The sequence below is a fragment of the Hoplias malabaricus genome, chromosome 6 (assembly GCF_029633855.1).
Source record: "Hoplias malabaricus isolate fHopMal1 chromosome 6, fHopMal1.hap1, whole genome shotgun sequence".
In the NCBI taxonomy this organism is placed as follows: Eukaryota; Metazoa; Chordata; class Actinopteri; order Characiformes; family Erythrinidae; genus Hoplias; species Hoplias malabaricus.
Window position 1 is genome coordinate 22,937,402 of NC_089805.1, and position 55,040 is coordinate 22,992,441.

Sequence of the window (55,040 nt, forward strand, 5' to 3'; positions counted from 1 at the left end):
ATCACATTTTGAATGAATGAAAGCAGACTGTCTAGATTAGAAAACGGTTCTTTCATGGCGTTACTATCATTTTGGAACAAAAAGAGGTTATGTAATAACCTATCTGACTACACTATCTGACCTCCTTGTAGGTCTATAGTAGATATGGGCGTCCTTTCTAAAAAAAATATTGTAATTATTATATCTGAGTTAAAGTAGATATCTGTTTTAAAAAATGTTACCAATGGTTAAAACAGTTACAAATTTTGTTATAAATCACTGTTTTCCATTGTGAGGTACCTAAACGTAGTAATAAATACTAAACATACTAATAGAAAAAGTATATGTAGTAAGATAAGGCACAAAATGCAACTATCATTATCCTGATTTACACTCTTGGGTATATGTACCTGTTTTCAAATTATATAATTATAACTGGTACAGCTGCAACTGCAAAGACATTTGTCTTTTGTGCAAGTCATGAAGTTTGGAAAACAAATGAATTGAAAGCATACATTTGATATATGGTTTCAAGTGGCAGTCTATGGGAATCATTTAATGCTGTCTTAAATATACTTGTTCATCATAGTTTTTTTTAAAGCTGTTCTCAAGAGTAGATATAAAACAATCCGTTTACATTAGTTGTGAAACAAATAAATAATTAGATTGTAATATCTTCTTATTTCATCCCAACTCTAGATGTATTTTCAGTTTGCAAGGGAGTAATATACCTCAGAAAGGCATTACAATTATTTGGTTTAGGATCAGCCCAAAACACCTAAAACCTTTGATTATCTAAAGTAAGATTTTTATGTAAGAATCAGGACCTAAAGTTAAACGATATTTTTACAGGATAACAAATATTCTAAAAGTAAATCAGTAGTAAAGTAATAATTAGGCTATTGTCCTGTGAAGTACATTTATGGGAAAATACTGTAGAATAGTCGCTTGTTTATGTTTATCAAATGTTTTAAAAAGTGATTTTAAATCATTTTCTTAAGAAAAAATATGGTGTTAAGGTCTAACAAATTAAATAGTAAGAAATCTCACCAAGATTACTTGGTTCACATACATACCCATAATGGCACCAACTTAATAAAATACATTAGCAGTATTTTAATGTAGATGTAGCAGATCTTGAAATAATACAGAAAAAACTGTACCCTTTTTGTGGGTTGAAGAATACATCTAATTGCTACATTTTCAGTTCTGAATGTTAAGAGTTAACAACTGATATCTAATTTTATTAGAAATATCAAGGCCCACATATATTCTCATTATAATTTTAAAGTCTGGGCAGGGTGATTTGTCTTTAGTTTGCATGAAAATCTACTTAAGAGCTCTGACAAAACACCAGCAGAAACACGTTATTGAGCTTTAAGCTGCACCTGAGTTGAAAGCTAAAATACATTTCCTGTGAAATAGTAAACAGTCTTGTGTTTGTTTCATGTCACTTCCTGTTCACATTAGAGGGAGGGGCCACAGGTTTCTCACTGAATTCTAAACAGAACAGTGGCTCATTTTCACAGATCTTTTAAGACAGTGCTGATAATATGGAAGACTGCTAACACACAAGTCTCTCAACTTGCTATTTAAACTGTAATTTATTGAATGTTGATATGGCACAATATTTTGTTGTGGTTTCAGAAATGTGTAGCCCCGCTTGTGTACTCAGTTTCATGTCTTATCAAAACAAACATGGCCAACAATAAATAACTAAGAAACCAGTGAAGAAACAAATTAAAAAAAGGGAAAGAACTTTTTCAGTGTGTATTTGATTCAATACATTTCCTATTTTCTCCTGAAGTTCAATAAAAAGCAAAGACAAGTGTAAACAATATGATTCTCAAAAATTACATACACCAATGATTGTTTATATTTTAAATTGGGATATGTGCGCTATACCCATTTCATAAACCTAATCAAAATGTTTAAATGGGACTAGACATTTCAGGAGATTTATACAAACCTCTACATGTGGTTAACATGATTGACAATGATTATATTTCAAATAACCCACAGATGAAGCAACTTTGTCATCTCTTTTTCTAAACATGTTCTCATACACCTCATTCATTACAAACTGGGGTATTTTATAAAAACAAGAAAAAAGAAAACTAGGCAAGCCTAGATTTGCCGGACCACCATTAGCCATATAGCCATAGTCACAGAGGTGTTTCTGGTATTTCAAAACAGGAAAGCCCAAAATACATACCCTTGTCATTGGAAGGTCTGGAGAAGCTTTGGTGCTTCATATCAGTGTCTTTGTTTACATGTGGTTTTTTATTATGTGATTGTGTTGTACAGAAAATATGGAGGGCAGGACTAATAAATGCAGAAATGAAAAAAGGAGCACAAAGTTGTGTTCATAATATATCACTAGCATCAGTGTTTTTCTTGGTCATTTTATTTAAAAAAATAAATACTAGATGATCTACCACCAAAGATCAAGGACATTATGTTGATTTTAACAATTACAATGACTTATTTTTCAATGTAACAGGTTAAAGTAAAGCACGTGTAGTTTAAGGTGGCTGTGCGCATTTATTTGGAGTTGTATAAACACACTAACGCCACAAAATGTCTCCTCACAACTTCCCTTTACAATATTTCGAGCCAAGACACACTCACGCGAAATAAGGCAAATTCAACAGTCCTCCTCTTTCTGTGGGATATATTTCGTGTGTAAATGTTGCTGAGTTCCGAGTCGTCCTGCTGAGCTTGTGAACAGCAGAGAAATGTAGATAACCAACGCAGAGCCAAATTCAGCCCCAGGAACACACACATAAATGGAACGTGTTCCTGTCTTATTTACTATTGTTTATTTATATTAAACTTCGTAAATTACCCCGTCCGACTCCACTGGACAATGTGCTCTGAGCTCTTTCTTACTGAACTTCGACACGCACACAGACGAAGCTACGGTTCACACTGAAGAGCCTACACTTCTGTGGTCCTAGCTGAGAACGAATTTTTCTGGTTCATGAATCAGTTTATGTCGGTGGAAACACGCCGAACTGTTCCAAATTTAGTTCATCAACTGGAACAGTTCCGGTTCCTCATTGATGGAAAAATATGTGAAATATAGCTGAACTCACAACAGATGGTGTAGTAGCGTCATATTAAATTCTCTCTGTGAAATATGGCTGAACTAACAGCAGAAGTTGAAATAACGTTCCTACGTTCCAACGTTAGGAGTCAGTCCGTCAGTCAGTAAGAGAAAATGCCTCTTCTACACTGGCCCGGTAGGCGGTCCGGCAAAAATGAATTAGGTAAAAATAATTTAATTAATCCAAAGTTCAAATTTAGTAATTTAGTTCAGTAGACTCCTACAACTAAAACATAGATTAAGAGTTTGATCCAAGATTTTAATTTCTGTCCTTTAATAAAAAAAGTAATAAAAGTTTTCTATAAGCTATGCCAAGGAAGAAACATTTTCATTCCCTAAAGTAGGTTCTTTAAACAAATTTGTTAGTTTGAAGAACTTTTTTGCAGGTTAATAAAACTTGAATATAAGGAAAAATTCATTGCCAATTTAATGTTTCTTACAAAACCCTTTTACCATATATGGGGTTCCTATAGAATTAAAAAATATTCTACACACACATATCAAATTAAACTCCTGTTTCATGGGTTCTTCAAAGAACCAAAGGTGGTTTTTAATGGCATAATACAGAGAACATTTTAAAACGTTTGGGAGTGAGAGTTAGGGTTTATTGTGCATAGAACTGCATGCTTTAGTTATCTAGCCGGTTATTTATTGTTACAATAATGTTTAACAAATGTTTGTGACAAATTGAAAGTGAAAATGTCTGCAGTATTTGTCATTAAAGTGCTTTAATACAATATAATGACTCACATCTGATGTCTTCTATTTTTTTTATTATTATTATTATTCTGTTACTGTTCTGTATTGCATACTTTTTTCCTGTATTTAGTAGATGGTGTCCGTACATTTTTACTATTTAGATATTAATTCCCAGAACGTCTGTCTTTTACTTATTTTTTCCTTTTTTTGTTAGGGCTACTTTTAAAATGTATTAATATTAAGGATGTCTGTTGTTATAGGTACGCTGTGGTGGTGGTGGGTTTTGGGGGGGGGGGGGGGGGGGGTGTTATAATTTGGGGCCTCACTGTCTGCATGGGCCTCTGGGCAATGACCATCAACCTGAGAATGATGTTCTAAGATAGTTTGCACAGGGGTATATTAATGCATAAAGCATTACTGATCTTGCAAGGCCCATAAGTCTATCAAGATAAGCTTAAAATCAATGATATTCTTTATAGCAACAGTAAGGACTGAACCAGTGAGCCACAACTAAGTCCAAAATTTGCATTTCCAGCTATGTCACATGAATACTCTGAGATCACCTGTGGAACAAATGAGGGAGAGAAAAAGAGAATCAATAGCTGAAAAAGTTAAAAAGTGATGAAAAATGTTTAGTATATTTACCAAAGGAAGAGCAAGTCATGAAGAAAAACCCAGACCCCTAATCTGACATGACCACTCTAACATATAGCTTGTAAGCCATCCCCCTCTACGATGAAGCAAGAATGAATTCACCACTGTTGATAGGAGGGTGTTTAGTGGAGGCTCAAAGCCCCCTTGACTGTGCGTGTGAAATGTGACATATACCACACCTCAGACAGTAACATATACTCTGCATTAGCACTGGACGATCACTGCTGGTGAATCTGTAGATTAACCTTTAATGTTAATGTTTAGCTGGACATTGTGTACAAGTAGTGGGTTGAGTCCAATAAAGTCTAAATTATTGCAGAATGCACCAGAAATTATTGTTTACAGGTTCACCTTTTCAAAAGCCATGCTTCTGTGTAGGAAAATGCTTACAAATCTTCATTAGTTATTAACTCCTTAACTAACTCTACATTGTAATCTGACTGTCTGAGAAAGTAAGATCAGCTCTAAAATATACTGAACATTTAGGCTGGGACCAATGTATTTTTGAATTCTGTAATAAAATCAACCACTTGTTTCTAATATTTGGATATTTTACAGAGCTATGTTAAGAAACTTTCTTTCACAGACAGCTGATAAAACCATGCTTTAAAACTGCTCTCCACAACATCCAGCTCCTAACTGGTCATGCTACAAGCTATCTATATCCATCACCAATATTGTCATTTTAGAGTGAGGTGTAGTAAGTCATTATTGAAAAGTTTATGCTGCCATAATCATGAGGGACTGTGACCAGCATACTGTGAAAAAGCTTCATTTCCTTAAGTGGACTGTGTAGGTTTATATTTACGCAATAACACATGAGAGGATGTATTATATTGAATTTGACTGTGGATATAATTCAGAATTCAGTATCATAGTCAAATCATTCATACTAACGGCCCAACATCGAGTGTGCTATTGCTTTTAAGGAACAGTTCTGCAAGAACCATTAAATGGAATGTCAGCAAATCGGAGGAACTACTTTTCACTCATTTGTTTACATTCAGCCTTGGCCTAATGGTTAGAGGACTGGGCTTAGTACCGGAAGTTCGCCGGTTTGATCCACAGGAACCTCCCTGGCTGAAGTGCCCTTGGGCAAGGTGCTGAACCCCCAAATGCTCCCCAGGTGCCACTTTGTGTGTGTACACAGCCCCTAGTGCACTAGTGTGTGTTTGTGTGTACACTGCCACAGATGGGTTAAATGTGGAAGACATATTATGTTGTACAATGACAAGTAATTGCAGATTTCATTTCAGAGTTTCATCTGTTTAAGGTGAAATAGGTAAAAAAAAAAAAAAAACGTGGCTGAATTTTAACTTGTCTGTAGGTTTATATATAGTTTGAATTACCACCGAAAGTCAATTATGATTCCAGTTGGTTAGTCTTGTAGTACTTTCGGTCTGTGTTTACCTTTATGCTGTTAATTGCCTCCCTAATTTAGCATCAAACCCACCTTGAATAATCAAAATCATATCCTCATTTTTTAAAATGATTTTCAACGTTTGGAGGTCTCTTTCAGCCGTTTCTCAGCTGTGAGCTGAGAGAGAGAGTAAGCCTAGTATTTCTGACAAATCCTTTTTGTTTTTTTAATCATTTACTGACAATGAGGCTTTATAAACATATTAGACCAATTTCCAGATGAACAAACTGTAGAGCAGCAAAACTGGAGGAAACATCCTCTAAATTTGATAAAGTGTTTGTTGTAGTTTTTGTTTTATTTTTATTTTTATTAAAATCATGAACATCACTATTAACAGCGATAAACCACTGGTTGATTTTTTTGGTTCATTTGATAATTAATTTGGCTCTGTCCAAACAGATTTACAGAGCAACACATGAAAATATCCTGCACACTAGCATGTTACTTTGTGTAGGTATTTTTCCAAAAGCAGCTACTTTGTATCACATATATTTATCTGTATATGATTTGAATTTACCATAAACCCAAGGTTTTGTAGAATTCCTATTTAATATCGTGTTATTTCGTACATGTTCAAAACTTCAAGTTTGAAGGTCTGTAGAGTTTGACTCTGCAGAAAGTTGCTAACCCCTTTGCACTATGCACCTCAGCATTCACTGACCCTGTATTGTCAATTTACTGTGGAATATTTATTAACAAGTAAATTTCACGACTAGACTTATTGCACAGGTGGCATCAAATCACTGTACAACACTGGAATTGACTGAGCTCCTGAGAGAGGCTCATTCATATATCTAGAAGCAGTCTGCATGCCTAGGCGCTTGGTTTTATTACACCTGTGGCCATGGAAGTGCTTGGAACACCTGAATTCAAAGATTAGGATGGATGAATGAATACTTTTGGCAATATAGTGTATAACACTCATGGAATGTCTCTTGTCCAAACACATCATCTGTGTGGAACGAACTGTTATACAACTCTATGTAATCCCTGAAATTTACACTAACTCAAAACAGGAAAGATAAGTCAGCTTGCTATAATCTGAGGCACTTAAAAGCATTCTGTCATGATCAAATAATTCCCAGAAAAAGAGGGAAATAGTTCCAAACCCATGGTTTTCTCTAGTTGTCACGTAGTGTATTACAATTGATAATAGTTTTACAGAATCTGTAGGCTCCCATTATCATTAGTGAATTCAACTACTTTGGGTTGCCCCCACAGTGGAAGCAGATGTTCAGTTGTGCACACCCTGTTAGAAAAATTGAATGGGGTGGTTTGAACAGCTGCATATGAACATAAGGTCACCATGCTCAGTATAAAGCATTGGCTAGAGTTTTACTGGAACTTCTGTTTTCTCGAGTGGCGCAGTACAATTAAATATATATACATTTTTAAATAGAGTAAATTTAAAAAAATATATATTCTGTATATATTAACATTTCCTGACAGTATAAAGCATATTATTTTAACACAAAACTCACACACAGTAACTTGAACAGTTTGGAAAGGTGTGATGCTCTCAGTATAATGTCATAAGTTATCTAAGATCCATCTGATATCACATAATTGACTTTCATAGATAGAATATAGAGATTAGAGATAAACGCACAAAAATTTTTGAAGAAAGCTGTGAACGTTCACAGGTTTGTTCGGGGTGGAAAATGTACAATGAGAAATACTTAAATGTAAAACCATGGGTGAGAAAATCATACTTAAAAGTGGATGTATGGAGCAAAAACTTGAGTGAAAGTCACAGGAATCTACATCTGTACTATTTCAGAAATATGATATGACATAAATTTTTAGCAGATACATCATGTCACCTGTTAATTAAGGTGTAAGATAAATGAGTACTGAGTAAGTAAACGGCATGATACTAGGAATATATGGTAATTACTGAGTATCTTACAAACATTTTACAAATAAGGCATGTTCTGAATCCATTGTACGTCTAAGCATAATTATAGATTAAAAATTTGAATTAAAAGTATGACAGTTTATGCAGGTGCCTATTACTGTCATATATATAAGGAATGCAGCTAGTATTTTTAATTCAGTTGTTCTGAATGTAGTTATACATCCTTTTAAAATGATTTACAGTGCAGCTACTGGGAAGGACATTGTCAGCTACTTTCATTACTGGCACTAGCAGAGTTTCATGATGCTTTTTACTCATTAGGTTCATAACATGTGATTTACCACAATAATCATCATTACATACTTCTGAGATATTTTACACTGCTTTGCCTTTATGTATTGAGACATAGTAGGAACACAACTGACTAATGATGAAATGGGTGTTTCTCTTCTTCCTTATTTGTATTTTTTTTTGTAAGATACCCAGTAATAACCACATATTTCTAGTATCACACCCTTTATATACTCAGTACTTATTTTATCTTACAGCTTACTTAACTGGTACTTACTCTGTACTTACTCAGTAATTAGCGGGCTGCAATTTAAAGTGGTACAGATGTTATATTAAAAAAACAAAAACAAAAAAAAAACCCTAAGCTTTTTACTTAACACTAATGATACTTGAATAAAGAAAAACATCTTAAAAATATTACTCAGGTATACTGTATGAGATTGGTGGAATAACAACATTTAAGTATTTCCCCCCCATATGGTCCCTGTTCCAAATGGCTGACTCAGGTTTGGAGATCCTGAGAGTTGGTTATATCTGGAGTTTAACACTTTTGTAGCTGCAACAAAATAGATAATTCAGTGAACTTATTTCTCTCTCGATTTTTTTTTTGGGATTGTTATTGGTGATGAACCCCATGATCTAACAGATATCAGCATTCTGAAGTCACACAGTCGAACTAACAAAGGGCTTAAGCATCCTGATATTATCAGCACTTGCCAAAGGTGAAATGTCCCTAACTAGATGAAAACATGTCAAAGGTACTGTAATACCTTCCCAGCTCTTATCAGCTACAAATCTACACAAGATACAAGGGATCATATACAAGCAGCTTGTTTATGTACGGAAAAGTTCTGAACCTTCATGGATACTGTTATTGAGAAATACATCTGCTGTCTACACAAGTCAGTGTTTAACACACTCACGTGAACTCAGTAAGGTGTTGTTAAACAGCAAATTAGTTTTAGCTGGGGGGGGGGGGGGGTTCCACAAATCACGACTTTTCAGCTTAGCCAAGATAACTTATGCTTCAAGTCAGAGGTGCCCAATAGGAAAAGAGACAAGGGACATTTCTACTGGACGGTTTTAAACTCTTGGCTACATTTATATACCTTGCTCAACAATTCCGCTTTGGAGAACAGCCCCCACGTGTGTTGGGAGCCGGAAAAGCACCAAAATGGGCAGGACAATAGACCTCCAGGACCAGAGTTGGGAAATGCTGACCTAATTAATAGACAATAATGACTTCTTCTTGCGGGAATTTGTTTTATGTCCTGACCAAGGAAAAGCAAGACCAAAAAGATAACTTATTTATCCCTCTCCCGACAGTTTATCCAGCTCCTCAGATAATCAAGCCCTTCCTGAACCTGATTAAGTGCTGGGACAGAAACATTTGTTTTATTTTTTGAAAACATAAAATGATCCCTTAAATCAGCATATTACTTGTGCAATTTTTTTCATCAACAATTTTATCTATTTTTTGTACTTACAGCATTTGAAACTTTAAAGAATGTATGCTGCACATGAGCTGAGGATTACAAATTCTTGATTATGAACGCACAGCATGAAATGCTGCTTTGGCAGATGTAATCTACGTTCCTTAGGAGAGAAGGGAAAAAATTAAACGTTACTGATGTCCACACAGTATTCTTGAGGCTTTTCTTTTTGTTTGTGTCTGTTTCAAGTCTTGAGTTTTTACATCCTTGCTTTCCTTATCAATGTATTTCATGGAATATTAACAGGAGTTCCTGTAGTAAACATACCCATCAACAATATTTGGTGTAATTTCTAAAGTTAGTTTACAATATTCAGATGTATTTTCTGATATACCTTCTTTCTTACCTGTAAAATTTTTCCGGAGATGGCAGAATAAATAAAAATAAAAAAGGAACCAAAATATTACAAGTTTGTTTAGAATCACAACCACATTTCATACAGACACCAGGACTTGAGTTATTTTTATTCTTTGGGGAAAAAAAAAAAAAAAAAATGTTCGGAATGAAAAGTACAATGGTAGGTGTTGTCATACAACAGAAGGTTTAAGGATACTGTTATAATGTTGCATACAATCGTATTAACACGCACACACAGGTAAATACATTATACAAAGCACATAAGCACATTCACACCTCTTCATAACTCAAATCTTTTAGAGACATACAAAGACATGTACTATACAAAAGAAAATACCTAGACCATGCCCAGGACCTCTGAAGTCCTATCATCTCAGGGAAGTACAAAATAAGACATCTATTAACCAGAAACAAGTAATTTTCCCTAATTAGAACTGCTCTGTTTGAATCAATGTTTTTCCCACCTCCTAAATTTAGATATGTGATAGCTTCTTAAATGTTCACAGATCCAGATCAATGAAGGACAACAGGGGTTCTTGATTTTAGTAACGCCCTGCAGAGAGAAGAAAAACTTGAAATTAGTGCATTTCTGAAAGCTTTCTTGATGTTGTAATACCAAGTGACACCTCTTATAATTAGTTACTTTAAGATACAGTTGTTGTAGAAACAGGCATCAATATTGCACATTTTTGCACAGTCTCTATATAAACATAAAATTAAATACGCTAAGCTAAGACGTTGCACCTGAGCAAACTCGCCGGTAACTGTTGACTAGAGGGATATAAATACTAATTATGAAGTTGGCCTTCACGCACACTCATAGCAAGTACAAAGGTAGATTTCATTTACTGCAATAACTACAGTCTAAGTCTTAAAAATGTCAGTGCAGGTCAAGGGTGTTCAACTGTGGTCCTGGAAAAGAATCTTTAGTCAAACACTCCACAAAACTTTCCAACTAACAGATTTGTGATGCAAATTTCCCAATGCCTCTGGTTTAGGCTCAGCATGTCAAAATTAACTTAATAGATAAAGCATCACAGCTCATACTCACGTGGGCTGTAGGAACGAGATCGTGAACGAGACCTGTATCGACTGTAGTAAGGTGATGGAGAACGTCTCCTGCTGTGTAAATAAAAGAGGAAAATCATTCAATTGGCCAGATATCCAGGTCACAAGTAATATTTCATAGGAATTAATACGACTTGTGCATTTTTATTAGTCTATTAACAATATGCATGACAGTCAAGATTAAAAAAACTTGATTAATAGCAGAAGATAACAGAACAATCTTGTCAAACCCACTAGTAGCACTTATCCACGAACTAGGAGTCTGAACCATAAATTGGATTGCGAACCAGAAAAGTTTGTTTCCAATGTGGAATCAAAGAATTTATGGTTGTTCGTGTCGAACTGTGACGTCACCTGTGTGCGTGTTGAACTTAAGAAACTTAAGAACAGAGAGCCTCAAAGTGTGATCGTGTGTACACACATGTATCATATCCCACTTTGATCTGAACACACCGTAAACAAAGAATAAACAATGGCCCTCTTATAACTGTCTGTTTATCTTCAATTCAGCCACATTGACACTGGACCCGTGCGACGCCCCAGCTGATGACACATTATAGGTTCCTATATAAAAATGGTGAAAATACAGGGGTCCTGTTCACCGGTTTATAAGTTTTACATTAAACTTTTTACTGCACTAGAAAAGGTTTTCAGTTTTATACTGAATGTGATTTTTTTGGGTTTGTTGTGATGGAATTTTTTTAATGAATCCCCCCCTAAATAAAAAAAATAAAAACTACAAACATGTTAAACTTAAGCCATGTACAGTGTTATTTCTCCTCAAACAGAGTTCCACCTTAAAAGATGCAGAGCTTATGAGCATAAACAAGCCAGCGAGAACTGCAGTTTCATTTAAATGCACCCGTAAAGTGAATGGCTGCGCCCATTTGTCAAATTTTCAATGAAACAAAAAAAAAAATTCTTAATGTGTCTTAATAATTTAGTTCCTTTAAAAAACGGAAAAAAGACTGTAGAAAATGTTCTTTGTGAAATGTATCTTTCTAAAAGGAACATAGCAGAACAACAATCTCTAGTATACTGTATTACTTCAGCAACAGTTTTTCTATTAATTCTATATCCTGAGATAAGGTTTGACAAATATCCTTGTTCATAACCATGATTCACCTAGATGTGTTTAGTGTGCCCTGTTATTTATTAAAGGAAGGTGGAAAGCTGAAGCCTATTACTGTTTGAGTGTTACCTTTAGTTTCCCAGTATAGCAAAAACTTGTATTTTGACTGTTTCTATGTATAAACGAACTAGCATGCTGATTGTGGTAAATTATCTGAATTATTTGTGTGCCTGCACAGGAACACTACTCTGCTTGTATCAAAGGCTACACTGATTCACATCAATGTGGGAATAAGAACAAGAGAGTGCCACACTAATGTACACAAGCACATCATGAACAACAGTCAGTGTCTTGCTTTTGGGGTTGCAGCTGGGCTTTTTGTTTCCTGAGGAAAAGAGGAACTGTTGGTGGAATTACTGGACAGTAATTATTTTTTTTTAATAAGTAACTTTTGCCATGTACATTACTTTGACTTGTATTTAGACCATTTTAATCTTTTCATTTTCGGTTATGCATCATATCATTTGTTCATGTTCTTATAGAGGATGCATCAAATTGTAATCTGACCAGTATTCAAATGTTTGCAATTAAAAAAAAAATTATATTTGTTTTAAAAATAAATAAATTATTACAATTCCAACTGTGATTGCAAGTTAAGACTGTGCCAAACAGTCTTTCAGTAAGTCTAATTGCATGTAAAAAAAGTGGTGATCTGCCATGGCAGTATTCAAAAGGTAGCTAACTCAAACACTGACAGGACCATTTCAGTTCTGTCAAGCTCTTAAATTCTCAGCATCATAGTGCAGTAAACGTAACAACCCTAAGAACCACCGTTTAGTTTTAAATTTGGAATTCTACAGTAAATGCTCAAGTCTCTGTTTTATTTTTTCTTACCTGTATCTATAATCATACTCATCGTATCTATCATATCGGTCATAGCCTCTGTCATAATACGAGTCTCTTCGGCGGCCACCACTGCTGCTCCCGCCCCCTCCTCCATTACTGCAATAGAAAAGCAATAGTATGTAAAACATATTCACAACCAACCATTTTAAAAGTAAAACAAAAATCAATCAGAAATCCACATTTGTGGCAATCTTCCCACTCACTGTGTGGGACGACCCATGTAGATTCCAGGAGTTGGGGTGTGTGGCCTTTTGGTGATTGAGTAGTCCACTCTTATGCGTCGACCATCTAGCTCCATTCCATTGGCACGCTCCATAGCCTATATCACAAAGAAAAATTTACATTTTTAAATGTTACCTTGAATAAATGCCATTTATTTTAGAACAGCAAAATCACCCAGCTAATCTCAAACCATCCATCCATCCATACATACATATAAATAAATGAAAACCAAAGAAGAAAATAAAACCTTTAGTCAATACTCAAAGCTGTGACTGTACCTCTTTGGCATCATCAATGCGTTCAAAATATACAAAAGCAAATCCCCGGGAACGGCCTGTGCGCTGGTCGTAGACAACGTTGACTCCTGCGAGTGGCCCGTATCTGGAGAACACTTCTCTCAAATCCCTCTCTGTCGTGTACAGACTCAGGCCAAACACACCGAGACATGTGTTGGGATCTGGATTTGCCTGTGGAAAGAAAGATGTTCAAAATCTTTACTATTCTTGAAAAGAATGTCCTTTTCAATTAGTTTTTAAGCCACCCATTTTTTTAAAAATTCAGGCTAACAAAATTCTAACAGAATTCGCTTGAACCATTTATTTATTGATACAAGTACAAACATTATTGCATTTATAATTGCAGCAAATTAAATGTGACAGTTTTGACTGTATTTTGTAAAAATAAAATTTGTCAAATATTCAATTTACATTGTTATGAAAGCAGTGTTTGCAAGCAAATACGGTTGACAGCTCACCACTTTGTGCCAAATTGCATGAGAAACATTGTCATATGGTTCGAAAATAACATTTCCCATAAAAAGACTAATTTAGAGAAAAGACTAATATAAAAAAGAATTTAGTTTTTTCACCACATATTACAAAATACCATGAAATGATTTAGGAAATATGAAGAAATCATACTTGGTGTAGGAAAGTCCCTAAACCACTGTTGAGTGTGCATGACCTTCAAGCCCTAAGACAGCAACGTAACGCTACTGTTATAAATATAGCCAAATAGTAGGTTTGGGTGGTAAAACAATAAGATTGCATAAAGCTGTTTTTTTTTTTTTTTTTAATATGTGGGCGTTACCTGAAATTGAGGGTGGCATTTCAAAAATTACGTGTGGGGTCTGGCAAATTGCTGTTTTGTGTCTGACCTTGTACATAAATGAGTCAGTGTTAATTCATATGCATTTAAGGGCTACATGGAGGGGATGCTGTGGGTGCTCATTGACCAGTGATGTCACACTCTGGAAAACAAAATACATGCATAGTAACCCACAGCACTACTGAGTTTAGTGCTGAGTTCAGACAAAAACAGACAAACGCTCCCTTCACTTGACATTGTGCTCACAGGTATGAGGCTTTTCCTCAGTTCTTGTCAGTTCACTGGAAAATCATCTGATGTGGTGTACTAAACTACAAGTGCCTATGCTTCTAAACAGTGAAGAGCCTGCCTTATTTTGCTTATTTTCAAGTCACTGACATGCGCTCGTGGAAACAAGTTTTTTGTCAACAAAAGCGTCAGTGTCGGGCTGTGCTGAGCTGAAGCTGCACAGCACTGAAAGTTGTACCCAACAGTGCACACCAAAACCCGGTAATACCTTACATTGTGTTAATATTTTGAGATGGTATGACGGTATGAAAAATGTGGATTCCGCCCATTCCTAGTAGAGCCCGTCTTTCACTTATTTTCAAATTCTTTTGTTCCTCCAACACCCGTCTCTTAAATGGGCTCTCTCAGAAATGTGTCCTTATCGTCAACACGTGTCCCACTGATGAGATGTGCTAAGCTACATTGCACAGCGCAAAAACCTTTCACTCATGCTCATAGTTGAGGCTCACACAGCCCAACAGTGCTCACCCCCCACCTCCAGTAATACTGTGTTATTTTATTTGTTATTTTTTTTTTTTTTTTTTTTTCATAACTCAGTCTACCACCGCATAAAGAAATGCAACCTGAAACTCAGATACACAAGAAGAAAGCTGTACACCAATTTTAAGCAGAGACACAGCAGTGCTCCTTAGGCATCACTGATGGTCTGAAAGACAACAGAAACCTGTACTTTGGTCAGAAGGGTATATGTTTCAGCTTGTTTTAGGGAAAAACATACTGCTATAAGCAAAAGCCAACATTAGCACTTCTGCACCAACAGGAAACTGGTTCGGGTCCTGTTCACAAACTAAACTGGTTAGTAAACCAGAAAGCTGTATTCCCAGCTCAAACCATAGAAAAGTTGGTTCCTCAGGCACGTTGAGCTTCAAAAATTCAAGAAAGAGCTTGAACTGCAAAATGTTATTGTGCACTGGAGCTGGACACAGCAATTTATAATATGTTATATGAATAAATAACATGAAATAAGAAGAAAAAAAAAAAGTGTTGAGGCTGTGTTTAGAGTGACACGAGAGGCGTCGGCCAGAGCCACAACTCTGCCTTTGCTTCACCTCCACTGTTTACAAGCTCTGAAGGACAGCTCAGAACCTGGCAACATTTACACAAGTGTATCATGTCTGAATCTGATCTGAACCCACCGTAAACAAAGACTAAACAATGACCCTGTCATGGTGATGCTATCCATTTATTTAGTCTTGCGAATCAGGATCAGAACAGGTTCAAGAACCAAAGGACTTCTGCAGGAAAAGCACTGCAAGTGTAATGGTATGGGGTGCATTAGTCCTCACAGCATAGGTGACTTGCACATGTGTAAAAGGTACCACAGATGCAGGGGTACATATTGGGTGTCTAGAGAGACAAGTCCTGCCTTCAAAGTGCATCCTTTTCCAAGATGTCCATGATCATTTCAGCAACAAAATGCCAGACCTCATTCTGTACATCATACAAAAGTGTGACTAAATGCAGCGTGCAAGCTGTTGCAGGCATCAAATTAAATGTATTTATATTCACAAAATAAAATATTTCTGAAAACATTGCAAAATATTCTTTGTACATATATCAGTTAAATAAAAGGTTCAAGAGAAAGAACAAATCAATGATTCTTGTTTTTACTGCATTTTACACAAACTTATCCAGTAATGGGGTTTGGATTTCCAAATAAAACTGCCAGTCAGAAATGCATTTTTATTTCATATCAATGGAAAAATTAATGCTAGGAGGGAACAATGTGTGTGTGTGTGATATATACGAGGCCTGGATTGTCCATCAGAAAATCCATAATATACATTGATTCCTAGCCAGAAATACTAAATTTCTTGCTAACATTAATGAAATGTGATGTCACTCCCCCTAGTGGACTGAAATGTAAAATACAATAATTTACAACTTAGATGGTAAACTGTAGCTTCAAAGCAGCATTTAATAACCCCTTCAGAGACAGTAAAATATCAGTTCTGAAGGAGTTTTGATGACCTTGCTCATAAGATGCATGCACAACAATACATATAGACAAGAATTAGAATGAATCACAAGATCACTGCAATGAGGCATTTTTGAGACAGTCTGACCAGGTTTTAGAAAGGTCTGGTGCAATTTTAACATCTTTCTTTTGGTAGTGACAATGTGCCCTGATCTTCCCTCTAGACTGCTCAATTTAGACCAGCTTTGTTTAGTGTTAACATTCAAAAAGAAAATAAAAGTTCACATACCCTGGCATCACCATGACTGACCGAATCTTTATTGAAGTCATGGCTGTTTGTGTTCTGTTGGCATAATCAGAGGAAAGTAAAAAGGGGTTATTAAACACTCATTTTGATCTTATTTTTTGTAAAGGGCAAGGACAATATTAGAGTAACAAACACTCTAAAATAACATGAAGCAACTGCTGAAAATGATCCAGAAGCTTTCCAATGACCCCACACCGCATTATTTACCTGTAAGGATATTGACTGAAAATAAAAAGCAATTGAAAAAACATATTAACTTGACATAGCACTGACTGAAAGCTGAAAACAAACAATACATATTCAAACAAAAATCTAAATTTTAAAATGGTGCAAGGTCCAACTTTATATGGTAATATGAAAAAATATTATTTAAAATGTTTTTGTAAGGTGCTTAAAATGCTGCAACCAGAAAACACACAAGAAGGTTGAAAATTATCTAACCACATGTACTCATCATAAGAGTGTAGAACTGTGATCACTACACTAGAGAATTTATATTTAAAATATCACCTTCAAAACCAAGAGAGTCAGACAAACTTGCTACCCCCCCACTGGGCCAGAGCCTTATTAGTTTAAGCTCTTGGATTAATATTAGTTTTGTCATTAGCTACTCAAATCACTGAAAATATAAAGGGCTGGGGTTAGAATATTCCATTAACATACTTTTCCTCACTGAAGTTAAAATAAAAATCAAGTTTACTCTCAAAATGTGTCCTTCATTTGCTTCTTTAAAATGACTATATAATGCTTCACACCTGATGTCAACATATTAATATATAAATAAATATGCAGAATTACATAATTATGGCAATAAACCACTGTCATATAACTATGTTAATCTTTTGTTTTAAATGTTGTTAGCACTAGAACCACAGGTATAAATTAGGCAGTACTTTGTGTGTGACTAATGCCGTTTTTTCACTGGGCGGTGCAGTACGAATGGTCCCGTTACTAATCTGGCCTGGGTCTCCAAAAAGCATTTTAGAAGAAATGGCACTTTACCACTGCACAGAACCTACATGACTCAAATCAGACAATGACTTCAGATCAAAATCTGAATGTGCGACAAGGAAACATCTGTGAGAACTGGTGCACAGAGCCATTTTCAGTCCAAAATACAAAAATGACACGAATACACAACAAGTAAACAATGCCTAACTTTACCGCCAGCATTGTTGTGGTTTTCAAAGAATGCGGTTTCCGTTAGAGACTGGGATTTGTGCTGTCACCGGCTCAATTTCGTTGAAGAGCTGTGCTAGTGGAAAAACGATCAGCTAGCTGAGTCGAGCTGATCCCATGCAATGGAAAAGCACCAAAAAAAGATTCTTACAGGGTAGGGTGATCATTACATGGAAAACTCTCTCTCCCTTTAAGTTGATCTCAACACTAAGATGTTCTTTGGTGAAACTGGACTAGTTCTGAATCCAGAAATATCCTAAACCTGTTTATGTCCCCAAATTTCATAACAGAACTGTGATTGTTAGTGAAGCATCTGGAGGCTGGGATTTGTTCTGTGGTTTCCCACACAGCTAATCTAGAGTAAAAAAACACACACACATATATATATATATATATATATAAATAATCTCTGACAATAACATAACCAACCATAAACAGATGATTGGGGAAAAGTGTCAAAAATCAAATTAAAGCACACCTTCAGTGAACGCCTTAAGCTAAAATAAACATTATATAAACGCTCATAATCTCACATGCCTAGTAGAATTAAGTTTGAAAAAAAAAAAACAAGCTTTTTTAAACTATTGATTTGATAAGCTTTCACTCACCCGGCTGCCTGTGTGGCGTCTGCGGTTGGACATGGGTGATGTGCTCTGACTCCTCCTCCTTCGATATTCTGGGCTATAGGAGCGAGAGCGGGACTTCTTACGGTAGGAGTGAGAGCGGGAGCGACTGTATCGGCGGTTGGAGTGACGGCGAGAGTGAGATCTGTTGGCAAGATGGAAAGACAATCATTTAACATTGCAGCAACATTCCTGATCCAACTCTTTTCCTGATTTTTCTAATTCAGAAAAGAAAAATCCACAGGTAAAAAAACCCAGCATGTTTTATGATTACACTGACCTGGATTTGGAGCGGGAGCGAGATCTTGACTCTGAGCGCTTGGAAGCACGGGATGGGCTGGGAGAGCCCGACCTGCTGTCAGACTTAGCATGGACTGGGCTTCCCCGGTCCGACTTCGAAGGTGAGCGGGAATCCTAGTGTCACAGCAATGAATTTGTACCATTTACAACTGAGAGTTACAAACCAGTCTGACATTTGCACACCAAAATGCATTTAAAAGCAACCACATATACACATACATACACTGTACAGCTGTGGAGAAAAGTCAAAATTATTCTGATCAAATTAACTTCTTAGATTTTAATAAAGTCATTGAAGGCACATTCAGATTTAATATTTTTAAATGATTTTCTTGTTCTGGGTGACCAAATTAGAAACAAAATAAACATGCATTTCACCAAGAATAAAAAGGGTGTTTTTACAGAGACGTGTAACATACACTGGACGTTTACTTAACCTATGGACACATTCATTCTTCCGTTTTCTTTTAACGCTATTCCTTTCTTTCGGCATTTTATCGTTCTTCTGTCTTCATTTGTTCAGTTTTTCCTCTCCTTCCTTTTCATTTCTTCAAATTTGAAACCTCTTTTTCTGCTTAGACACACAACGCGAGTGTGCTTCTATCTGACTCGATCTTCCGTTCTTTTTTCCCCTTCCCATTTAACCGTCTGCTCTGTACACATTTTCATAAGCCTTCTTTTATCTTGGATATTCTTCCACATTCTTGATCTTAACTCTTCAACTCCTTCACGACCAATAACCTTAATGAAAAAAGAACATTCAGAGCAATTAAGATCATGGGAGATTTGGAAGTTGGAGTCCTGAAGTACTCAGCTCTCATACTTTACCTCAAACACATTTAAATACTGTCATTTAAACAAACCAAAGTACTAAATCATCCGAAGAAATGCATTAAATAATCAACATTCAAATCCAAATATAGTAAGACAAAACCTTAAGAGAGGGAAAGCTTACAAGCAGTGGGAGGGGAAAAAACTCAAAAACCTGTCTTTTGAGTGGATTTAACCATTAAAATATTTCATAACAAGCTAACTACAGTTACACTGGAAAATAATTTTATGACTAGCTATACGAGTGGGATATATGCAGCTAAACATAACTAAATTAGGCAGATCAAACCAGTAAAATACACAATGTTAATCTAACAAACCAATCTGATAATAGTACATTCGGACTGAACTATTAACATCTGAATAACAACATTATTTAGACATAAAATTATAATTTTTTTGCATTACTCGTTCCAACATAATATTGCAAATAAATATTTTAATGTTTTGTTGATCAAGGGCATATGTTTAGGGCTGAACAATAACTCAATATCAAATATAAATATATATAGCAAAAAAAAAAATGTTTCAATAACAATGATATGATTTTAATCACATTTTAAATATTTCAATATACATTATTGACAGCATTTGTCACTGACTGATTATTATTACAGGGCACTGAAGTCAGTTCAGCACTCAATTTAAAAGTTAGTTTAAAAACATTAATATTGACAAAGCGAAGAGGTTGCTCTTTCACGGTGATGTCATGTTTCATTCCGTTCCTGGCCATTTTTCTTTGACTTTGTTACTATTCATATCATTATCTGAATTATCATTCTAAATTTCAGTAGATAATATATCATGATATAAATGTTGCCAGTATCATCCAGCTCTACATATGTTTATTAGTTATTTACCAAAGCCCTTGAAAGGAACAATGAATTCTAACCATAATTTTTCTGCAAATTAAATGTTAAGCCATTCAGAATGGTTTAACAAAAGGTAAGAACTTCGTTCAAAAGAAGCATACAAGACTCCAAATTGTGGCGATAGGAACCACGTCTCTGAAGTGTATAACCTGTTGAAATGTTCATGGTTAGAATGGTACTGCTGGATTAGCAGGGCACCGTTTATAGATACGAAAGATTTGAGACTTCGGTGTGAGAAATGTAAAAAATACAAGTATGAAATGAAGATACAGTGTATTGCAAGGCATAATTTTTTGCCACATATTTTATCACCACTTTACCATTAATAAGACTACAAATAAAAAAGTCTGAAAACGGGTCTGTTCACTGTATGGTTTGGTAAATAAAGTAACTATACGTGCACCATAATGCACTACACGGGGAGCAGGGAGTAAGCTGAGACTCATTCAGTTTTCCTCTGAATAATGTTGATGTCCTACAGAAGTGAAACTGCAAGCTTCACAGTTAAGGCCCAAACAGTCCAAACACTATGGCTAAGGCTAAATATCAGACATTTTCACGAACGTATCTTCAACATAATGGGCATTTACAACTGGCTACAGAGTAAAATAAGATTGTCTTTCAGTAAACATCGGTCCAAATATAAACCTAAACGCTAAGTTAACGTTAACAGGCTAACAAATTAGCCTCTGCTCGCGGCGTCACCGTAAGATGTTTTAACGGTAAACACGACTTAAATATAGAGCTAACCATGCCTAGACTATGTTTGTGTATGTTAAAACCAACATTAAAGCCATATAAATCATCGAATGAGGTAAAGTCAATAGTTCACGCTTTACCGCGCTATGTAGCCGCAACTACCCGAACCTGAACAGCGGAGAGAAAGACGAGAGAAAGGGACAGAGGCACATTTGTTCAAACTGTTCTCAAAGTTTACAAAATGATACTTACTCTACCCTCAAAATGGTGGTCCTCGATGTCACTCATTCTAATAAAATGTAAAAGTGTGGGCTGTTTTAAAGATAAAGGTTTGAGTCGAAGGTTTTATCTGCGGCTCTGTTTCTCTGTGTTATTCTCAGAGAAAGGGAAGTAGCTTTAGCACAAAATGGCGGCAGCTGCCGCGGAGCGAGATACGGGGGCGTGTTCCAGTTCACACCTCTGTGGTCTCATAACATAGGACTCTGTCTTCATCTTACTCCCTATGTAGGTCCCCTTGTAAGGCAGAAAACTACGATATTTACTATACAGAGTGCATTATATACTGCTTGGTTAAAAAATAAAATGAATTAAAATAAAATCAGTCACACGCTGTCTAATGTTCGACATTAATTGTCCACTTTATCAGCTCCATTCACCGGGTAGTTCTGTAATTACAGACTACATACTTTGATGGACCTCTTTTACCGAGCAATGTAGTTGAAGATTTTAAATACCCCAGTGTCCGTGCTGGACTGAGAGATTCCGCCAGCCAAAAACATCCAGCCAACAACGTCCTGTCAGAAGCATCCTATGACCACTGATGAAGGCCTAGAGGACCACAAACTGCAGCAACAGACGAGATACTGTCTCTGACTTTACATACAAACAAGGTGGCTATGTGTCCTGGGAGAGGATAATGAGTGGACACAGTGTTTAAAATGTCCAGAAGCACTGATGTGTCTGATCCAGTTATACCAGCATAACACACACTGTAAGGATCCTGACATTGAAGAATAGGGAGAATGTGGGATAAGTATTTTTAACACAAAGTGCCTGTATTGTCAGGGAAGTTGATAAAAGTGAAAATGAGTTGAATTTTGGCATGTGAGACCTATTCATGATCAGGAAGTTTAAAACACATCCACACATGAAGTGCACTGTCATGTTTAGTCATAACTTTATCATTAAACTTTAATGTAACATCTTTTTTGTTGTTGTTGTTTGTTTTGTTACCCTGCAATGCACATACATCTATGTTGTCAGGGCATTTTTATAGTAAGATAGTTACCACTGTAAAAAAAAATATATACCCCCTGACAGTGTAACAGAAAGATATAACCCTAGATATAAGCTGTTTGTAATGTTAAAACATGACAAAATTAAGAGAACAATCTGCACTCTGAATGAGACAGGGTATGGCACTCTTGGCAAAAACTAAGGTTTATGCTTTCTCTAACACTTATGTGCTGTCAAAAGTGAAAATGGGCCTAGATGTTAAAGGTAACATTCTTGTGATATAGCTTGGGTGAGTTAATAAACATTGGAAGACACAAAACCAAAATGCAAATGTCATGATTTATATAATTCAGAACTAACCAGGATTAATATGCAGTTACTGCACTCTGCCTTTGTAGAGAAAAGATACATGAATCCAGACAGTAGATGGAGCTTTATCATTGGTATTGGAGAACAGCATGTTTCTAGCCCCAAATCTGGGGACAGTACCATACATTCTATTATTATGTTAGATATAGCACTTCAGATAAACAAGACCTTTACGAGCAGTAACTGCATGATTGTTTTGACTGGCCAGGCACAACTACCTTGTACAAGTACTCACAAAATCATACACGGGTGCACATTGTTGCACTATAGCCCATTTGTTACTGTATTTTTCGTCTCCCCAAATTTGTCCATCAATATGGAAATAGACCACTACAGTTATCTGGTGGTCTATTATTTTTTAGCAAAGCTGTGAGAGCGTAAAAGCATTTTATTATGTACTGCTTTGAGGCAGACGTGCTCACTACAATCAGCTTTGTTTCAAGTAGTGTTTCAATTAAAGTGTCTTGCTCCCTTTATCTCCTGCTAGATGAAGATATGCTGTCCTAAGGTTTATGACCACATCCTCATGACTTTGTTTAAACAGTGATTCAATAAGCCAAGTTTAAAGTCAGTAACTAAACAATGTAACATTTTGAAAGTCCACTGACCTAGCCTTTCTCAATGTAGCTTAAAAGGCTACACTGGCCCTACATCTGTTGCAAACATGCCTACTCACATCCTGTGTTAGCACAGAGTGTGTAATTTTCTGTTCAAAAGATTAATGTGATGGAATTTGTTTATTGAAATGATTCATAATTAATAGAGATATTTTTAATCAGCAATGACCATGTATGATTGTGTAACTGAAATAGTTTTATTCCTAATTCTCTGTGTGAAACAGCAGACTTGTGTGTGTGCGTGTGTTTCAAATAACAGCATATCGACACCTTCCGTTCAATCAACTCCTTTTGTCACAGAGCACGTCTGGAAAGGTGTTAGAAATGCAAAAGAGAATAAAACAAATGGTAGATACTGAGAACAGGATACATTGAAATGTGATTGAAATGTAAAAAAGCCAGCAGATGGTAACTTGGTTCGTAGCCATATAAGGTAAAGAAATGAGAGCTATGGTAATCAGAGGTAGAGAGCCACAGGTATAAAGATGCAGTTTGTTAAGCGGGTCAGGGAGAGAGAAAACGGTGCTACGCGTAGCATTCTTTCTCCTTTTAATAAATTGTTGTTTTACTTGATGCCGACTCAGAGACTCAGCTTTCTTATTTCTGTCATAATTTTCTACCACACTGGACACACCCCTCTTCATATTATGTATATTCAACATCAGAGAGACATCAGAAAAACTACAAGGGTTTGGTAGTTTTTTGAGGGTTGGCTAATTAAGAAGAGAACGTCAGTGTCACAGCAGCAGTGAGAATGATCCACCACCCAAATCATACCTGCTCTGTGGTCTTACAAGAGCAGAGTGAAATGCAGTATGCAGAGAAACAGGTGGACTATAATGTGTAATTGTACAATCACAAAGTCCTCCTGTATGGTCAGTGAAGCTGAGAGTGTATGGTTAGAACAAGTACAAGGTAGGTGTTCCTAATCCAGTGATTGTTCAGTGTTTAAGTTAATTTAATTTGTGTATTAGTCAATGTCAATTAATCAAGACCGCCATTGCTTAAGAGTGGAATACAATCTCCATTTTATGGAGACCAAATTATTATTATTATTATTGTTCACCATATTCATGTGGCTTGGGTTAAAAACGAGAAAATTAAACAATACATGTATAAATTATATTCATATTTAGGGCTCCACAGCGAGAAACAAATGAGACTTGCTTTAGCTTAAATATGACTTTAAAATAGATTCACTTATGTAACACTGGTTGTTTATCAGTTCGACAAAATTTTGTGTGTGTGTTTCACTTCTCATTTTTATTTCCTATTCAGTTACAGTAAAGGTTTTCTGATATTTGCAGCTTGTGCTCTCTCAGCCAGTGTATTCAAAACTAATTATATATATATATATATATATATATATATATATATATAAATAAATAAATAAATAAATGTCCTGAAGCTGTGTTGTAGCTATCAGAAATGAACCTTATATTTTTATATTAAATTTTGTTCACATAATAGAAATAATAATAATAAAAACAAAACAACACAAAACATTTTTTACATTGTCTGACCTTCATAATCCATTGCCCAACAAAGATTTAAATTATTAAGACTAAATAGACTAAGAATACTAATACTAAAAAGTTGTTTACAAATGCAGGGTTTGATCTAACAAAAATAATTTGCTATATTTGCCTTATTCATTTCTGCAGTAGTTGTGATCTTCCATTAAGCTAGGAGAACACACAACATCCAAAACAAGCCTAAAGGACACAGCATCTTGTGTTTTATTATTCAGTGACAATAAATGAGGAGTGCCCTAGAACTGGGAACTTTAAAGCCCCACTTGAGAATCCAAAGTGGCAAACAATAGCTACTGGTTTGGGTACTGCATCCAAAGGGAAAAACAACCAGGTAAAGCAATGGACCCACTAGGGCTGCACAATATATTGGAACAGAATAGCTCATAGAACTTATGTATGAACTGCTTCTTACTACACTGCTAATGAAGCAATAAATATGTACTGAAATCAAGTAATGAGAGTTAATTTATGCGTAAGGAATATTTTGGTTAATTATCAGTTTATCTATCTTCTGATTTACAATGACATTTTCCTCTGTTGTGTAATGCTTCATGAAGCACAAGCCTTATGCTGTACTGACAATTTTTCTTCCACACATTCAGCTGTCTCAGACCTTACATTTTCACTATTAGTAATACCTTACTTTCTACTTCTACCCTATGAATTTACATTTATTTTAAATGATACTATAATTTGATGATTAAAGTGAAACCTGTCATAGGCATCTCTTGGAAGGTTCTTTAAACATGAAAGATTGGCTCATCTGTGGCACTGCAAAAAGGTACCTTAAGGCACCTTAATATTTAAAACAATTAGATAAGAATATGAAGATATTTGTGGACATATTTCTCTTCTGAAATGTAGGGTATTAACAGATGATACTCTTCCAGAAATGCTTTAGACTATATTCTGAGCCATTTCTGTGGGGATTTCATGGCATTCAGCCATGAACTCAGGTACAGGTGTTGGATGAAAAGTTGAAGATGTTGAAATATACTCTAGAAGGTGACATTCAATAGCCCAGTACTGAGGACCTTTATTAATTCCTCAAGTCAAAGGCTTACACTCAGCATGGTGACCTTAAGCTCATGTGCACATTCTTGTATACTTTCATGTTCCCTTTGGAGATTAGACAAAATGTAGTATTGTTAAAGTAACAAATAAAATAATTATTCATAGTGAATATAGTAAAACTGCATCATGTATGACCTCATGCTTGATGAAAATACATAAACAATGACTTAGCAATGATGGAATAATCATTAATTAGTAACCCATAACCTTAGATCCTTACTAAATGATCACATACATATATTCCAAACAGGTTTTAAATTAATATTTAGATCAATTACTCAAGATTTAAATTTGGTCATAATAATGCCAGATTTTTATGTCTTAATGTTCCAGAAGACATTTTTCAGTATAATATTTTCACCTATATTGTGCAGCCCTAGTATGCACTACTATATATAATTCTTATGTTTACCTCTCTGGAGCAGCCATTGCCCAGTTTTGGCAATTCCATGACCAAGTCTTTAAAGATACTCATGCTGAATAAAGCCTAACACTATTACACGTCTATGTACATGTGCCTTCTATTGAATCTTCTTGAGCTACACAGTACAAAATTAAGCAGAAAAAAAGTAGCATTAAAGAAAGGAAACAGAAAAAAAAACAATGGCAAAATGTGCAATAAGCTTTGAGTGAACACATGATATTCTTTGGATTTGCTTCTGTTCTCTCCCTCTTGAACAGCTAATAGCACAACATATGTATATTCATCATATCACTGAAAATATATTTTAATATAGTCAGCTAATGTGACAAAAGCTATACTCATTAACTGTAGGCCATGTCCCTCTAAGTGCACAAATTCAGTTAGCAGGCCAATGCGGTGATGCAGTTATTGCAAATTCTGGTGAAGATCCATTATGAAATGACGATTTCAGAAATGCACTTCCATTAGAAAGTTACACTGATTGCCTTATCGGATCCATCCATAAACGCAGGACTGTTATATATATATATATATATATATATATATATATATAAAAAGACAAGAGTCCTAAGCCCCACCTTCAGTTTCCCTTAACTCATTAACTCCCAGGACGTGGCCGTGACTGTGGCTGGTTTCTGTGTGTGTTTAGATGGTTCCCAGGTTTGTCCTTTTTGGTGGGCCGGTGTATAATGGCTGCTGCAGCAAGAACAGCACTTCCAGCAGTGTGAGAAGTGTTGTGTAAAGAAGCATTCACTGCAGCATCCACCCTTCCCTCCAGCTTTACCAAACGGTTCAGGATGTCATCCAGCAACACTGCTATTGTCCTTTTTAGATCAGCTAAAGAACATCAGAGAAAAAAAAAATTTAAAGAGAAATTAAGTAACTGTTATTACTTCATGTTACTCAAATGTTCCATCTATCTTATTGCACTTGCTAAAATTAATGTATTACAAAACATTTTGGTTTATGGCAAGTTCTGCCAGATAACATGCACTCTGAGCCACAGTAACAGTGAACCACAGAAATGTGACAATATCTGATAATTTAGTTACTAGTTGCTAGTAAAGTTTATTAACTGTGATCACATATATAAAATCCTGTTCATATATATGACATCGGTAACTTTTTTATCTGTTGGACAGATTGTTTAAAAAAAAAAAAATAAAAAAAAAAGATAACAGAAAGACACCATGATTATGAGTCTTTTTATAAGTTAGTGTGATCTGCTCACACAACTCTAACACATTCTGTGATTATCATCAGTTACAAACTTGACAGCTCACAGCTGCAGAGTTCACACATTAAAACATGACAGACCAGAACAGTAATTCTTAGGCAGTAACTCTTGACCAACCACAGCATGTAGCATTTTTGAAATTACATTTGTACTTTCACACCAAGTTGGTAACTGGCGACCAGGTTTCAATATGATAATTGTAAGGGGAAAAAAGGTACTGCATTGTAATACCACAATTTTGTACATAATTTGTAACACTGTGCTTCAGGCTAACCTCAGGTATGAAGATTATGAACCTATTGAGGTATGAAGATTAGTAGAGAGTAGGTTTAGCCAAAATAAGGTTCATCTTATTGAGAGCTATTTTGCCAAAGCTATGTTATGTAGTATTTCCTTTAAATGGATTTTGAGCCAAATAGCCCGACTGTTTAATTATACCCTGGAATTGCAAGCCTTAACAAGTGATAAATGTTTATACCCCCAGTTACGCTTCGTGCAAACTGTATGCCTAAATAATCACACTCACCTGAAATGGCCCTGAGATGTTAATTAACTTCAAACAGACTTGTTTATATGGTTTCTGGTATACTGTTCTTCAGGCTTTTGGATGTGGATTGTTTTAGCAATATGAACTTTTAGTCCGTTTTATTCATAGTAGAATCATAGTGTCAGAAATCACTCAAGGAAATCTACCTGAGATTTCTTAGCAACTACATGTGTTTTGGATCAAGTGTGGGAGGCAATCCTATGTTCTTGTTAGTTCTAGTACAAACTTAAAAACATAAACTACAGAAAACACACACAGACTGAGACTATATGCCCAAAACCGAGGTCAGCCTCAGTAGGCTTTTATTAATACTAAATTAAACTTATTTAATAAATGATTAAACATGTTCTTTTGCAATCAAATGTGAAAACCATATATTGATGGCCAATAAGTTTCCTTTAACATCCACTATCTTACCGTATCCAGCCATGGAGGGGCCCTGGGGCCTCGAGGGGTTGTGGTTTTCTTCACTGAGGGCTTTGATGTAGCGTCGGCTGAGCTCTAGAATCTGTTGCCGTAGCTCTGCGCTGCTCTGGCGTCGCGGCTGTGTGATGGTGTAGTGGAGCAGGAGCAGGCACCAGGCCAGGCCAAAAAGCAGCAGCAACATACTCAGCTTTTGAGACATGCTTCTGCGCAGCAGACAGGCCAGCATCACTGAAGCACAGCCCTGCTTCGGGCCCGAAGGCACCAGAGCCAGCACAAGACGCTGGAGAGAGGTGAGTGCTGAGGGATGAAGCTGGAAGCAAGCCTGGTAAAAAAAAAAAGTGAAAAATGAGATAAATGAACCTTGTAATGAGGTCTGGTGTTGAGTTTAGGGATAGGAGGTGTGTGCTAAGTAGCCTATTAAATGTGAGTTTTGTAAGGGGCTGAGAAGAAGAGGGTAAGGGAAAGGACAGTAGGTTATGACAGCAGTAGGGTACAAATGATAATGTCCAGGATAGCTGTAAAGTAACTGTAAAGTAAATGTTTTAGACAGTCAGAGATGGAGTATTCTGGCTAGCCACCAACCTCTGGTCAGCTGATCAGTCTTGGGATGCCATATTCAGCTTGACTTATTCAGCAAATTGCCTACAAGGTAAACATGCATACGAAACAACATTTGGTGTTAGTATTGAACATACATTTAATAAGAGATCCCCTTAAGACAAGAGCACTTGAGATGAAGCTACGGCAATCTATTCAGGCAAAAAAATAAATATGAAAATTTAGCATTCGTTACTTTTATCTTCAGTGTCTTTTAACAGTGTTACTTTAACAGTTCAGTGTCTAAACATGTGGATAATGTATACTCGATTTCCAAATTTTAAACAAAATGATGAAACATTAATTCCACTTAACCAATTTAAACATTAAACATTTTTCCAGCAGTATATGACAATTTTTCAGTAATATATTCAAGTCAACTCAATTCAAACTTAATTTCTAATGCACATTTAAAAGAACACTGAAGCCTGCCAAACTGTTGTACAAAAAAAAAATAATAATAATACATGAAAATAATTGAAGGAACTGCTATATAAATATAAATAAATCAGATTGAACTGAAATAATACTAAAATCATATAGTGCCAGAAACAATATTATCCAGGCTATCCGAGACAAAATTGTGATATAAATATGCTTACACAGTGATAAACCAGTGGCCGTAAACTTCTATTACTTGCTATAAGCCTTGCAGCCATTGTTTAAAGCAAACTATTTCTTTTAATTTGCATGTAACATCTGCAGGCAATCATAGAATGCAAATAAAGAGGGTTTGCCTTTGGAACATAGGGGATTGATAGTGTTTCAGCCACATGTCATCAGTCTGGTATTCTTACTCAGCCATAAATCACTGAATAACTGTGGTCCTGAATAACATTAAATATACAGGCACGAGAAATACGACCACATTCACCGACTGACCCCTGGGTGACCTGCTCCAACCAGACAAAAAGAAATACAAAGTAACATTATAGAAAAGGATACAACAGGGCATAAACATTCCAACTGTATCTGTCATGTGTAGTTAAAGATAAAATTCATCCACAATAATTTTGTTCTAGTTTTATTATTTTTTGTAACTTAATCTAACAAGCCCTAGAACACAGCCTGAATAAATTATTGGGCTTTTCATCATGTAAGCAATGAGACATGGTGATTGGGTATCATCACAAAATGTACAGGACAGAAAACAACTATCCTCAACATTTAAATTTTTAAAATTATAGATACAATAAACGAACAGTTGGAACATGGCATTGAGGCTCATTTAAATACGCCAGCATTTTTTCTACATCTGTCTTGTTAGGTCATGTTCGTCCTGCCATTTTACTTTAGGCTGAACAGGCATATCCCTATACTGATTATGGATTTTTTTTACTGGAGGTATTCCACAAACCTTGACCTCATTGAACTCTAAACAAAGTCATTCAGATGTGAAATATTTGTTGTGAAATGGTAAATTGTAGACAAACTTACCAACTCTTCAAATGTGCAGTGAGATTGAAGAGTTACAACACAATTATAGCTATTAATGTTGCTACTATTAAATTATAGAAAACATTATGTTTACTTAGGGTACTATTTCACCTTCTGACACACTGTATAAAGGTCACCTAAGCCACAGATGTGAGGCTCATGTGGGCAGCAGAGTACAGAGTATAATTTGTCCATGGGCTAAATGTTGGCCCCACATATGGATACCCTCCAGGGTCTGGTATGGGACAAGGATGGGTTTAAAAACAGAGCCAATATGGGCAGACCACCTGAAAGTAAAGATTTTCTAAATGCTTATGACAAACCACTATGTGCCCATGTGGACACCGTACATAGAGTGTTCCACGGCTGCCCTCATATATCAGATTAAGGCAACACATTTGACCAACTCAAAAAACAAGTTATAGTTTCAGGGTCAGGTGACATATTTGTAACAATTTCATACAATATATTCACTGTGTATCTTTCACTGTGAACGGCTCTATTTTCTTCTGTAACAGAACTTTTCAAACCCTTCTCACAGGCTTTAAAAAGCCTCCAACTATAAAGAATACGTTCATAATCATTATAGTATTAATTTAAGCCCTGCGCAGAGGGATCTTCAAATGTCAATACATTTAACTGTTGGCAGCTGCTGGAATGTGCTTTTCAGCACAAACCCCGAGCACTGGATGAAAATATGAGAACATGGACGACCCTACAGCTTTCTCCTGACCTGACGAGGTTTAACACGGACATGCCAGTCTCGGCAGAGATGACACAGAGAAACAATGTGCAAACCGAGACCTGTTGTGGAGGCTGATGTTTTAGGCGTGTGTTTAAGTCACGAAGCAAAAACGAGCTCTCACGTCCAAAAGTTATTCTTTAACTCGGAGACACTCTGCTGATAAAAAAATCTCGATATAACCCTCCGGCGAAGCTAACTGTGGCTACAGCGTCTCTGTGTCCCTCCTCATGTTCCATACCACAATATCACTTCTTCTTAGGCATACCTTACACTTCGTATATTATTATACACTGGCTGTCGTTGACTTGGCAATCTTGTACTAAAATTAGTAAAATAGTAAAAATAAAATGAAAATCAACCCGACTAATTATGTTCGACTGTGTGCATGTGTTAAGAATCTGATGCTAACTAGATAGTAAAGCGAACTAACCAGTGAACTTTAAGATAGCGCTATTCAAACAGGCTAACAATGCTAAAAGCCGCGACGTTAAAATCACCATTCCCTGTTATTCATTTGTAGACAGATGTGTTTACCTGAACAGTGTTCAAACGAGTGAACGCTCCACTGAGTCCCGTTGCTGTCACATCTTCATTAAACACAAACAGCGCCGCTGTATTCACTGTCACTGGTTTGTTGGTGTTGTTATTTTACTGAGAAACAGACTCATTCAAGAGACAATGAGCACAAGAAGGCAAAATACACACACATGCGGTCACCAGCTGTCTTCAAACAGCGTCCAGCGAACACAGACCAAAAACAACAGCAGCGCTTCGTCTCACGGACTCGTAGTTTCCTCTCCACAGCCGTGCAGCGTTCACAAGTGATGTGACAAAGCGTTTATTAAAGGTCTTTAAATTTCCCTTTTTCAAACCGCTATTGTGTAATATTAATAATTATGTAAATTGTACAATCTAAATAATAAATTGGTACGTTCTTTATCGTGCCTTTGGAAATAATAACTGTGACGTATTAAACTCAAACCTTGAGAGTATAAATATGGCGCAGTCCCAATTCCTTCCCTAAGCCCTAAAGCCCTATTTGAAGTGCACACTTTCGATGCGCTTCCAAGGGGTGAAAAAATCGAGTGGTGTTCAAGGAGCTAAAATTTTTAGGAAAAAAGGAACACACTCATAGTGTGCACAGTATTTCACTAATATCATTAAGAGTTTAATTGCATGACTACATTGTATGGGAACTCATTTGTGAAACAAAGTGTGGTCTCAGTATGTTTTTCAGATATTGAAAATGTAATAGAAATTGTATACAGCAACATGAATTGCTCTAATGGACCAAAAAAGTATAGCCTACCTAAAATAACATATTTGCATACAAAAGTCTAAAAAACATTAAAAACTGATTCCCTGTTAAACAAAATTTAAACATAAATTGTTTTCAGTAAAATGGGCAGCACGGTGGAACATGCTCTCCAAGTGTTCCAGTTCACTGTCTGTGAGTGTTGATGTGTTCTCCCGGTGTCTGTGTGGGTTTCCTCCCGACACACACTCACACATTCACTCACACCTATCGACAATTTTGAGTTTCCAATCCACCTACCAACGTTTCTTTTTGGATGCGGACATGTAGAGAACACAACGAACTCCTACTAAAACTACAGTACAGTGAAACCTTGACTTAAGAATGAATCAACTTATGAATTTTCTGAGATACGAGCCGTCACTTTACGGTTTTGCTTTACGATTCGAGCCGATATCTAAGTTATGAGCAAGCGAGTTTACACCACCCTCCACAGGCAGCCCATGAGTGTTCAGTTCACTGGGTGAGTTTGTCATCGGGCCGTGCAAGCATCTCTGTCGTGTCACTGTTTTTTGTAGCGTTGTAGCATTAACTGTCTAGCGAGTAAAAACTCCCCCAACCTCCTCCGCCAATCTCCTTCACCTCCGCCAGCGTCTTCGTCTCATCTTCAAGGTAAATACATAATACATCCAGTTTATTTCTTTACATTCTATTTTGTTATGTATTATTATTATTATTTATACATTATTTGTTATTTATAAAGTACCCTTTTCTTATTTAAAAACATAAATAATTGTTGTTCAGTTCTGGGACTGAAGTCAAGCCAGCCTCCACTTGGAAAAGCTTGGTCAAGCCAGCCCCCACTTAGATTTGGTGGAACGTCGTATTCTGAACATTACGGTAATAGCGTGCAGAGGAACAAATTTCTAAATAAAAGCCAAAAGTCAATGACAGGAAATGTATGTAATAATAAATAATTTTCTAAACAAATAATAAATGGATAAACAACAAATATTTGCTATTTTGTGGAAATGATGAAGATTTTAGGACATGACTCTCAAGTCACTCTGATGTGCCATTTTAAAAAAAAGGCCCTTTGTGTAGTCCTATGTCTGTAAATTTATTTCCAAATTTAAATAATTATTAAAAAGAAACCTTTAGTTTGCACAGAACAATTTCACTTCATAATCATAGTACAACACCTGATTATGTCACTCAATTAATATAAAGTCATTCTGATGTGTCATTTCAAAATAAAGGCCCTTTGAATTGTCCCATTTCTGTAAATTTAATTTCAAATGTAAATAATTATTAAAAAGAAACCTTTAGTTTGCACAGAACAATTTCACTTCATAATCATAGTACCACACCTGATTATGTCACTCACTTAATATGAAGTCATTCTGATGTATCATTCCAAAATAAAGGCCCTTTGAATTGTCCCATGTCTGTAAAATTAATTTCAAATTTAAATAATTATTAAAAGTAAAACCTTTAGTTTGCACAGAAGAATTTCACTTCATAATCATAGTACAACACCTGATTATGTCACTCATGTAATATGAAGTCATTCTGATGTGTCATTTCAAAATAAAGGCCATTTGAATTGTCCAATTTCTGTAAATTTAATTCCAAATTTAAATAATTATTAAAAAGAAACCTTTAGTTTGCACAGAACAACTTCACTTCATAATCATAGTACCACACCTGATTATGTCACTCACTTAATATGAAGTCATTCTGATGTGTCATTTCAAAATAAAAGCCCATTGAATTGTCCCATTTCTGTAAATTTATTTCCAAATTTAAATAATTATTAAAAGGAAACCTTTAGTTTGCACAGAACAATTTCACTTCATAATCATAGTACCACACCTGATTATGTCACTCATGTAATATGAAGTCATTCTGATGTGTCATTTCAAAATAAAGGCCATTTGAATTGTCCCATTTCTGTAAATTTAATTCCAAATTTAAATAATTATTAAAAAGAAACCTTTAGTTTGCACAGACCAATTTCATTTCATAGTCATAGTACAACACCTGATTATGTCACTCATGTAATATGAAGTCATTCTGATGTGTCATTTCAAAATAAAAGCCCTTTGAATTGTCCCATTTCTGTAAATTAATTTCCAAATTTAAATAATTATTAAAAAGAAACCTTTAGTTTGCACAGAACAATTTCACTTCATAATCATAGTACCACATCTGATTATGTCACTCACTGAATATCAAGTCATTCTGATGTGTCATTTCAAAATAAAGGCCCTTTGAATTGTCCCATTTCTGTAAATTTATTTCCAAATTTAAATAATTATTAAAAAGAAACCTTTAGTTTGCACAGAACAATTTCACTTCATAATCATAGTACCACACCTGATTATGTCACTCACTTCATATGAAGTCATTCTGATGTGTCATTTCAAAATAAAAGCTCTTTGAATTGTCCCATTTCTGTAAATTTATTTCCAAAATTTAGATCATTATTAAAAAGAAACCTTTAGATTGCACAGACCAATTTCATTTCATAGTCATAGTACAACACCTGATTATGTCACTCATGTAATATGAAGTCATTCTGATGTGTCATTTCAAAATAAAGGCCCTTTGAATTGTCCCATTTCTGTAAATTTATTTCCAAATTTAAATAATTATTAAAAAGAAACCTTTAGTTTGCACAGAACAATTTCACTTCATAATCATAGTACCACACCTGATTATGTCACTCACTTAATATGAAGTCATTCTGATGTGTCATTTCAAAATAAAAGCCCATTGAATTGTCCCATTTCTGTAAATTTATTTCCAAATTTAAATAATTATTAAAAGGAAACCTTTAGTTTGCACAGAACAATTTCACTTCATAATCATAGTACCACACCTGATTATGTCACTCATGTAATATGAAGTCATTCTGATGTGTCATTTCAAAATAAAGGCCATTTGAATTGTCCCATTTCTGTAAATTTAATTCCAAATTTAAATAATTATTAAAAAGAAACCTTTAGTTTGCACAGACCAATTTCATTTCATAGTCATAGTACAACACCTGATTATGTCATTCACTTAATATGAAGTCATTCTGATGTGTCATTTCAAAATAAAAGCCCTTTGAATTGTCCCATTTCTGTAAATTAATTTCCAAATTTAAATAATTATTAAAAAGAAACCTTTAGTTTGCACAGAACAATTTCGCTTCATAATCATAGTACCACATCTGATTATGTCACTCACTGAATATCAAGTCATTCTGATGTGTCATTTCAAAATAAAGGCCCTTTGAATTGTCCCATTTCTGTAAATTTAATTCCAAATGTAAATAATTATTAAAAAGAAACCTTTAGTTTGCACAGAACAACTTCACTTCATAATCATAGTACCACACCTGATTATGTCACTCACTTCATATGAAGTCATTCTGATGTGTCATTTCAAAATAAAAGCCCATTGAATTGTCCCATATCTGTAAATTTAATTCCACATTTAAATAATTATTAAAAGGAAACCTTTAGTTTGCACAGAACAATTTCACTTCATAATCATAGTACCACACCTGATTATGTCACTCACTTCATATGAAGTCATTCTGATGTGTCATTTCAAAATAAAAGCTCTTTGAATTGTCCCATTTCTGTAAATTTAATTCCAAAATTTAGATCATTATTAAAAAGAAACCTTTAGATTGCACAGAACAATTTCACTTCATAGTCATAGTACAACACCTGATTATGTCACTCATGTAATATGAAGGCATTCTGATGTGTCATTTCAAAATAAAGGCCCTTTGAATTGTCCCATTTCTGTAAATTAATTTCCAAATTTAAATAATTATTAAAAAGAAACCTTTAGTTTGCACAGAACAATTTCACTTCATAATCATAGTACCACACCTGATTATGTCACTCATGTAATATGAAGTCATTCTGATGTGTCATTTCAAAATAAAGGCCCTTTGAATTGTCCCATTTCTGTAAATTTATTTCCAAATTTAAATAATTATTAAAAGGAAACCTTTAGTTTGCACAGATTAATTTCACTTCATAATCATAGTACCACACCTGATTATGTCACTCATTAAATATCAAGTCATTCTGATGTGTCATTTTAAAATAAAAGCTCTTTGAATTGTCCCATTTCTGTAAATTTATTTCCAAATTTAAATAATTATTAAAAGGAAACCTTTAGTTTGCACAGAACAATTTCACTTCATAATCATAGTACCACACCTGATTATGTCACTCACTTCATATGAAGTCATTCTGATGTGTCATTTCAAAATAAAAGCTCTTTGAATTGTCCCATTTCTGTAAATTTAATTCTAAAATTTAGATCATTATTAAAAAGAAACCTTTAGATTGCACAGAACAATTTCACTTCATAATCATAGTACCACACCTGATTATGTCACTCATTAAATATAAAGTCATTCTGATGTGTCATTTTAAAATAAAAGCTCTTTGAATTGTCCCATTTCTGTAAATTTAATTTCAAATGTAAATAATTATTAAAAAGAAACCTTTAGTTTGCACAGAACAACTTCACTTCATAATCATAGTACCACACCTGATTATGTCACTCACTTCATATGAAGTCATTCTGATGTGTCATTTCAAAATAAAAGCCCATTGAATTGTCCCATATCTGTAAATTTAATTCCACATTTAAATAATTATTAAAAGGAAACCTTTAGTTTGCACAGAACAATTTCACTTCATAATCATAGTACCACACCTGATTATGTCACTCACTTAATATGAAGTCATTCTGATGTATCATTCCAAAATAAAGGCCCTTTGAATTGTCCCATGTCTGTAAAATTAATTTCAAATTTAAATAATTATTAAAAGGAAACCTTTAGTTTGCACAGAACAATTTCACTTCATAATCATAGTACAACACCTGATTATGTCACTCATGTAATATGAAGTCATTCTGATGTGTCATTTCAAAATAAAGGCCATTTGAATTGTCCCATTTCTGTAAATTTATTTCCAAATTTAAATAATTATTAAAAAGAAACCTTTAGTTTGCACAGAACAACTTCTCTTCATAATCATAGTACCACACCTGATTATGTCACTCACTTAATATGAAGTCATTCTGATGTGTCATTTCAAAATAAAAGCCCATTGAATTGTCCCATTTCTGTAAATTTAATTCCAAATTTATATCATTATTAAATGTGAACCATTAGTTTGCACAGAACAACTTCACTTCATAATCATAGTACCACACCTGATTATGTCACTCACTGAATATGAAGTCATTCTGGTGTGCCATTTTAAAAAAGAACTATTGTAAATGATCACATTTCAGCTATATTCACTCCGGATGTTGGAATTGTTATTAAAAGGAATCCTCCAGTTTGCACACACCACTTTCACTTTATAATGAAAGTACACCCCCTAAATATATGTCTCTCACTTAATAACAAGTCATTCTTGTGTGCCATTTCAGATTAGGACCACTGTAATCAATCAGATTTAAATTTTATTCACTGTAGATGTTGAGATTGTTAATAAAAGGAATCCTCCAGTTTGTAAACACTACTTTCACTTCATAATGATAGTACAGCACATGCAAGCATCAATCATTTAATGTCATACTATTGTAGTGTGTCTAATTTGTTCATCCACTCATTACATCCAGATCACATTACTGATATAATGCACGACGCGGTTCCTCAGCGCCTTCAAGAGTAGTCGACTCATGTACCGAGTGATTACTCCAGTGTGAATCGAAGGAACTGGCGTTAGAAGCGTGCTGGAGTCACCCCCTCGCTGGTGGATTACCCCTTCAGGTCCGGGGAATTTTTTTTGGGGGGGGTTAAGGGTGGGGGCTGTTAGCCTCCGACTTCAGGACAAGGGAAGTGAGGCTAACAGGGGCGCACCTCTGGGGGATCCATGGTTAAAGAAATCCCTCAAGAGTTCGCCCATCAGACCCCCTAAACCCTTAACAGTTCCAGTACAGGACGTTGTCGCAGGGCCCCCTGCCTCCGTGGACGTTGTCGCAGGGCCCCCTGCCTCCGTGGCGTCGTCGCAGGGCCCCCTGCCTCCGTGGACGTCGTCGCAGGGCCCCCTGCCTCCGTGGACGTCGTCGCAGGGCCCCCTGCCTCCGTGGACGTCGTCGCAGGGCCTCCTGTCTCTGTGGACGTCGTCGCAGGGCCTCTTGTCTCCGTGGACGTCGTCGCAGGGCCCTCTGCTCCCAAGGATGTCGCTGCACTCCCTCCTGATCTCCAGGAGAAGCTTGCAAGCCTCTTGGCACGTCTGGAGGTCTCCGTGAAGGCGGCACCCGCCGCTCCTGTCTCCGTGAAGGCGGCACCAGCCGCTCCTGTCTCTGTGAAGGCAGCACCAGCCGCTCCTGTCTCCGTGAAGGTGGCACCAGCCGCTCCTGGACCCGTGACTGTGGCTCCGGCCGATTCTGCACCCGTGACTGTGGCTCCGGCCGCTTCTCCACCCGTGACTGTGGCTTTTTTTACACATTTAAAATATTCCGAAAGATGGTTCTTCATGGAACCAATAGTACTTCTCCTATGGCGTCACTCAGTGAATGTCACGATTAGCGGGGCAGACTGACGGAGGCGGACGCACTTGCTAAAACACAGTAATTTTAATGAAACAAAAGATACAACAAAACAAAGACTGGCAACTACGGAAACAACTAGACATATGAAATGAATTGAGGAAAACAACAGAGACAGACCAAACTAAGAAACAAGACACAGATACACTGGAGGCGAAACAACGATACTTAGAGGAAAGAAATGACAAGGCTTGGGGAGAAAAACAAAATGACATGACTACAAATGAGAATTACACAAACCGACATGACTTTGGAATCAAAATGAAACGACTAGGAAACAAAAACAACCTGACTTGAAGTGGGAGAGAAACAACACCATATGACTATGAAAAAGGAAGAAACAACATGACTGGGAAACTAAACGAAACGTCTTGACTAGGAAGTTAACAACACAAAACGAAACGACATGACTTGACTGGGAAAGAGCAAAACAAATGACCGATAACAGGAAGTGACACAAGGGAACTTAAATACTACATACAAATGAGACACACCTGAGACAGATAACGAGGACAGCGGACAAGGAGGCGGAACAAAGGCGGGACATGGGCGGAGACAAGGACAACAGACACAACAGAACAGACACAGGAGCTGGGGACATGACCGGACCGGATATAGGAGACTGGACACAGGACAGGACAGGAGGCTGACAAAGGGAGGCTACAGGAGAAGAGACTTGGGACAAGACAGAGGACAGAAACGGGACAAGATAGAACTAGAGACGGGTGATGAAATACTGGAATGAAGAGGGGGACGGACTGGAGACAAAACTGGAGAGCAGACGGGACTGAACGGGTGACTGAAAAAAGGGAAAAGGAGACAGGACTTGAGACTGGAAAGGACTAGACAGGACACATGAGACTGGACCGGAGCAGGAAACTGGACAGGGTGCTTGACATTGGATAGGACAATGGATGGGAACGGGGATTGGACGAGACTAGGAACTGGAGACAGAAGCAGGTGACTGAACAGGTTTAGGGACAGAATACTGGACATGGGCAGGTGACAGGACAGGGGACTGGAATGGAGACAGAACATGTGGCAGAACTGGGTAATGGGACTGGACAGGAGCAGAGACTGGTGACGAGACAGGGGACATAACTGAGGACAGGACAGAACCAGAGACAGAAGATTGGACAGGAGCAGGGGACAGGACAGTGGACTGGAAGGGAGACAAGACAAGTGACTGAACAGGGGACAGGACATTTGATTGAACACTGGATGTATACGGGGACTGGACATGAGGCAGGACAGGTGACGGGACTGGGTGTTGGGAATGGACAGGAGACTGGACTTGAGACAGGACAGAGGGTTGAAATGGAGACTGGACTGAAGACAAGACAGGTGAAGAGACAGGTGATAAGACATAAGACTGAAATGTGGACTGGACTGGATTAACAGGGGACTGGATAAGACTTGGCAGGGGAACAGGGACCAGGACGTTTACCGGGACTGACACGAACACAGTGACAGGGACGGGAACAGAGACAAAGGCAGACACAGGTACAGGGACGAGGACTAAGACAGGAACCAGGACAGGAACAGACATGGGAATCAAAACAACTGGGGGATGCCCAGGACTGGCAAATGTCTGAGGGGAAGTCTGAGGAACCAGCCTGGGCACAGTTATGGGGACACGACCTGAAGCGACCAGAGCCACAGTCACGGGTGCAGAAGCGGCCGGAGCCACAGTCACGGGTCCAGGAGCGGCTGGTGCCACCTTCACGGAGACAGGAGCGGCTGGTGCCGCCTTCACAGAGACAGGAGCGGCTGGTGCCGCCTTCACAGAGACAGGAGCGGCGGGTGCCGCCTTCACGGAGACCTCCAGACGTGCCAAGAGGCTTGCAAGCTTCTCCTGGAGATCAGGAGGGAGTGCAGCGACATCCTTGGGAGCAGAGGGCCCTGCGACGACGTCCACGGAGACAAGAGGCCCTGCGACGACGTCCACAGAGACAGGAGGCCCTGCAACGACGTCCACGGAGGCAGGGGGCCCTGCGACGACGTCCACGGAGGCAGGGGGCCCTGCGACGATGTCCACGGAGGCAGGGGGCCCTGCGACGACGCCACGGAGGCAGGGGGCCCTGCGACAACGTCCACGGAGGCAGGGGGCCCTGCGACAACGTCCTGTACTGGAACTGTTAAGGGTTTAGGGGGTCTGATGGGCGAACTCTTGAGGGATTTCTTTAACCATGGATCCCCCAGAGGTGCGCCCCTGTTAGCCTCACTTCCCTGGTCCTGAAGTCGGAGGCTAACAGCCCCCACCCTTAACCCCCCCAAAAAAAATTCCCCGGACCTGAAGGGGTAATCCACCAGCGAGGGGGTGACTCCAGCACGCTTCTAACGCCAGTTCCTTCGATTCACACTGGAGTAATCACTCGGTACATGAGTCGACTACTCTTGAAGGCGCTGAGGAACCGCGTCGTGCATTATATCAGTAATGTGATCTGGATGTAATGAGTGGATGAACAAATTAGACACACTACAATAGTATGACATTAAATGATTGATGCTTGCATGTGCTGTACTATCATTATGAAGTGAAAGTAGTGTTTACAAACTGGAGGATTCCTTTTATTAACAATCTCAACATCTACAGTGAATATAATTTAAATCTGATTGATTACAGTGGTCCTAATCTGAAATGGCACACAAGAATGACTTGTTATTAAGTGAGAGACATATATTTAGGGGGTGTACTTTCATTATAAAGTGAAAGTGGTGTGTGCAAACTGGAGGATTCCTTTTAATAACAATTCCAACATCCGGAGTGAATATAGCTGAAATGTGATCATTTACAATAGTTCTTTTTTAAAATGGCACACCAGAATGACTTCATATTCAGTGAGTGACATAATCAGGTGTGGTACTATGATTATGAAGTGAAGTTGTTCTGTGCAAACTAATGGTTCACATTTAATAATGATATAAATTTGGAATTAAATTTACAGAAATGGGACAATTCAAAGAGCTTTTATTTTGAAATGACACATCAGAATGACTTCATATTAAGTGAGTGACATAATCAGGTGTGGTACTATGATTATGAAGTGAAATTGTTCTGTGCAAACTAAAGGTTTCCTTTTAATAATTATTTAAATTTGGAAATAAATTTACAGAAATGGGACAATTCAATGGGCTTTTATTTGAAATGACACATCAGAATGACTTCATATTAAGTGAGTGACATAATCAGGTGTGGTACTATGATTATGAAGTGAAATTGTTCTGTGCAAACTAAAGGTTTCCTTTTAATAATTATTTAAATTTGAAATTAATTTTACAGACATGGGACAATTCAAAGGGCCTTTATTTTGGAATGATACATCAGAATGACTTCATATTAAGTGAGTGACATAATCAGGTGTGGTACTATGATTATGAAGTGAAATTGTTCTGTGCAAACTAAAGGTTTCCTTTTAATAATTATTTAAATTTGGAAATAAATTTACAGAAATGGGACAATTCAATGGGCTTTTATTTTGAAATGACACATCAGAATGACTTCATATTAAGTGAGTGACATAATCAGGTGTGGTACTATGATTATGAAGTGAAGTTGTTCTGTGCAAACTAAAGGTTTCTTTTTAATAATTATTTAAATTTGGAATTAAATTTACAGAAATGGGACAATTCAAATGGCCTTTATTTTGAAATGACACATCAGAATGACTTCATATTACATGAGTGACATAATCAGGTGTTGTACTATGATTATGAAGTGAAATTGTTCTGTGCAAACTAAAGGTTTCCTTTTAATAATTATTTAAATTTGAAATTAATTTTACAGACATGGGACAATTCAAAGGGCCTTTATTTTGGAATGATACATCAGAATGACTTCATATTAAGTGAATGACATAATCAGGTGTGGTACTATGATTATGAAGTGAAATTGTTCTGTGCAAACTAAAGGTTTCTTTTTAATAATTATTTACATTTGAAATTAAATTTACAGAAATGGGACAATTCAAAGGGCCTTTATTTTGAAATGACACATCAGAATGACTTTATATTAATTGAGTGACATAATCAGGTGTTGTACTATGATTATGAAGTGAAATTGTTCTGTGCAAACTAAAGGTTTCTTTTTAATAATTATTTAAATTTGGAAATAAATTTACAGACATAGGACTACACAAAGGGCCTTTTTTTTAAATGGCACATCAGAGTGACTTGAGAGTCATGTCCTAAAATCTTCATCATTTCCACAAAATAGCAAATATTTGTTGTTTATCCATTTATTATTTGTTTAGAAAATTATTTATTATTACATACATTTCCTGTCATTGACTTTTGGCTTTTATTTAGAAATTTGTTCCTCTGCACGCTATTACCGTAATGTTCAGAATACGACGTTCCACCAAATCTAAGTGGGGGCTGGCTTGACCAAGCTTTTATTAATGGGGAAATTTAATTAGATATACGAGCTCGGACACAGAACGACTTAAACTCGTAAGTCAAATACTGTATACACCACAATACACAGGAACAAAAGCTCATGAAATATTTGTTTTGAATAAAGAGCATTAATTATTAGGAGTTTGTCTTTGTTTAATTAATTAATACACTTTACCACTGGGAATGCTTTAGACTAGATGTTAAAATGTTAGGACACTGCTGTGAGGATTTTACTGCATTCAAACAAAGTCAGGTATTGGTGTTGAATGGTTAGTCTTCTATCACAAACATCACTCCAACTCATCCCAAAGGTATTTCAAATAGCTCCATCTCTCTCTCGTTGCTGCAGTTACAGAACAGTTCTTGACACAGTTGTTTACCTTTGCATATAGCCATATAATGAACAGCATCTTCTGGACATACAGGAATGTTTAATTAAAGAACATAGTGATTTGGAGAAGTTTTATTGATATGTCATATGTAGTATTACATTACACACGTTATTGATCAGGGTGTTCCATGGTTCCTTGTATATACAGGACTTTCTCCTGCTAGAGCTGAGCAGCATGACGTTAACGAAGGAGCATTTGGAACTCAGAAACTCTAGGTTATTACCCATAAACTACTCATTAAATTACAGAGATGGGGCAACACAAAGATGGGGTCCTTATTTTGAAATGACCAATCAAAATTACGTGATATTAAGTGAGTGACATTATCAGGTGGTGTACTTTCATTCTGCAGTGAAATTGATCTGTGCAAACTAACGGTTTCCTTTTAATAATGATCTAAATTTGGAATGAAAGTTACAGGGATGGAAAAACACAAAGGGCTTTTATTTTGAAATGACAAATCAGAATGACGTGATATTAAGCGAGTTACTTAATCAGGTGTTGTACTATCATTATGAAATGAAAATGGTGTGTGCAAACTGGAGGATTTCTCTTAATTATGTTTAGAATAAAAATGACAGATAATAATTTAAATATTCTTTATTTTGATGTGACGTGTCCTGATATCTTCATTACATCCACTAAATAGCAAATATGTATTTTTTATTTATGTATTTTTTTATTTATTATATTCATTTCCTGTCAGTGACTTTTGGCTTTTCTTTAAAATCCGTTCCCATAGACGCTCCTACAGTAATGTTCAGAATGCGCAGTTCTACCAAAATACTGAGGGGGCTAGTTTGCTTTTCCAAGTGGAGGCTGGCTTGACTCCAGTCCCTAAACTGTGGGTAAAACAATACTTTACACAATTATATATATATATATATATATATTGATTATTCGCTCCACGAGTCGTTGTTTAACTTCATTTTACTACTCGTTTGATAGAAATCCACAGTTTCCCTGCGTTGGTAATGCACTAATGTAAGGAGTAGTCAGTGATTTGGGACTGAGCCGCTGATTCAGGTCACGGAGACGCTGAAGCTTGTTGCTGAGCGACGCTAATACATGACCACACTGTGTTAGTTTAGCTGGATAAATTGAGTTTTAGCTGTAGCCAGAAAACAAAAAGAAATGGAAAGGATGCACATAGGAAAGACTGCAGTGGACGCAGTGAATGCCTATGTAGAATACAGAAGGTAACTAGAAGTCTTTCTAGTAACTGATATTCTGAGTCAGTTAACTTTAACTATCTAAACGTGACAACTGGATTTCTTGTTAGCTAACGTCTATGTGGAGATTTTTTTTACATGCAAGTTGAAAGGATTTAAACAAAAAATGCAGAGCAACATATGGAATACATTCTGTAATTGTAGAACTACACAGTGACACTGTATGATCAGTGAAGCTGAGAGAATTTATATTGAGTGTAGAAACAAGGAGGTGGTCACAATGTTATGGCTGATTGGTGTATGTAAGGTTAAGTGGCCATAAACATGTCCAAAGGTAAGCAGAAATCCTATGTTTGTTCTGGAATTAACGCTGTTATTACACAGTTCACTAACTATAATAACATCTGGAGTCATTTGGACATAAAGTTTACATTAAAGTTCATTCAAATTTCAAACGTAAAATTCCAAATGACTTGGTTTTTCTAATAATTTTAAACAAGCCTCCGAGGTGTCAGGGAATTTTAAACATTTGAAAGTCAGGAAGAGGGCAGCATGGGTGTAGGTGTGTTGTCTACTCAAAATTTTCCATATATGTGGGTGTATGTGTAAGTGTGTGTTGCCCTGCGATAGACTGATGTGAAGCCCAGGGTGTATCCCGGCCTTTTCCCCAGTGATTCCGGGTACATTTCAGACCCAACCTGAACTGGATAAGCAGTTACAGACAATGAATGAATGAAATTCTAGGAGCAATTCCTCTGATTAAATGTAGGCCACCACTTGCCACTTGTATCTTGTGGCTACTCTCATAATATCAGGCAGTGGTGCATTCTGCAAGAAATTTTTTGTCTGCAGGATTGTAGGGGAGGATGATGGTGGGAAACTCTTCTCAGAAGCTGAATATGAAGAGTACAAAAAGAAGGTGATCCCGGCCAGAATGAATAACCGACTCTATGTGAGTTTTGGTGTTCCCAGGAAAATGGACTGCAAGCTTATTGGTCCAGAAACACCTTGTTTTTGTTCTCACCGGTAAGACAGGAAATTCAAATCCATGCTCAGTCATATTCATTCAAGTAAATTTGTTTTTAAAAACTCTGGATGTAAGCTAAAATGAGCAATGGGGCAACCAGCACTATTAATGGAATAAAAAAAAATCCTTTAAGGTGCCTAAAACCAATTTCAAATTGGCACATGGTGTTAAATGTTTGTTACAGTAATGACTACAGTACAGACCGCCTTCAGCGCCACTCTGTCCCAAATGCATCAAATATTACTGTCCTGCTGTAATATACAGGTGCTGGTCATAAAATTAGAATATTATGAAAAAGTTTGTTTATTTCAGTAATTCCATTAAAAAAGTGAAACTTGTATATTATACTCATTCGTTACACACAAACTGATATATTTCAAATGTTTATTTCTTTTAATGTGATTATTATAACTGACAACTAATGAAAACTCCAAATTCAGTATCTCAGAACATTAGAATATTGTGAAAAGGTTCAACATTGAAGACACCTGGTGCCACACTCTAATCAGCTAATTAACTCAAAACACCTGCAAAGGCCTTTAAATGGTCTCTCAGTCTAGTTCTGTAGGGTACACAATCATGGGGAGGACTGCTGACTTGACAGCTGTCCAAAAGACGAACATTGACACCTTACACAAGCAGAACAACACACAAAAGGTCATTGTAAAGAGGCTGAGCTCTGTATCCAAGCACATTAATAGCGAGGCGAAGGAAAGGAAAAGATGCGAGAGAAAAAAAAGTGTCCAAGCAATAAGGATAACCACACCCTGGAGAGGATTGTGAAACAAAACCATTCAAAAAGTTTCCACAGTCAGTGATGGTTTGGGGTGCCATGTCATCTGCTGGTGTTGGTCCACTGTGTTTTCTGAGGTCCAAGGTCAACGCAGCCGTCCACCAGGAAGTTTTAGAGCACTTCATGCTTCCTGCTGCTGAACAACTTTATGGAGATGCAGATTTCATTTTCCAACAGGACTTGGCACCTGCACACGCTGCCAAAGCTACCAGTACCTGGTTTAAGGACCATGGTCTCCCTGTTCTTAATTGGCCAGCAAACTCACCTAACCTTAACATGACCTTAAGATGCAGTACGCCAGACCCAATGATGCAGAAGAGCTGAAGGCCACTATCAGAGCAACTTGGGCTCTCATAACACCTGAGCAGTGCCACAGACTGATCCACTCCATGCCACGCCGCATTGCTGCAGTAATTCAGAAAAAGGATCCCCAACTAAGTATTGAGTGCTGTACATGTTCATACTTTTCAGTTGGCCAGCGTTTCTAAAAATCCTTTTTTGTATTGGTCTTAAGTAATATTCAAATTTTCTGAGATACTGATTTTGGGGTTTTCATTTGTTGTCAGTTATAATCATAAAATTAAAAGAAATAAACACTTGAAACATATCAGTCTGTGTGTAATGAATGAGTATAATATACAGGTATCACTTTTGAATGAAATTACTGAAATAAATCAACTTTTTCATAATATTCAAATTTTATGACCAGCACCAGTATTATAAATAATATTTATAACATATATATATATAAATGTATGTATATTCATATTGTAAATAGTCTGTGTTCACTCATTGAGGCCAATCCCTTCTATGTGTAACATGCTTGCCAATAAAGTGTTTCTGATTCTGATTTAACCAACAGATATAAACAACATAAGACTGATTTTGAAGAGCTACCAACAGGGAGGCCCATTGTTTTGCCCTGCCAAGTAAAGGGCTGTCTCTGCGGGTCCTACCAGTACGTTCAACATATCGGTTCTCAGGCTGTGCGTTGCCGCTGCAAACACTTGCCCAGTGAGCACAGTGAAGCTGCAGACCACATGTGCAAGAAATGTGAGTCTACATATACTCCCTATATTTTTAATTATGATAATTCGCTCAATTACTTTTGAGTCTGTGAAAATAACTGTAATTCTTAAATGGCACTATTCTTGTTGAAAATTTAAATAATCAGATGTTGATTATTTTATTATATTTATAATCAGTTGATGTGGTGACAGAGGCTAAATTATAAAATTGTGTCATGACTGTATATCTGTCTGCATCACTATGTGCAGGTGGGGAAAATGGGGTTCAAGTTATGGGAGCTGTGGATCCAATAATGTCTTTATTGCACCCCATATTTTATATTATAATTTATATATTATATTCATGAATTATTTTATACTATATATACACTATAATTGCATAATGCTATTAACACTGTCAGAACTAAACCTTGCAGCTATAAAATGCTATTTCAATAAGAGAAAGCAATGATATTCTCAGCTTTTAATGTAAGTCAGAGTAAAACTTCCAATTAAGACTGAACCATATTTATAGGTCCATTGATCATTAGATTTACATGATTATGTGATTTTTAAATTACATTCAAAATAAAAAATAAAATGCTAAGAGTGGAGGTGCAAAATTTTGTTTCTGCCTTTATTTCAACATCAACTTGGCTGAGACAAAGTAAGCAATTTTTAAGTACAATTTAAGTAAGTAATTTTATTTGTTCTTTGAAGTTAATTTTTATATGAGAACCCCAATAAAACGCTCATCATACCACCACCTGCTGGGCAGTGAAATGTCACCTGCTCAGGCCCAGAATGATACAAATATATCCGTGCACACTGGCAGAAGAACATTTACAAAAATGTATGAAATACAAATGGATATGTTTTGGCAGGTCACGCTTGTACTGGATTTCTAAGCCCTTACACTTGTGGATGTGGTCAGCCAAGCTATGCCCATGTGACCTTGATTGAGAGCAGAGAGGAACGGGAGGCACGGGGGATGCCAGTGGGCAGAGCAGTGCCATATGCCGCTATGGGTGGCCTTACTGGATTCAGCTCATTAGCAGATGGGTACCTGAGACTGGACCCTAGTGGATCAGGTATATCACTAAAAATAGCACATTTAAAGCAGACACAGTTGATTTAAGCTGAAGCATCTAGGGACTAAGTCGAATACTGTCAAATACTGTATATACCACAATACACCACAATACACAGGAACAAAAGCTTATGAAATATTTGTTTTAAATAAAGAGCATTAATTATTAGGAGTTTGTCTTTGTTTAATTAATTAACACACTTTACCACTGGGAATGCTTTAAACTAGATGTTAAAATGTTAGGACACTGCTGTGAGGATTTTACTGCATTCAAACAAAGTCAGGTATTGGTGTTGAATGGTTAGTCTTCTATCACAAACATCACTCCAACTCATCCCAAAGGTATTTCAAATAGTTCCATCTCTCTCGTTGCTGCAGTTACAGAACAGTTCTTGACACAGTTGTTTACCTTTGCATATAGCCATATAATGAACAGCATCTTCTGGACATACAGGAATGTTTAATTAAAGAACATAGTGATTTGGAGAAGTTTTATTGATATGTCATATGTAGTATTACATTACACACGTTATTGATCAGGGTGTTCCATGGTTCCTTGTATATACAGGACTTTCTCCACATGGCATACCAAGGCCTGCTAGAGCTGAGCAGCATGACGTTAACGAAGGAGCATTCGGAACTCTGAAACCCGAGGTTATTACCCATAAACTACTCATTTTAGCTATGATCAGTCTTGTCAGCATTAATTAGCAAGGTAAAAAAATGATAAATTTTCTTTTGTGCCAACACCATACGTTTTCTAATCCTATTTCTGGTGGCCTACCGTCATACACAGATTGTACTGTGGGACAGTGTGAACTGAGCATTTTAAGAAAAACTGGCAGTTAGGTGCATTAGTAGGTGAATGGGTTAATGACTGGTAAATGTAACACAAGTCTATGTCTGGAACATATTTACATCAAAGGTCTGTAATGAAAACCAGTCAAATCCAAAAAATGTTAGTAGTTAATATATATTTATTTGGGAAAGGAGCATTCTTACTGCTGTTTTACATCTCCTCTCTTTTTAATAGCACTTAAAGTACAGCAGTTGACCTGGTTTTGAAAATGATTTTTCCTTTTTGCACGATTTTCCTTAATCTTCAACTTTATTGGGCTGTTGTTGTCATATTGTGCACTCCATAATGCGCCACACATTTTAAATGGGAGATTTCAGCAAGGTCAGTCTAGCATCTCCACTGTCTGAAAATGCAGCCATGCTGTTGTAACATGTGCATTACTCAGCCTAGTGTTGCCATGGTGAAATAATTCATCTGTGGAAAGACATATTTTAGAAGAGAGCATATGTTGACCTAAAATATGAAGATATTTCTCAATGTTAATGGTGCTTTTACAGATATGCAAGTTATAAAAGCCTTGGGCAGTAATGATACATACATAACATGATGCTCTGGCTGTTCAGCTTTGCACTTGTAACAATTTTATTTTGGCTCAGACAACCAAATATGCATAAGCATAATTTCCATAAACAATGTGAGAGGTTGAATGTTTCCACTGTTAGTGGAACTTCAATCATATCAATCCCTCACCGAGGAATGTTATTCTAAAAGGAACAGTACATAGTATTTTTACCTAAACATTCCAGCTTCAAAATTATTGGGATGCTTTCCTGACCTGTAATAGGGAGAATAGAGCCTGAGCTACCCGGGGCTCAGCGCTGCAGAAACAGCACGATGTAACTTTTGGAGGAGGGTAGGAAACAGTGCTTCATCATGATATAACATCTTGTTTCAGATGCAGAAAGAGAAGAAATCCCAGCAGGAAGTGTTGCTAAAGAAAACAAGTGGACCACTTGAGGTAGCAGGAAAACAGATACAAAAATAAACAATGTATTAAAATGGATTAAAGTCTGGTCCTGCTCAATGTCATGTATTTGATTTTTGAATTTGCATTATTTTAAATGTAAATCTGTTTCAATTTTGTCTCAAATTAGTTTAGTTAGTACATTTTAAAGTATCACTGAGCAGATGTTTTAATTTGAGCATATATTTAGACATATTTTTATACTCTAAAAAAATCTGAATATCTAAACTAAGTAAACTAATATATCATGGCCATCCAAAGGAAAAAAAATGGGGAGAACACACATCAAACTCCTCACAGACAGTCACCCAGAGCAGGACTCGAACCCACAACCTCCAGGTCCCTGGAGCTGTTTGACTGCGACCACAGTGCCGCCTGCAAATTTTTTAAAATGAACGTTATGATTCTCTGTAATGCTAATCCAAACGGATGTTGCATTGATCTCTATGTGTTTTGTAAATGTGTATGTATTAGCATGAACAAATATGTATGTATATGTGTAAGTAAGTGATAATGACATTGATCAAAGTTTTATATATAGGTGCGTGTATAGTTGTCGTTCTAGCCTTTGTATTCTAACATTAATCTCAAGGCAAAGATTAATCTACATTAAGCAGTGTAAATTTGTTTATGTATAAAATACTGTGCTCTCTTTTTGAAAATGAATGAACAAGGTCACAATGTGTCATCGCTTAAGCTTGAACAGCAACTTTGTGGATTATTTGGTTAGATGTGACTGAGTGAGTGAGCCATTTCCATACGTTTCATCGCATATTAAAAACACAACCAAACTAATTTCTCCTTGGCTCTGCAGTAAGAGCCTCTTTCATCCAGCAGAGGCCAGTATCAATCCACAGACTTGTGCTGGCTTTGCACATAATGTCCCCAAAAAGTGACATAATTATGCAGGCTTTTGTCTTCGTGTTCCTTTAACAGTTGTTAACTTGCTCTTCTCTGCCGTTGTTCTTGCACTGAGAAATGCTGGGCAGAACAATGCAAATTATAAATCGTAATTAAAAGCGCATTTCTTTATCAAAGCCAGCAATCTGCGCTATTGTTGCTCATTGTCACTTTGTCAGGCGTTTGAAGCAGACAACAATACGCAGCAAATTTCATCTCTAGTCAATATCGCTCTTAAGTTGGAGCAATTCTCTGTTTCAATCTGTCTGGCTGTACTGTGTGTGACTGCACAATGCCACGAGAATGCCTCTTTTATTTGCATAATGCACCACAGTGCTCACCCGAACAAAAAAAAAAGGCCAATTTCCTGGAAAAAACCCATAAACAAACAAATAAATAAAAAAAGCAGAAAAACATAAGCCAAGAAAGGGTAATCTTGCTGATGCTCAGTACACGTCTGGAACATCTACTTATTTGAGCTACTTCTTGCCTGTATCTATCAAAATGGCACACATAGAATTCCCAGGCTTTGCCCATTCATCTTTACTGTACCAGCTCAAATTGCGGGCAGTAGGATGATTAGTTTGGAGCACTACTTCAGTTTTCAATGGAAACCAGGTCAGGCTTCAGACTGTGCCACTTGAGTCTGTTATTTATTTGTTTTTTTTTTATTGTTATTGTGTCGTACCACTGTTGCTTAAGACCCTGTTGTATAGCTGAGGGTAAACTTAATTTGTAGCTTTGGCATACTGCCAGGAGCTATGCTTGGTTTTCTTGCAAAATCTGTTTTGTGCCACTTTCCAGTTACCACATGTCCTCATCTGAATGCTTTAACCTAATTTGTCTGTGCGTAACAGACTGCCATTAGTTTGGATGCTGTGAGTTTTTTCAGATGTACTTAAATGGCAGCACTTGAGACTGAAAAGGCTTATTTGCATGTTATCAAGAGAAAATGCTGAAAATCTGATGGGCAAGGCCACTAACATAATGCATTCCACCTAATGTATTCCACAGTGGGTTATTGTAAACTGTTTTGTTTCCAGTTTGTTGTGATTGACCTCATTAATGTTTTTAAATGTGTAGCAGAGAGGCGTACCTCATTCAAAATTAGACCTCAGAATAGATCGTATGTACTTTGTTACTTTATACTTTATTATATTACTTATACTTAATCATATTATATAATTGAATGGAAAATATATCATTGGCTTATGTCAAAGTGCCCATGAGATGAGCTTACCATGAATAGCCAAAAAGTGGACTAGCATTTTAAAGGTTTGGGAAAACCAGCTAGTATTGGAAGGCTGTAAAATACATTGTGTTCTCGAAAGAGTCCATAAAAACAAAAAGAGTTACTTATTTGAAATATATTCTAATAGTTCAAGAAAGATGTCCTTTAAAATGTTTGTTTATCAATAATTTTGTACAGCCTAACCACGTCCATCATTGAGTAATGGCCAGTCTCTTGTGGTTAAAAGACATAAGTGTGTAACTGTTCAGAAGTGCTCTATCATTCTGGTAGGATCTAAAGGGTTAATACAAGACGAAGCTTCTGAATACTAAACATTAAATAAGCAAATGATTACCAACATAATGAATGAATATTCAAATTACTCAGGCCAGCACTAATTACCGATTATTATCATGCATCTCCTCCTTTCTCCTACCACTCCAGCCACTCTCAGAGAACCTCTCTCTAAATCAGATGTGGTTAAGTTCTGAGTGTTCTATATTTGTTCTGGTAGGGTCCAGAAATCAATGACACTGACCTGTTTTTCAAAAACTCAACAAAAAAATTTAACTTCTGTAGGGAAATGCATGGTAAAAGCACTCATGTTGATTAATTAATTTACTAATTCTAATGATGTAAGTTACTCACTCTCTGATAAGCCCTGTATTATTGTCCATAGTTAAATATATAATACTCACACATGGGACACAAGCTTTATTTGTTGTTAAGTTTTAAATGACCTGCCAAGTTTTAAATGAACAGTCTTACAGACTCAGACAAAGAGAAATCGTCCATCTGTACTTGGAATTAATAATTTCTCAATGTGCTTCCATTAATTTATTTTTTCTTTTTTCCCTTCTTTTGTAAAGTTGCAATTGTGAAGATACAAGGTTTTTGCTCAACAACAACAACAACAACTGATAACTGGTGGTGATCATCTACACTACTGAACAGAGCAGAAGTCACTTTGTAGTACTGTTAAAGTCTGAATTGAGGGATATTATTGTCTTTTTCATCTAAACTAAATATTTTGTACTGACGTAATATTTTAGATTGAACAGACAATCTAAAATATTCTTCACCTTTAATTAAACTGTGCTAATCATAATCATGCGGCACGGTGGCGCAGCAGGTAGTGTCGCAGTCACACAGCTCCAGGGGCCTGGAGGTTGTGGGTTCGATTCCCGCTCCGGGTGACTGTCTGTGAGGAGTTGGTGTGTTCTCCCCGTGTCCGCGTGGGTTTCCTCCGGGTGCTCCGGTTTCCTCCCACAGTCCAAAAACACACGTTGCAGGTGGATTGGCGACTCGAAAGTGTCCATAGGTGTGAATGTGTGTGTGTCTGTGTTGCCCTGTGAAGGACTGGCGTCCCCTCCAGGGTGTATTCCCGCCTTGCGCCCAATGATTCCAGGTAGGCTCTGGACCCCCCGCGACCCTAAATTGGATAAGCGGTTACAGATAATGGATGGATAATCATAATCATAGCATAGCACATGCAACTGTCTCTACCAAAACATGTGATGTAAGGTTCTATTAACCCAATAAGTTAATTCATTTATCTCATCATGTACATTATGTTGGATTGTCATTATCTTAATGCAGGGACAGCATTGACTCTGAGAGTTTGCAATGGTCTGTCCAGGTTTCTTGTTTCCTTTGTTTTTTTGGAAATTAAAATATGAGATAACATTAGACAAATGTGTTAATGTATTCATGTATTAAACCTCAGAATTCTATTCATATTGGTATAAATGTATATTCACTGTAAAATTCACAAAACACTTTAATGGTGAGTCTTAGAGGAACTTTGGTCTAAACTGCTCTTTATATCTATTAGTCCAGTTTTGGATTTTGGAGGCTGCCTATTTAAAGAA

General features: G+C 36.6%; 3 protein-coding genes across 9 annotated transcripts; 1 reads left to right on the plus strand and 2 right to left on the minus strand.

Annotated features, from left to right (window-relative positions):
- Nucleotides 1-9,948: 9,948 nt before the first annotated feature.
- On the minus strand, nucleotides 9,949-21,657 carry tra2a (transformer 2 alpha homolog). Of its 2 annotated transcripts, none has more exons than XM_066675383.1 (9): nucleotides 21,505-21,657; nucleotides 18,831-18,964; nucleotides 18,536-18,695; nucleotides 16,731-16,784; nucleotides 13,407-13,595; nucleotides 13,110-13,225; nucleotides 12,895-13,002; nucleotides 10,912-10,982; nucleotides 9,949-10,413 (listed from the first exon to the last, which is right to left on the minus strand). In XM_066675383.1, exons 1-9 carry the CDS (start codon nucleotides 21,538-21,540, stop codon nucleotides 10,403-10,405), a joined length of 879 nt encoding a protein of 292 aa, XP_066531480.1. In that variant the 5' UTR covers nucleotides 21,541-21,657; the 3' UTR covers nucleotides 9,949-10,402. The 2 variants fall into 2 exon arrangements, with proteins under 2 accessions (XP_066531480.1, XP_066531481.1); XM_066675384.1 differs by lacking the exon at nucleotides 21,505-21,657 and adding an exon at nucleotides 19,270-19,276.
- A 3,076-nt stretch (nucleotides 21,658-24,733) lies between these two features.
- Nucleotides 24,734-32,332, minus strand: ccdc126 (coiled-coil domain containing 126). Its single transcript, XM_066674735.1, has 4 exons — nucleotides 32,031-32,332; nucleotides 29,300-29,359; nucleotides 28,709-29,039; nucleotides 24,734-27,344 (listed from the first exon to the last, which is right to left on the minus strand). Exons 3-4 carry the CDS (start codon nucleotides 28,941-28,943, stop codon nucleotides 27,106-27,108), a joined length of 474 nt encoding a protein of 157 aa, XP_066530832.1. The 5' UTR covers nucleotides 28,944-29,039; nucleotides 29,300-29,359; nucleotides 32,031-32,332; the 3' UTR covers nucleotides 24,734-27,105.
- A 570-nt stretch (nucleotides 32,333-32,902) lies between these two features.
- fam221a (family with sequence similarity 221 member A) lies at nucleotides 32,903-54,764 on the plus strand. Of its 6 annotated transcripts, XM_066675220.1 has the most exons (7): nucleotides 45,188-45,325; nucleotides 46,151-46,324; nucleotides 47,981-48,171; nucleotides 49,010-49,216; nucleotides 49,784-49,869; nucleotides 50,970-51,032; nucleotides 54,039-54,764. In XM_066675220.1, the coding sequence occupies exons 1-7, from the start codon at nucleotides 45,261-45,263 to the stop codon at nucleotides 54,048-54,050; spliced, it is 798 nt and encodes a 265-aa protein (XP_066531317.1). In that variant the 5' UTR covers nucleotides 45,188-45,260; the 3' UTR covers nucleotides 54,051-54,764. The 6 variants fall into 6 exon arrangements, with proteins under 6 accessions (XP_066531321.1, XP_066531317.1, XP_066531318.1 ...); XM_066675224.1 differs by lacking the exons at nucleotides 45,188-45,325; nucleotides 54,039-54,764 and adding an exon at nucleotides 32,903-33,423 and having other exon boundaries at nucleotides 50,970-51,807; XM_066675221.1 differs by lacking the exon at nucleotides 49,784-49,869.
- Nucleotides 54,765-55,040: the final 276 nt, after the last annotated feature.

What these genes read in the sequence shown, in the direction of transcription:
- tra2a (XM_066675383.1), bottom strand. Translation starts at nt 21,540, where the DNA reads ATGAGTGACATCGAGGACCACCATTTTGAGGGTAGA. An exon ending in GACGCCACACAGGCAGCCGG is followed by an intron (nt 16,785 to 18,535) that starts GTGAGTGAAAGC and finishes TTATGCCAACAG; the next exon opens with AACACAAACAGCCATGACTT. An exon ending in TACATGGGTCGTCCCACACA is followed by an intron (nt 13,003 to 13,109) that starts GTGAGTGGGAAG and finishes TTTCTATTGCAG; the next exon opens with TAATGGAGGAGGGGGCGGGA.
- ccdc126 (XM_066674735.1), bottom strand. Translation starts at nt 28,943, where the DNA reads ATGCTGGCCTGTCTGCTGCGCAGAAGCATGTCTCAAAAGCTGAGTATG. An exon ending in CCCCTCCATGGCTGGATACG is followed by an intron (nt 27,345 to 28,708) that starts GTAAGATAGTGG and finishes GATGTTCTTTAG; the next exon opens with CTGATCTAAAAAGGACAATA.
- fam221a (XM_066675219.1), top strand. Translation starts at nt 45,261, where the DNA reads ATGGAAAGGATGCACATAGGAAAGACTGCAGTGGACGCAGTGAATGCC. An exon ending in CCTTGTTTTTGTTCTCACCG is followed by an intron (nt 46,325 to 47,980) that starts GTAAGACAGGAA and finishes TTTAACCAACAG; the next exon opens with ATATAAACAACATAAGACTG. An exon ending in ACTGGACCCTAGTGGATCAG is followed by an intron (nt 49,217 to 49,783) that starts GTATATCACTAA and finishes TTGTATATACAG; the next exon opens with GACTTTCTCCACATGGCATA.